At 43.7% G+C, this 72,089-nt stretch overlaps 4 long non-coding RNA genes and 1 pseudogene across 4 annotated transcripts; 2 read left to right on the plus strand and 3 right to left on the minus strand.

Moving 5' to 3' along the window:
* Positions 1 to 7,559: 7,559 nt before the first annotated feature.
* LOC120686937 lies at positions 7,560 to 9,629 on the minus strand. Its single transcript, XR_005680451.1, has 2 exons — positions 9,510 to 9,629; positions 7,560 to 7,759 (listed from the first exon to the last, which is right to left on the minus strand). It is a non-coding gene; the product is annotated as an uncharacterized LOC120686937 (long non-coding RNA).
* A 14,151-nt stretch (positions 9,630 to 23,780) lies between these two features.
* LOC120685974 lies at positions 23,781 to 24,811 on the plus strand. Its single transcript, XR_005679910.1, has 2 exons — positions 23,781 to 24,067; positions 24,538 to 24,811. It is a non-coding gene; the product is annotated as an uncharacterized LOC120685974 (long non-coding RNA).
* A 4,021-nt stretch (positions 24,812 to 28,832) lies between these two features.
* On the minus strand, positions 28,833 to 36,576 carry LOC120685062 (annotated as a pseudogene).
* Positions 36,577 to 38,586: 2,010 nt separating this feature from the next.
* Positions 38,587 to 39,136, plus strand: LOC120685975. The gene is made up of 3 exons (XR_005679911.1): positions 38,587 to 38,802; positions 38,911 to 38,984; positions 39,078 to 39,136. It is a non-coding gene; the product is annotated as an uncharacterized LOC120685975 (long non-coding RNA).
* A 9,007-nt stretch (positions 39,137 to 48,143) lies between these two features.
* Positions 48,144 to 49,112, minus strand: LOC120685973. Its single transcript, XR_005679909.1, has 2 exons — positions 49,013 to 49,112; positions 48,144 to 48,631 (listed from the first exon to the last, which is right to left on the minus strand). It is a non-coding gene; the product is annotated as an uncharacterized LOC120685973 (long non-coding RNA).
* Positions 49,113 to 72,089: the final 22,977 nt, after the last annotated feature.

Genomic DNA, 72,089 nt, shown 5'->3' on the forward strand with positions numbered 1-72,089 from the left:
AATAATATCTATAAAATAGATAAATTGAGAAGGCCAAAAACAGACTTGCTCAAGCAACCTCCGCGGCGTTCCCCTATCTCACGAGAGAATCAGAAGCTCGACGACTAGGTTCACTCCCCGCCATGGAGACGCCCCTGGGAGGAGGGCGGGCAGCGGCTCGCCCCCAGAGCCGACGCTAGCTGCTGAGAAGGGATCCGTGGCGGCGGATCGGCCGCGGCGGCGCATCTCGCACCCGACGCAAGGCCCATGGGACGGCCGCTCGGCGCTCGTCGCCTGCCCCCCAGCGCGCAGGCCGCGCCGCGCCGCGCTCGCGGCTCGCCCATGCGCAAGGGCCAGACTTCGGACGCCTGCCGCGCGGGTCGAACAGGCGCAGCGGCGCAGGGCCGCAGGGGGCTGGGGTGCCGCCGCGCAGGGCCACAGAGGGCAGGGTGCGGTGCTGCACAGGGCCACCGCGCACAGGGCAGAAAGATGCCAGCCTGAGAAGTGAACCAAGGTGATTAGGTGAAAATATGTCATTATTTGTGAAAAATTAGCAGCAATGCAGTGAGGAATTTGTTTTCTGAAACTTGAATACTTGCTAGAATTTTATCCTCTATTTATTTCCGATGTTACCAATTTGATATGTTGGTCGTTTAGTACATTTATTATCTATGTGTTAAACAATTTCAAGTTATGAGTCGGTATTATAGTGGTTAGTTTTCTAACAGATTCCCTACATATTGCTTCTATCTCTTTGCATAGTAATCTTAATGATATCTAGATGCCTTAAGATGTTGAAAGCATTTATCATACTTGCAAAGAAAAGAAGAAAAACAGTAATTTTCGCATTCTTTAACCAGGCACTCTTAGTTCACAGAGCGCACATTTGCATTTTGAATTCAGAGCAAAGCGCACTTGAGCTGTGCTTCCTTTCGGTTGTGCGTGTTTGTGTCTTGAGTTGTTGCCGCCTAGCTTGCTGGTTTCCTCGATCTATTTTACAGGTCAAATTATATGAATGATTGGATCCAACTTCTGGTCTAACCAATTTGTCTAAGTTGTCTAGAATACATATTGTATAAGCAACCACAGTCACCAGTGCCATGTCATTATATGTATGTATGTTCAGATTTTGGTACATGTATGCAAGGGCAAGGCAGCATGTGTGAATGCTATGTGGAAAAGAAAAAACAGATGATTTTGGAAACTAATTGTCATTGTTGTCTTCATGTCATTATGAAATACCCAATTCTAACATCCAGTCCAATAGGTTTGCAGTAATTTTGATGTTTCAAAAGAAAATACAGTAGTATGTTTTCACGAGAATTTGGTGAGTGCCCTGATCTAACAGAATAATGAAGCAATATGTTGGGTATGTCAGTGAGATGGCCTAGAGCATAGTACACTGCCGCAATAGGGTGCTAACAGATAGTTGTCCATCAGTGATGGGTTTATTTTCTCATCTCTGCACATAAAAAATCCATTACTTTTCCTGCTCTATTGTGTGATAATTCTGAATTGAATTATTCTATTAAATTGCTTGACTTATGCATAGGTTCACGACATCGCTTCGTCCTCCCGCGGCGAGAAGCAGCGTGAGAGGCGGCGCCGGCCTGTTGCAAGGTCATGCTTGCTGGATTTCTTGGTTTTGCTCTTGAGTACACTTATCTGATATTGCTCTTGTTGGTTTTGCAGCCGATAAAAATTCTCGATGATTAGATGAAATTTGTGAGGGCATGTTGCAGGTTTTCTCTGAATTGAAGCCACCTTGTTTCTACCATGAGGATATCCAAAGAGTCCACATCACACCTTTGATGGAAGCCAAAAGTAAGTGCTGTTCTTTACTTTATTTCCCTTTTTTTGTAAGTTTGTGTATGTGGACAAATGGTGCTTTTATATTTGTATTTTGTTTTTCCGGTCAAAAGATGTGTTCTATGGTTAATCATAATATGTGAAACAATACAGATTTTAGATTACAGTATGCTAATGAATTTCTAGATAGCACCGTCTATTTACCTTGAGAGGGGTTTGTGTAGGACCTTTGAGAAGACCAGGGCACCGTCTATTTAGCTTTAGAGTGGTTTGTGTAGGACCTTGCTAAACTTCTTTTCATATGAACAGAAATTTATTTCGTTCATATTTCATTAAAACTGCAATTGATGGTTGTTTTGAAATATATTGACTACTCAAAAGAATCGGAGAAAGTGATGATGAAAATGATTATTTGTTTTGCAAGTTTGAATCCTAAAAATGTGAGATCATTTTCATGGCATGCATGTTCCCCTGAAGTTAGATTTTGTACTTATTTTGTACGTTTTAAATTTGATACGCTCATATTTATATTTGTAGATTGCATTTTTTTGTAATAAAACGACATGCAATATTAAAGTAATTGTGTTGTTAAATTCTATAGGATAAATCTATATCTATATTAAAAGGACCGAAAGCTGAAAAAATCAATCCGAACTTATAATTTTTTTTGCCTCCCTTACATAATGTAAATGATATATAGTCTCGTAATAATGATTGAAAGCATACTAATAAATCGCACAGAACTAATAAATTACATTTTGTCCCTTACATCATGCATCATGCACATGATATGTAATCTAGTAATATTTTTCATCTCCAGTAGACGATATCCTTCTGAGAATTCGGCGAATATCCTCGGGAATGTTGTCTTCTGCTTCGTTGAACCTATATTTTAATAGCTCGATCAGGAAGCATCTTCTGAGGACTTGTGAATCCTAAAACATTTGAATGTGTCAGTGTCAAATATATATTTTGCACAATTAATAAGTAATTCTATTATATATTCAAGAAGAACTCACCATTCGTAGACGTGAGCATATGTTCTCTCCATCCCACAGATTCAAGTAATTGACGACTAAATACCCTGACAAGTTCCTGATTTTTAAAATTGCATAAGTTTCTGAATTTAAAAATTGAATAAATCATTTGCTTGTACATTAAGCTAAAATATCTCCCTCAAAAAGGTCTGAATGGCATAGACTATTTTTATGGTTACAGAATCTAATTACTGATTAACATTAATTTAGCTCACCTGTTATTTGTTTTTTCAACACCACTTGGTAGATTTCGTATCCAATCGTACAGATCATCATTCCAGGAGGGGTCGATCTCTTCCATTGCAATGTCATACACTTTACTAATTTTTTGCAGCCTGTTAAGATAGAATCTTGATGTATCCTCTTTATTGACGTGTGCTGGTATTGACATTGGATCAATTACAGATACAGCTCTACGTGTCTTGTCAAAAGAGAATAAACTATAGACACCGGCATGAAAGAATGGTACAATAATCTACAAAACCATATAAAATAATGTAGTTAATATATAATATGTCCAGTGATTTAAAAAAAACCATTAAATGTTATGATGATAAATGCAATAATGAATTACCAGCTGAGATTTTGATGCTTCAACTTCAACATTAGGCCAACCCTCAAACATGCGTGCCACAATATTCCGAATAGGCCTAACACGATGCTTGTAGTACCGTTGGAAATTACAATAGTCCTGCCAATTGTTAATAATCAACTATATAGGTAGCTGATGGACATATTTTAATAAAATAGCTAGGAGCATTTATAAAACATACAAAAAACTGAAGGTCCAGAAAGTGTGGAAAGGGTTCTCTACAAAACATGGTGTCGTCACATGCAATCATACGAACTGCCATGTTAAAACAATCTTTGTCCATGCCTTTATTCAGTGGTAGTATCTCTTGCAAATGCTTTAAAGTAATTGCTATAGGCTGTGGCTTTGTGCTCCGTATCCATTCTTGACTGAAACACAGGAATAACTATTAATGATTTTTAAACATTCCTGATCAATTACATACAGAACTTAATTTGAAGAATGACTAACCTCAAAGCAACCTTGTCATTAATAGATATAATATATTTGCAGATTCCTATAGAAGTTTCTCTTGCATCAAATAGAGTTGGTTGAGACAGTAAATCAATGGCAATCTCCTCTGATTGTGTTAATGTGATTCTATCGTCTAAGTCGGATAATTGTTGAACACTGTTCTCCGCAACATGTTTTGTAGACATTATAGTGTTCAACGGTGAGTCAACCAATATAGCTAGTAACTTCATCCTGAAATGCGACATGTATGTCTGCATGCAGTGTATATATAAATTATATCCTTGTTTAAATTATATTGAAGTGTGTTTATTTAATTATATAAGTTACCTGTGATATATTGTCACTTAGTGCGTCTCCATTTCAATATTCCATGAAGTTTAGCAAAAAAAAAGGCCACATGAGCAACTGTATTTAGTGAGCAGGCATGAGAACAAAATATTAATTAGCAAACAATAATTTTCAATTACCAATAAATTAAAACATAAATATTTATATAAATATAATTAAACTAATAAGATATACCCGTCGGTTTGCAAACGTTCCATGAAGATTTCATTCTTTGGCCAGTCATGAACCATCAAATCAGGCCACTTCATTTCGTTGGCATCTATGTCCTTTTGTACGGCATCGATTTGTATTTTAAGCCCTTGAAGCTATTGCATAGATTATGTATAGAGACTTTTATTAATACAAAATACGTTATCAGTTCACATAATAACATTAATAATTAATTAATAATATTTTTTAACTTATGACCAGCAAAATCAGTCACTAACCACGTCAGTTAGCTCTGAGCGTCCAAAAATGTCTGAAAGAGAATCAAGAATTTGTATTTGACGTTTTGTAGCGTTAATGACAATAAGGTACCAGTGAATGTTCCTAATATTGACAGGGATAAATACCTGCAGCAAATTAATTTAATTTTTAGAACCAACGCATTTCTTTTTATATAAAAGAAAATATACTTTGAGAAATTAACATATTCATACCAAGTGATGGTTGATGTAAGTAGTCACTCTTTCAAGTACTACGTCGGTCTTTTTATCAGGTTTGTGATTCATCGGATACTTGCCATATCAGTACATAAGGTCTGATATTAAGGTATTTTCAAGAAATACTGATTGACCTTCCCTCACGCTAAGATTGTCTTGAGCACGTATGCAATTAATATAGGGATTTATGACCTGTAAAAAGTAAAGTACCAATATTATTACCTGTATAGAGATATATAGTTGAAAAATGTTTGTAAATGTTTGCAAATATGAGAATGAACTTACATCGCTCCACAAGTAAGCATTTGGATCCAAAAGGCATTGCAAATGAACCCCTCACAACCCACGCATCATCTATTCTAATGATCTTCTTTTTCGCAGGAACATCTACAACTGACTGGATGATAGCAATATCCTCCTCATCACATATGTAATCTGGAACAAAAATCTATATTCAACTGATGACATATTATAAATTTAGAATTTATCTATAAAAAGATACGTACCTTCTGCAGTAATGGATGTGACGTGTGCTTTCTTGGGCTTGTTATGTCTAATAGCATGCAGAAAATCATTAGCTTGTGACTGATCTGAATCGTTTGATGAGTCTTTCACCTCTACCAATACAGATTCATTTTGTACATCAACTTGACATGATCCCTTATCTTCATCTGAGGGAGTCGTAGTGTCCATATCAGAATTTTCTTGGACATTTGTTGAATCAACGGAACCCAACTCGTCCGTCATTAGTGCATCGTCTTTGGTTGTACCCATTATCTGCATAGAATTTGTGTTACACTACAACGTATTTGGAGTTTTCTGAAAGTTTGAAAAGTCTAACGGACGACAGCACATGCACATCTTGCAAACACTCACCAGGAACTGTGGCGGTGGCGTGTTGTCGGTGCAGTCCGGCGAAAGATTGGACTGCGGCAGCTAGGTTCGTCCCGGCAGCAGCTCCGCCGAGGAGTCCTGCAGGCGGACGGCTGTTGGCAGATCCGTGTACGACCGCTGTGATGCAGTCAGGCGGGAGGAGTTAGCGTGTAGATCATGACATGGTCCTTCTATCTATATATATGGTCGTAAATATTAGGAATTTTTGGTAATTAAGGAAATAAGCAATATGATCATTTTTTTTTACGGTAAGGGAATCAGCAATTGACCCTGATGATTTTATGTTTTAAAGATGGCAAAATGTAGACCATGACATGCTCCTGCTATGTATATGTATATGCTCGTATATATTAGGCAAGATGAAAAAAGGATAGTATATGTTGGGAAGAAATATACTTGCGCGTAGATAATATTTCCTTTTAAATTGATCTGCTATGAAATCTTACCTTAAACAGCAAATAAGGAAAAAATTGAGTGCAAATTGCATGGTCAAGGCATGCATGTGACGTCAAATATACGTATAGATGACGTGAGTAGGTGCATATTGGCCGGAAATTAATTAAACGTTTTTACTAAGGGTGTGTTTAGTTGGTTAAAAAGTTTGGGTTTTGGTACTGTAGCACATTTTGTTTTTACTTGTCAAATAATATCCAACTATGAACTAATTAGGCTTAAAAGATTAATCGTGTGCTAATCAGTTAAATGGTGTAATTAGTTATTTTTTAACTATATTTAATACTTCATACATGTGTAAAATCAGATCCGCGGCGATGGATTTGTCGCCGGCCGTGGGTCTTTCCAGGCAGGGCTTCGCCGTCGTGGCCGCCGCGCCGGTGATCGACCACGCGGACTCGGGGCTTTCCATGAAGCGCTCGCTGCAGCAGTTCGAGCAGAAGCGCAAGGCGAGGACGGCCGGTGACATTGCGATATATTTTATCAAATCATATTTATGTAAATTAAAAATAGATGATCAAAAAGTTTTTTGCACATTGCGAAATAATTTTATTATTGAACGTTCCAGAATGACATGATATATTGATAATGTAGACCAATGGAAGTACATTGCGGCTAAATAATTAAACTGCTACATGATTGAGTGATAATGTAGATCACGATCCGCACGGGCCACCAAATCACATTAAAGATGTTTCCTCTGGAAGTTGTTCGATGTCGTAGCGATCACCATTAATCATGTGATCATATGCATCAGTCATAGATGGGTTCTCAAATATTCTACGCGTCTGAATACCCCAGTTTCGAATCTGTACTGCCCGCGCGTCAGCTGAAACCTTGATGGCATCACGGAAAATTGCGTTTAATCGTAGTTCAGCCCTAACTTCTGTATTGGAAAATGAGAAAGTACTGTCAATGGAAGAGTTATATATAGATAGTATAAATTACTTAACCTTAACACAGAGGTTGACACACCACCTTCAAGTGCTGTCACTGCTGGAGAAAGGCACATCAGTGCCGGTCACAGGACGGCTTAGTGCCGGTCCCTGTGGCCGGCACTAAATGGCCGGCACTAACGTGACAGACGTTAGTGCCGGCTACTCTGACCGGCACTAACGTGCGTACGTTAGTGCCGGCCCGAAATACTAGCCGGCACTAACGTGCCCGACACCGCCGGCGCCTGGCAGCAAGGTTAGTGCCGGCTGGTATAACTGGCCGGCACTAAACATTTTTTTCTTCTTTATGTTTTCTTTTCTTTTTCGTTTTTATATGTATGGCTATGCGTATTTCTACCGTATGTGATTACGTAGTCGTACTCTTTGCATTGCACATTTATATTAGGACCGCATATCACACTAATATTATATATATATATTCGTAATGTATGGAACACTTCGGAGTTCAAAAATACTTGAGATATTACAAATTATTAAGCATCAACTATAGTAATGTATCAGCTTCCTCGTCGTCGGATCTTGATCTTCTTTGGCGACGCTTGTACGGAGATTGCCATGAAATAATTTTTTTTCAGTATGATCCCACAACGAAATCTGCCAAACAGAATAATTTCCACATTAGCATGGAACCAACAGCTCCTGAACACGAATAATTCTGCTAAATTCACAGTACTTCGACCATTTCAAATAAACATAAATGTTTATACTATTTTCAGGATGAGGTCATGGTAACAGAACAAAGGATTTACCAAGTGTCTGATCAAAATTTTAGATATCAATTTAACTTGGGGAAAGGAGTTCTACATATTATAGTGTCATAAGAAATACATTTTTTTAATATATGACCCGTCATATATTTATAAATGTAAGAACACAGTGACATGCTCTTCTACCTTTCTCATATTTATACCCTTAACTTCACTATGCTTCTTATTTGCAATACATGCACCCTGCCGCCAAACAAATAATTCAGAGAACAAAATGGAACTAAGAATGCATAGATGAATGGCCCGCCATCTCTATAACCTTGTTCAGTTTGTTAGTATTATAGTAAGTAAAGAGGCATCCTCTGTAAATTGATTAAGCATCCTTTTTGTGTTATAGGCGCACAAACTTGACTCTGCATCATCTGTACTATGATTTAGCTCAAATATATAGGGGTAGCTTAGAAACAAAACAGGATATGGATTCCAGCTTTGCTTGCAGGCACAAAATTAGAACAGTACAAAGAGTAAAATGTCAAATTATTTTGGAGATTCAAAAAACCACATCTTAGAGACCAGTCACAGATCCAATCAGTTGATGGGCTGATGGCCCCAATTGCTGCATCAAGAGGTTTCATGGTCATATGTGTGTATAGTAGGCCTGACAGAAGTGTGTGTCAAGAACACCGATATCTAACAAATTACAAACAAATTCAGAGGTGAAACTGAAGAGCACACAAGTTGATGTCTGCACTAATGTGATGTTGGATTGATGCAGGATTCAAGCATGTAGAGTTAGGCTTCTTGTTCATGTAAATTATTGTGACGTAGAGCTATGACACAAACTGTTGTTTAAATTGCTGGCAGATAATCTGATATCCTTACTGCATAATGCACAGAACAACTGGGGACCTATTCAGAAAGCTGCACCTCTGAATAGTAAGCGTGAACACATCTGATTTATCCACTGAACAAGGATTATAATAGTAAGACATTATCTTATTTTTCCAGACTAAGATCAACCTAAGGTCACATGCACATCCAGAATAATTCAACGTGGGCGCACATCAGGCTATCAATATTTACAAAAGATTTATTTTGAACAGATCACAATATGGAATTCAAGGACAGCCTACCTCCTAGTCTCCTGGAACAGCTATTCTAAAGTCATAATTCCAATTAACAGGGTAATGATCATGTACCAGGTATGCTGATAAAACGGATTATAAGTAGTGGCACACCCTGTGAAGCCAGATTTCACATGTGACCCAAGCCATGCCCATGTAGATAAGCTGAAACTTGTAGTGTCAAATATGACACTGATTCGTACATCAGTCAGGCTAACTTAGGCAGCATACAACTGATTTTACCCAAATTAAAATCTAGCAAGAAGGAAAAAGAAGATGAGGAGAAGGGGAAGGGCATGAGACATGCCAGAAGAGATGGGGGCGAGTCGCAGGGGATCCGGAGACGCAAATCAAAACCTAGCAAGGAGTGCAATCAGTACATAGCAATTGCTTGCAGAGCTTAAGCAGGCAACCGCTCCGCCTCGTTCCAATTTTGTCCTAATGAACCAACTAATTGCACTCGGGAGGAGCCGAGCTGATGAATTTAGTGCACGAACTGCATCAGGAACTCACCTACTCGGCGAGGAGGCACGTCGGGGACGCCACAGTGGTGCGCAGTGACGCCTGAGCGGAGCGGCGTGATGGCGTCGTTCTCATTGAGCCGCGGCGTCGAACCGCGGCGACGGCGGGGGCCCAAGGACGGCGAGGTCGAGGCGGCGCGGGTCAGCTGGCCGGCCGGCGACGGTGGCGACGAGGTCGGAGCCGCGGCAAGGGCAGGCGTCGCGTCGGGGAGGCCGCGCCGGGGACGAGGCGCCGGGACGGCGGACGATCGGGGCGGCGCGGGCGCGCGAGGACGAGGACGAGGGCACGCGAGGTCGGGACGGCGGCCGGGACGGCGGATGACCGGGGCGGCGCGGGCTCGCGAGGATGAGGAGACGACAGCGCGCGATGTCAGGCCGGCCGGGACGGCGGGCGACGGTCGGGACGGCGGGGGACGACCCGGGCGGCGCCGGCGCATGAGGACGAGGACGAGGGGGACGACCGGCGGCGGCGGCAAGGACGAGCCGAGGGCGGCGGCGGCGCTCGAGGCACATCGATCTGAAGAATGAACCATGTGTGGGCGCCGATCTCTGTTTTGGGGCAGAGCAGCACATTAGTACCGGCTAACCTGCCCTCCTGACGTCAGGTGGCCGGTATTAACTTGCTTCAGTTAGTGCCGGCTAGGTTTAACAGCCGGCACTAACATATCCCATCTGGCGGGAAGCCAAAATTGGCCGCGGCAATTCTTTTGTACCCTAAATTTTTAATATTTAATATAATATAACAAAAATTTATTCATAATAAGTTTAATATTTACAATAATATAACAAAAATTTATTCATAGTAGGCTTAATAATTACAATAATATAACAAAAAAAATTTAGTAGATTGTTAATTATATCTACACACTAATAATAGTAATCGAAGTAGAATATCCAACACAAATAAATATCTCAACATCCAACACAAATTATCCAAAGAAACTAGAATATGCAAACTATCGGCGAAACTTATTTTTTGTGGAACTTATGTACAAATTAAATAAATCAAGAGCTGAAAGTTTATAAGACGATGAAAGTGACAACTCGATCAAAATGTTTTCTTTTACATAAACAAAGCATAGAAATTTCTGCGACAACAAGCAAGTGAGAACCATTTCTAAAATTTTTCATTTCTTGTTTCAAAAGAATAATATATTCTAATTCAAAAGACAATCATCACTTTTAATGCTCGTTTGATTATAACTTAATATTTAGGATTTCTTTTGGATCATTACTTTTATAAAAAAATATTAAATCAACTTTAGATTTTAGGTGCACTATACCAAAGAAAAATATGTTTCTAGTTAATTATGAAACATCTGGAACATAGACACGCATTGAGACCCTTAAGGGCTGTCAAACCTAACTCTAGTCAACATTATCACCACAATCAAATGTAGATGAAAAAATAAATTAGAAGTCCACCCCTAGGAAGTTAACTGCTGCTGGAGCAGAGATATGATTGACATGTATAGTCTATTTCATTTTAATTCAGCTTATTGCAACAGAGTGAAATTGTAATTTTCACTGACTTGCTTTCTAATACTAGAAAATTCCTAGTCTTCCTGATTTTCATAAGGCACAGGCGAAGTTAAACTCATGATCTCAATGTCATGGATATACTTAACCTAGACTTATTCATATAGCTCTAAACACTGTATTTCAATATCTTAGGTGCCGTCAGTATACACTGTAGCAGAAGTTTGTACGGAAATTAGGAGAGTCAAGTTGACAAAGAAATGCCTTCTACTTTTATAATTGAGGTTTTTTACGGTGTACAATACCACCATTTAGTCGTATATTGTATAGAGAAGATCTAACCCTTTGTTAGTAAGGGTAATCTAGTAATTAATACCTAATTATAATTGAGAGACAATTCTACTATAAATGTGTCCCCGTGAAATAATTCAAAAAAATTACTCTAAATGTGTTATAGTCAAACTATCTAGTAAATCTTCTCTAAAAAGTAACAAATCAATTCTACTTTGCTCAAATTAATGAACAAATCAAAAAATTATGCTCATTTTTTCTCAACCTTAAAATCACTATTTTCTTTATCTAGAATGCATGAAACGAAAAAATAAACACCGTGAAAAAAAAGTGGAAGAAATTACTAACCTTTGGTGCACTTGAATGGTTGAAATCCACAAAATTTTAGGGAAAATGAGCACCAACTCCCCTCTAAAACGCCATGGGAGAGAGGAGGAGGTTGGCCAAAATGGTTTGGTCGGGCTGGGGGAAGAAGACGCGCAGATATATACAGGGCAACTTAGTGCCGGCTAATGGTTCTAGCCGGCACAAAGTGGCGCCGTTTAGTGCCGGCTAGACCCATTGACCGGCACTAAGTTGCCCCGAGCCAAGTTAGTGCCGGCTAGAATTCCCGGCCGGCACTAACCTGGCTTCTGAATGTTGTGGTTGATGTGTTGACCGTTGGGCGATGGCACGTTAGTGCCGGCTGGGATGTCTAGCCGGCACTAACGTGCCCGTCGGGTCCTGTTCAGGCACGTTAGTGCCGGCTCCTTGTTGACCGGCACTAATATGCTGGTACCAATGTGGTTTTCTCTAGTAGTGTGTAAAGATCGGATAACATCCGCTGTCAATAAACATAATTGCACTATATTGGGAACAATCCAAACAACCTGTTAATATTTTTGAAACATTGACCTGCGATAAAGACGAATATGATGATTGAAAAATGCATATATACACTGTTGCAGAAAGGCACATCAGTGCCGGTCACAGGACGGCTTAGTGCCGGTCCCTGTGGCCGGCACTAAATGGCCGGCACTAACGTGACAGACGTTAGTGCCGGCTACTCTGACCGGCACTAACGTGCGCATGTTAGTGCCGGTCCGTAATACCAGCCGGCACTAACGTGCCCGACCCCGCCCACCTCCCATCAGCAAGGTTAGTGCCGGCTGGTATAACTGGCCGGAACTAAATGTTTTTTCTTCTTTATGTTTTTTTTCTTTTTTCTTTTTATACGTATGGCTATGCGTATTTCTACCGTATGTGACTACATAGTCGTACTCTTTGCATTGCACAGTAATATTGGGACATATTACACTAATATTATATATATATATATATTTGTCATGTATGGAACACTTAGGAGTTCAAAAGTACATGAGATATTACAAATTATTGCGCACATCAACTATAATAACGTATCAGCTTCCTCGTCGTCGGATCTTCTTGGGCGACGCTTAGACGGAGATCGCCATGAAATTCGCCCTTAGGATTTATGACTTCATCGAGTAGAAATCCGCATATAGCTTCTTGAATTGCCCTGATCCGAGCGATTTCAATGAGTTCTTCTTTCATCCACCAACGCTGTCACATTTTTCGATAAAAACATGAGAATAAAAAATAATGAATTAAAATAATGAGCAGATGTGGTTGTGCTCACGTACATTGAATGCCTCCACTGTCATTTGCCCTTTTTCACTTGCAAAAGAGTTGATCCACTCGCATACGTAGTATCCACATAAGTTGTTTCCTTGGCCCTGTCTCCAACACTATGGACAAATGTGGGTTACGATATAGAATTTTTCTGATGTTTATTGCGAATGACATTAGTAGTGAGAGTATATTCATACCGGAAAATCAGTCACCCAATGAAGAGGCTCGATTTCACCTATGGGCAAGCCTATATGTTTGTGGAGGTAGCGACTCCATGCAGTATTTACTGTCTCGATGATATCTTGGTACTTTGATTTATCTTGCCTTAACGAGTCGTACACCAAGACCTTGTGCTCCTCAATCCGAATACAAAGCAATATCCAATGAAAGCTGTGCATATACATACGCATAACCAATTAATGTTGATTATAATAGTTATTAAATAGTATTATTAATACGAAGGGATTGAAAAAAAAGTCTAACAAAGAACGACTCACTGATGGTTGTATGGCAAGAGAATGAAGGGACACATGCTATTTTTACGCAACCCCCTGTATATAACATTGACTACGTCTCCAGGATTTAGTGCTAGCGATTTCTCGTGTATAATATCGGGGTCGAAGAACCCGACGTTATGGAAGTTCTTCTTTCGGCAAATTTGAATTTTTGACCTACGGGACACAAGAAAAACGGGGATCAGTCAACACACAAGGCTAAAATAATGAAACGAGAGACAATACTTACATGCACCATACACTCATGAGGGACTTGTGAAGGGCATCTTGATGGTATAAATCGTAAAGTGCTGCAAACTCGATATATACATCATCTGCCCCCCGCCAGAAATGCTCATCTTTAATCCGAGCTGGGAACATCTCTAATTGATTAGCTTTAGATTGCACGGCATACCATTTGTGTAACTCGGCCATTCTCGTTGGTAGGAATGGTAGCAACTCTGGCCATATCAAAGGTTCACCAAGTACAAACTTTTTCTTGCCGCGGGCATTCTGTAGGGCCTCCCCAAGCAATTGAGCCCTTGTTAGATCAGTTTGCAATATCATCCCAGCCATGGTCAACGGATCTCTTGATTCATCGGGACATTCTTCACGCGGCACTATCAACGGAGGGATCGATTGTTTGGACTGCTCTCCGAGCTGGGGAACGGTCTTTGCATTAATCCGCCGATTCTTGGGGTTGCTGTAGCACTTTCTGATCTGCCGATCATAATCCGACTCTCTTTCTTTCTCCTTGGTGGGATCTTTAATGAAGTGTTTAATGAAGTGTGACTTTGCAACCGGATCTATTTCTGGCTTCTTGTTCGCAGCCTCCCTCAGTAGCTTGCGCTTCAGCAAGAAGGTTTGAAACGATTCTTCTGCCTCTTCCTCTTCTGGAGCCTTTGCTTTCTTCTTTCTTTGCTGCTTATGAGATGGCTGGACCGAAGGTACCGTGTATGACTTCTGTCGCTGACTCTGATTCTGTTGTGCGGCTGGTGATGATGCCGGAATTGGCTCGCTTTGTGCGGCTGGTGATGGCGGATCCATGCTGGGGTCCCGTGCAGGCGGTGGAGAAGGTGGGCCAACACTAGGATTCCTGTCAGCTGGCGTTGGTGATCTTTGCCTTGAGCACCGAGCGGAATCTGTGTCTGCTTGCACCAATCTTATGTCGCGCTTTGGCCACGCGATCCATGTGTGTACGGCATGTTGTAGTTCTGTTTCTTCAGGACTTATAGGGATCGGGAGGTCCATGTCTTCCCAACGTTCTTCAGTAATTCGGTCAACAAAGACTCTGGCGAATCCTTCAGGAATCGGCTGGCAATGTATTGTCCCGCCCTCTTCTTGGACTTCCGCATAACCCTCAGCACAAACTTTGAGCTTTTTCCCATAAAGAACCAGAAGCTCACATTGGGTCCTAACGGTGATGTCGTCAATGGGGTCCCTCGGCCTGTCGGCACCCAAATTAGGGTGCTCCGTGGAAGCAACACTGCTACGACGCTGAGAAGAGGGGCTGATCTCCATATTGGCAGCTGGTTGGTCCGAGCGTTGCCCAACTGCTGCCTCAAGTGACATTATCCGGTTTTCTAGGCTATGGATCTTCTCAGCCACTACTGCCTTGCTTCTGCATCGGCTTCGGTAGGTTTCGAGATCTCCGGAAAAGCCAAATTTCCATGGAACTACTCCCACGCCTCGGGTCCGTCCAGTGTGTTCCGCATTCCCAAGAGCGTAAGTCAGCTCGTCATTCTCTCTGTTGGGCTGGAAGGTTCCTTCTTCGGTACGCCTCATTGCGTCCTCGAGTCTTTGGGCAGCCTCTCTTAGTACGTCGCTAGTCACAAACATTCCAGTGTCGGGGTCTAGTGTGCCTCCATGAGCATAGAAGTAATACCTTGCTCGTTTGGACCAACTCAAGGTTTGCGGTACGATTCCTTTTACAATTAAATTATTTTCCATCTTTTCCCATTTCGGAATGGCAACCTTATAACCTCCGGGCCCAAGTCTATGGAAGTTTTTCTTTTTGCTAGCATTCATTTTGCCTTGAATCGAGGCTGCCATGCTGTCAGCACTGTGCTTGTAATTCACGAATTCATTCCACCACTCTCGTTGCTTCTTCCAGACTTTATCAAAATCTGGTGTGAGGCCCTTGTTGACAAAGTTTGCCACCAATTTTTTCTTGAACGAGGCGAACTGAATTGCCATCTTCTTAAATGCCCATCCCTTTATTTTGTCAGCTTTGCCTGGGGGAAAGTTGAAGTGTAACGACACCTCTTTCCATAACAAATCTTTCTCTGAATCTGGCACGATATCTTCAGGTCGATCAGAGGCTTTATTTCTCTTCCAAAGCTTATATTTTATGGGGACGGATTCCCTAACAAGATATCCCAATTGATTTACAAATGTTGTCTTAATTTGACCAGGAGCTAGTGGCTCGCCGGTTGCTTCGTTGATCTCCGTGATGGTCGTAAATCCTACCATCTTCCTCTTGGAGCCACGTTTCCGTTTAGGCTTCGTCGATCCTGATGCCTGAAAGAATCGCAAATTTATCAAGCGGGTTGCTAGCAACTAGTGGACGTCGCGGCATGTATGCGTAACCTGCATAACCCGCAAGCAAGGGTTCCAGATCGAAAATTATCATGATATTAGGTAACTTATTGACTGAAACATTCATAAGAATTTTTAGCTGGAGCACGACTCCTTACATAAAGACTAAAATCATCAACAAAGCTAGCAACATAATACAAATAGTTCGCAGCTGGGCCGCATGTGTCACAAACAATATCTTGCTCCTAACATATATATTGAGAAAATGTTTATCCTGATGCCTGAAAGAATCACTAAACTTTTATACCTCGGCTTCCTCGACATTTCCTTCTTCCTCCCCACTAATATCTTGGTCCTCGTCGCCATGATAATGCAAGTTTAAAAATTGGCTGCCATCGTTCTGGTCCTCATCAAACTCTGGAGCTACATACGCAGTACTATCACGAATGAGGTCGTGCATTAACTCGTCTTGGTTGTCCGTAGGATCCATTTCCACTACCTGAAACAATAAAAAAACAGCAAGCCACATAATATATGAGGTTACAAAGCATCTATTAAAGCCACATACTATATCATACTGCCTAGACTGAACAATCTACAAATTATGATACCTTACAGATTTGAGGAGTTTCTTGAGGATCTAGTGTTCTTGGTGGAGACAGGGGAGATACCTATGTCTCGGATTGATGATGCGGTCGAGCGGATTCTGGTAAAAGACTTCAAAATGCCTTATGCCTAGTTATGAAATTATGGGTAATAAAAATCATGTATGTGAAGTCTCGAGTACTGTAAATACTCAGTAACCTGTACTCTAAGAATGCATATCTTGTCTGATCAATACAGAGATTACTTGGATTATGAAATTACTTGGATTAAGAAACGTAAAAAACTAACCTTATGCCTAGTTTAGATGTCAACCAAATACGAGAATTTTCAGTACCTGTTGAGAAACAAAATAATATGATTGTAATACATGTGTAAGGTGTAAGCGTATACTAAACTTTATTGGGTAAATACACAGTTCAAATTAGATAAATGTTAAATATCGTCCACAAAGGCTAGATGCTAAAGTTCTCAAAGTTACATATAAGAGAGGAGAGCATGGTCTATATAACTTTAAATTTTGAAGAACAGACTCAAAATGCATGTACCAGATGCAAAAGGGGGGAAACAGTATAGCAGTGCATCACACTGTTTAGGAAGGAATTGTGAAGTCTAAAAAATGTTATTTTGTTTTTTTATCCTGCAGATATGATTGTGCTTCAGAACTGACCCAAAACGTTAAGATCAAGTTAAAATGCTCATTAACTACCACATGTGCAATCAAAACTACTACTACCCTATTGATAGTGCTACTTTGAGCTATACCTATTATGTTAATCAAAAGGGCATAGGGCAAATGGAAGATAACAACAAGATCAGCATATCGAATCCTATATAATTCAGAAATTTGGAATTTGTAATGGTAAATCTGGAGAAGACGACACTTGCAGATGGCACAAGAAATCATAGCATAAATTTTCACCAAGTTTTATGCGTGCAGGTTTCAATGTTTAAGAAAAATTACGATCATCTCCCAAAGGATACATACTTTGGCCTATACAAAGAAGCAACACGTGGTAATCCAAATTACTTCCTCACTTATGGTAATGGAAAATCAGCTGCAAGGGTTCAGGAGCATTTGCGTCCCAATGGTGCTCATAGATGGCATAATTACATGAAAACCCCAAAGTAAGACATCTGAATATGCTGACATTTTTCTAAAACAAATCTGCACTCAACAAATTTCTGTCTGTTTCAACCAGATAGTTTATTCACCTATTTCTTTTTCTTTTATTTTTTTTGTAGCGAAATCAAATTGGAGGAGGCTGCTATCCTGCATTACACCTACACAAAATTCTCGGACCTAACCTCAAGGAGGGATAGGTGTGGCTGCAAGCCAACTAAAGAAGATGTGAAGCGATGCTTTATCTTGGAATTTGACCGTTTAGTGAACATGCACTCCGCATTACCGCATAGATCATGTATTTCAATAGTAGCCAGGTGATACAACATCAGTTAAGATTAAGAAGTACAAAATTGATCTCAAAGAAAATTTTAGCTAGTACAAAAAAATAAAATGTATATGAAACAAAACTGAGCCTGCAAAACTGATGTCCTAGAAACTTTGACACTAGCCAATACATGACCAGACAAATGAGTGTTAAATTTTGAATTAAATTAAATTACTATCATGTAGAAGTTTAGTAGATTAATATATCACCTTGCAGGGCGCGGCCGGGAAGTTGACGGGGACGAGGAGGGGCGGCAGCGCGGACCGGGCGCGGCGAGGGGCGGCAGCGCGGACCGGGCGCGGCGAGGGGCGGCGCGGGCCCAAGGACGGCGAAGCCGAGGCGGCGCGGGGGCAGCTGGCCGGCCGGGGACGGTGGCGACGAGCGAGGTTGGGGCCGGGCGGCGGCCGGGGCAGAGCGTCGAGGCGGCCGCCGAGGACGAGGCGCCGGCGCGGCAGGGGACGCGAGGACGACCTCAAGGATCCGGGGCGGCGGGGGCAGGCGTCGCGTCGGGGCCGCCGGGGACGAGGCGCTGGCGCAGCGCACGCGGGGGACGCAAGGACGATGAGGCGTGCGGCACCGCGGGGCACGATGAAGACGCGACGCGCGGCAGAGCTCGTTGGGCGAGGGCCGGCCGGGGACCAACGCGCGGCCGGGGACGGCGGTGGCAGCGGCGCAGGCGGGCGAGCGCGGGAGCAGGGGCACACCCACGACGTCGATCTGAAATTGGAGGCGTTGGAGAGAAGGAAGGGGAATAGTGGGGGGCTGTGGTAAGGTTAGTGCCGGCTGGCAAGGCCAGCCGGCACTAATGTGCCCTCGATGACGTCAGCAGTACAGGTTAGTGCCGGCTGGTAAAGCCAGCCGGTACTAACGTGCAAAGTTAGTACCGGCTCGTTTTACCAGCCGGCACTAACGTGCTCCATCCGGCGGGAACAAAAAATTTGCCCTATCAATTCTCTTTTACAATAAACTTTTAATATTGATTAATTTATTCGTAATAGGCTTAAAAATTAGAATAATATAGAAAAAAAATATATCTTAATTTTTTTTAGCATATTATTAATTATATCAACACAATAAATTGAAAACATTTCGTTTTGAAGTAAATACACGAATATGAAACCATTATCAATTATGTGTAGCTTATAGGGTTTATATATGTATATGTTTCTATTATTCGTAATAAATCAAAAAAATTTCAGATTGATCCATGCAAAAATATTCAAAAGTCTTTTCAGTAATAGCCTATACAATGATGTAATCAATTCGCAAATTACTTGATTATTTGTTTGTAATTTAATGTTTCAACACTCCTAGTAATGCAAAATTAGCGAAAGTAAATAATATTTATACCATGCAAAAATATAATATTATCTGAAGATGATATTGTGTCCTAATTGGACGAATAGTATCGAGAATTGAGACAAATACGACGCGGTGCGTTACATTACATCACTTAATGAGAAAATACAATATATAATTTATATAAAAGTACTACTCATCATCATTATCTACTGGAACATTGATAATCTTCCTTTTGATGAAAGTGCCTTGGATGTGATCACGGCGTAAGTAATGGCGTGTCCTCTTTGGATAAGAGGATGCTGGGGTCAACGTCAACTGAGAATGGAGGAAGGTCATCAATCTGGTCATAATCTTCCGAATTGTCCGAAATATTCTCGACTCCAACAACTTTTCTTTTACCTGGAAGAACTATGTGCCGTTTCGGCTGCCGTGCATCCATTGCCATTGCCGCCTTGAGAAAAGAATCTAAACCCTGAATCCACGCCGAGGTGCTCCGGCTGCCGTGCATCCATTGCCGGTCCATCTGTAATTAATTACCGTATAAAAACAAAAATCAATTCTACATATATCAAAACAAGTTACTATGAAGTATTTCGAAAACAAATTGTAAATGTGTCATAGGCCACCTATCTAGTAAACCTAAAGTAAATAGCAAAATAAATTGACACAATAATATATACACATGTCACCATGAAATAATTCGAAAAAATCATTCTAAATATGTGATAGTCAAACTATATAGTTAACTTTCTCTAAAAAAACAACAAATAATTCTACCTTGCTCAAATTAATGAACAAATTGATAAATCATGTTCATTTTCCCTCATCCTTAAAATTTTGCATAATAACATATAGACATGTCCCCATGAAATAATTCAAAAAAAATAATCTAAATGTGTCATACTCAAACTATATAGTAATCCTTCTCTAAAACACAATAAATCAATTCTATTTTATTCAAATTAATGAACAAATTGAAAAATTATGCTCATTGTTCCTCAACCTTAAAATCACTATTTTCTTTACCTAGAAAGCATGAAACAAAAGAATAAACACTGTGAAAGAAGAGTGGAAGAAGCTGCTAACCTTTAATGCACTTGGATGGGCGAAATCCTCACAAATTTTGAAGAAAATGGGCAGCACCTCCCCTCTAACACGCCATGGTTGAGAGGAGAAGCTCGGCCAAATGGATGGGTCGGGCTGGGGAAGAAGTGGGGGGCAGTATATACGGGGCAACTTAGTGCCGGCCAGTTATTTCAGCCGGCACAAACTGTAGACAGTTAGTGCCGGCTGGACCTTTAAGCCGGCACTAACCTGCACCATGCCAAGTTAGTGCCGGCTGGAGGCTCCAGCCGGCACTAAATTGGCTCTGACCGTTAGGGGGCAGGCTGTTGACCGTTGGGGGTGACACTTTAGTGCCGGCTGTAGAGAATAGCCGGTACTAAAGTGACTGTGGTGTACTGTAGATACACGTTAGTGCCGGCTCCCTTGTGACCGGCACTAACGTGCTGGTACCGATAAGCGTTTCTCCAACAGTGATAGCGCCGGTATGTGAAAAAGATTATAGTAGATACATTTGTCCCTATTGACACGAACTCTCGTAGCCATCACAAAGTGATTCTTAACATCTGCATCAACGAACTGTGCAGAATTTCAGTCTCGATAATCACATAAAACACGTAGGAAAGCAATTCGGCTACAAAAAAACACGTTGTTTAGTCATCCAGATTTAATACTATTGAAAATATTAGGACAACAATATAAAAATTATGAATGACGAGAACAAACTAATGCAAATTCCTAACCTTGTATCCTTCAAGCATATTTCCCGTATTCAACAAAAATCCATGGACCTACAGAGGCTACAAGCCTACAACAGCAATGACGCCAATCTCAGTGCCATGGGGGTAAGTCATGGCAACGTCTAAAGAGACGAAGGATGCCGACGAGATCATCCTGTTTAGAATGTTGTGGTCGTTTGAACGTTGTACAACGGTCAAGCATGATTTGCATTGTGCATTCTCATTTATATATAGGCCATACTATGACGTAACTTGTCAATACATTTGTAAAGAGATTTGTCCGGTTTTAAATTAGAAAGTAATTTTTTTGGTCAACATTTAATATTATTGTCATGATTAGGTAGGTTTTCTGCCATTATATTTAAGGAAATTTGAAAACTTCTAATATCTCACGACCGTGAGATAGTGTGCCATCAAGGAAAGTATTTATTTATTTAATCAAGAAAACTACTGTTCCAGCCTTTCTTTAAAGATATTTCAAAATTATTTATTTAATCAAGGAAACGATCGTGAGACACTTTTAAAGAGATTCCAAAAATATTTTGCTATATACGTACGCTTTGGCCTTGCGCACGCAGCCAGCGACGTATGGGCATACGACGTTCCGCTATGCATGCGTCGCCGCGTCCGCGAAGCTAACTGGGCCGGACTGGGTTGGCATCCGTGGCCCGTTACTCAGGAGTAATGCGCGCAGTAGTGTTGGATGTGGGAATTATCCCACCTCGCCAACACAAGGTTCCTTGTACATGCTTATCTACCATATTCTCTATTTCTGTATACCAAAACTCTTCCCTCAGCCAGCCACGTCGCCTGTTTTGCTTAGCCCTTCGATCCCGCATCCACGGTGTGCAGATCGCCGCCTCCAACGAAACTTCCACGATGTCCGTGACCCATCCAGTCCCCGCCCCCTATACGGCAAAACAAAAAATCCCTCGGGCCCTCCGCAAAAAACGCGACCCACAACCCCGTGCTGCCCTTCCGCTTCCGCCGCCATCGCAGCAGCCCCGTCTAGCGCGGCACGAGGCGCGCATCCGCCGCCATCTGCTTCCCCTGCCTCTCTCCCTCGCGCCCCATGCCTGCTCCGCCTCTCCCTCGCGCCGCAACTGCTTCCGCTCGGTGTCGTGTCTGTCCAAGGTCAGGCGGCGCACCGGCGCCGACGCCCTCCCCCCCTCGCGGCGCCATGGAGGCCTCTGCCGTTGCTGCAACCTCGGCCGTCTGCGACGCCGGACGCGCGGCGCGGCACCGCCCTGACGCCTCAGGGCCACGTTGCATCGGTGCCTTCGCCCCTGCTTTGTCGCCCCTTCCCCTCCCCTGGTCCTGGTCAGCGATGTACTCGCCGACCGGCCGTGCTGGCGGATCTGCTCGGTGCACCATCTCTCCATCTCCACGCGGCTCTGCTCCACGGCACGGCCAGCCTTCCCAGCGTCTGGCTCAACTGGCGGCTCGTCTTGCCTCTTCCTCTCCCCACCGGTAATTTGGACTGCCACTAAATACTATTAAATACTATTATTATGATGCATGCATCCAACTTGAAAATCACATTGTCTTCAGTGTCGAGCATGTAAAAACCTTTTTCGTCCATGCTCAGTGCTGGCGGATCTGCTCGGTGCACCATCTCTCCATCTCCACGCGGCTCTGCTCCACGGCACGGCCAGCCTTCCCAGCGTCTGGCTCAACTGGCGGCTCGTCTTGCCTCTTCCTCTCCCCACCGGTAATTTGGACTGCCACTAAATACTATTAAATACTATTATTATGATGCATGCATCCAACTTGAAAATCACATTGTCTTCAGTGTTGTCGAGCATGTAAAAACCTTTTTCGTCCATGCACCATGTATTGATGTGCCAAACAAAGCATCCAAATTGCGAACCAATGATTGCAGATATTATTTCTTATGTATAATAGAATGGTTTTCATACTGTCTTCTCTTCTAATTGGCACTACTCCACACAGGTGCTCAGCCTACGAAATGCAAGGGCATTTTCATATTATTTTGGTACGTTTTTATATACACCACATACTTATCTCTGAACCAAGTCAACAATGATCCTGCCTGCATACCACATACTTATCTCTGTTCTCTGAACCAAGTAACAATTGGTATATAAATGTTGTCTCTAGTAACAGCTATTTTTGCCTTTCCTATGATTGGATGCTACTCATTTGTTGGTGTGCTATATTTCCGTACTTCTACAATGGAAGCTGTTATGAAAAATATCCTATTTTAGCTTCTAACTGTACGATATTACTTTGTTTTTCATTTATATTTTTAGAGTGCAGTGAAACTTTTTAGTTGACGAAGTAACTGTATGTGCCCTTCATTCTGAATTTTTATGATCTCTATTCCATACATACATTTATTATTTTCAAACTGAACTCAATTCTAAACATGCGAAACAGACCATCTTGATTGGCTGAGTCATTATTCTGGGTTCTGACATGCTCAGCTTCACATAGCCCTTCTTCGACACTGAAGTTTGTATTTTGGATGTAAAGTTACGATGTAAAGTAATATGTATTCCTGCAATATTAGAGTTCATCTACAATTGTTACATATATGACCTTACCTGACTACAACAAAGCATCTCTTCTCATTTGCAGATATAGTGCTAACTAAAAAAATACTTTTCGGTCAATGCTTAAGCATCTCTTTACATTTGCAGCTATAGTGTTATCTAGAAGAAAAACTTCTTGCTCAATGCTTCAGTAGCGTGTAATGTATCCTAATGCTCCTATGGATGGACTTATGTGTTATACCTTGCTATTGCCGCTCAATGCATTTAGATACAGTAAGTTCCAATATCCTCCACAATGTCAGTTTTATATCTCCAAGTATTTTGTTTAGTGCATTTTGACTTTTCCTTAACTTTCGATGCTATAGGTATGTTGATAAACTGACTTATCCTTCTCTCTAGCTATCTCATATGATCTTGGACATTCCTACACATCTTTCAATTAGTAAGTCGTGTGGTATTTATGAGACTACAATATGTTTCTGTTTTTTGGGTTCCCTCGCAGTACAGCTTACCTTCTACACATTTGTACTCCTACAAATCTGAGGATGATTTAATCATATCAGCAGGCCTGGAGCAGCAGTATATAAATTTATAATGCCTCTGACCCCCCCCCCCCCTCCCCCACACACACACTCTTAAAACTGTTTACACATTGAACACTGTCCCAATGCTTGAGGTATTTTCTGCAAGCTCTTTATTTTGCCCGTGCAGTCTAAAATACTATAGGTAGTGTGACCATTCCTACATTTCAATAAGGTGTCCGTATAATTTCATTGTTCTTTAAATACAGAATGTTCAACCTCTTACTATAAGGCTTCTAATTCCAAATAACTTTTGTTGCTGTCCTTTAAATAAATTAACTTTTGTTCTTGAAACATACAACCCATTGATTATTTTCTTTTCCATATACAGAGATTACGTGCAGGAGTACAACCACACGTATGGGTTGTATTCTGGCTTCAACAGTCACATAGACAAAACTAAGCATGTGGTTTCTACATCTTTCTGCACTTCATTTTTCTTTCCGTTACTCCATAACATAACAATGCCATGGAACTACTTTCTCCAAACTGACTCTGGACATTACACGGTCCTTCTACTGGCATATGTATATATGTAGCCTTATATCTTTTTAATGTATCTATTCCGAAAAGATGCAGCCACTATAGAATCCAGTTATTTTTTATGTATTCTTTCATTGCTTCCATCTATAATCATATAATGCGCTATATTTCCAGCTTGGTGCCCCGTGCGAAGCACGGGGGTACCTGCTAGTAATCTCTGATGCTGAATGCTGTTTCGAAATTCCCAAACTTGCTAACTTGTCACTGTCCATCCGTGCCTTCTGGTGTTGGGCTGTGGGTTTTGGGCTCGCCTGGCTCCATCCAGAATTGAGGCTGATTTGCCCTTACCCCACCCAAAGGCTTTTTTTTTTGTAGTCATGGTGATTTAATTTATTTAAATTAAAGTAAACAATGTGAAGTAGACATGCTGGATCAGTTGCGTTTCCCAAATTCCATCAATGACTAATTGGGTCAAAACAAAGTAAATGATCAATGATTGAGGTATTATGTGTGCGTATATGATTAGCTGTAAAAAAAAATGATGCAGGTGCAATTACATTTATTGAACTAACCATCAAAATATGAACAAAATGACATAGGTTAGTATCTCTTAAGCCTGGAGAGAAACATTGAAGTTGCAAATGATATTGTTTGAAATATTGAAGTTGGAAAGGAGTTGAGACGATGTGTCATCAACTAAAATTTCAGCAACGTTTGAAGAGCTCTACATTTACTGAGTCCTGAGAGAGATGAGAATAATGCAGGAACCCGTCGTTTTCACAACACCATCCTCTTCAACTGCCAGCACGAGCACAGTTCGTAAATACCGTCTTTGCTTCCTTGTACAGGCAATCACCTGTCCAGTGCTCTAAAGATTGATCTGTATTGGTATACAGAGAGAGGTAGTCGACTGCAATCACTGCAGGTCCGCAGTTGCTTTTAGCATTCAAACTGAAAATGATGTGGGGATGGGGATCCTATACGTTGGATCTGGCAATGAAATTAGCAGAGGCCGCGAATTGAATGAACACAGGGACCATTTTGCTGTTTTATACGTACAGTTTCCTTGGTTACACGATCAATCTGCTGAGACAATTCTTTCTATCGCATTAATTTTTCGTCTGTAATTCAGGATGGTCTGAAACCCTGAATTTGCTTTTGCTAAGCAATTGACTGAAAACCTCTGGAGCTGAAGGTGGCTTGCTTTGAAATGAAGTAATCTGAAACAGTTGTTCAGAAAGAAAAATGGAACTGAATCACGGCTTCGAATATGCAAGATCCATATGCAACATTCTGAAGATGAAAACAACTGTTAGCTAACAGGCAAGTGGGCTCATCAAACAGTATGAATTTCACAGTTAGTTTTCTGTTGCAGCATCAGAAAAGGAATAAAGCCCATCATCTTGGGTCCCCCATGGGTTGAGCCTGATTGGCCCTTGCCCCTCCCAAAGGCATTTTTTCGTAGTCATGGTGATTTAATTTATTTAACTTAAAGTAAACAATGTTGTTTTTTTGGTCGTGAATGTATGCTAATTGCACAGTACAACATTTAGTTTAAAAAATAAATTGTATTAATTCAATAGCTATATGAAAATAAAAATAGTAACACTATGTGTTGATTTGTCAAATTTAGGCGCATGTAAAGGAGCAGTAAACACATTAAACTTTATTACAAAATAAATTGTTTGTATAAGTAGCAATGCACGTTGACCCTTCCAAAGCATTCGGCTGGTCATTATGGCAATGTAACGTTTGCTTTTACCGTGCTTCTAACACATCCCTATATACAATATTTTTGTCCTTTTACCAGATGGGTCAACTTCATTGTTAGGTCAAAACAATGGCGGACCCAGGAATCAAGCGGAGCCTGGGACAAGTCTACACCCACGCACCAGCTAATTTGACTTGCCTCTCTCGTGGTGGTCAACGCACAGCAATTCTCTTCCAACCCACACACGGACTCTCTGGTGGTATGGCGAGTTGGCGACAGGAGCCCGGGCACGTGCCCAGGGTCGCCAGGGCCCTGGGTCCGCCCCTAGGTCTAAACAAAATCCATGTCGTCTGCCTGGACACACCTCTTGAAAGGGCAACATATAACTGTCCATGTGCAAATACAGGCTCTGGTAGATAGATACCCACAATTGGAATTGTGTGCTTTGTTAATAGTCATAGCAAAACTCAGCCTGATTGGAAATTGCTTCTGTTTGAACTTGAAGGGCAGGTTTCTTGGAATGAAAACCCTCTTTCCATGATGCTGTCCATTGACGATTTCAGCATCTATTGCATTATCTTCAAAAGCCCTTCCTACTAACCGTGTACCATTACAAAGACCATTGTGAGGATCAAGATTTCGAAGTAGTATAATAGGACAATTCTTCTTGACCTTTAACTCGTGTGGAGGCAAGCCATTAGGCGTTATGGAGTTCAGAAAATCAAGTGGGTAATTGTTATTTGAATCATCATCAATAGAATCAAAACTATAAAATATCTTCTCCTTACCTGGAAAAACAGAAATCATACGTGAATTCAGAGCATCTACATGCTCATTCCTTGTAGATAGGATTGCTCGTTCACTCATGTAATCACGAGAAGTATAGAATTTGGTAATATTTGGAAATACACACTCAATTAGTCTGTCAAGAGATTCCTCTGATTTGTACTCGATGATGATGTAATCTGGGAGCTGGACATAGTCATTTTGACAAGATACTTTCGTGCCATTCCCAATCCGTAACAAGAACTCAGAATACCATATATCATTTTGAGCTCTCATATTTTTAATGAGGTATATCTTGTGTATTTTTCCCATAGATATGAGTGTTGTAGGGTGGCGTCAGTGATCTGAGCTCTGGTCCCCCTCGGGACAACTGGTAGAACCTGCCTAAAATCTCCTCCAAAAACCATGACCTTTCCACCAAAGGGTGAGCACGAACCCATTATATCTTGAAGTGTTCTATCTAGTGTCTCGACTGCTTCTCTCCTTGTCATGCCAACTTCATCCCAAATAATCAAAGATGCAGCACACATTAAAGCAGCAGTACCACTTTGTTTCGTAAAATTACACACTGCGTTATCAGAAATCTTGATTGGGATCTTAAATCTCGAGTGAGCCGTGCGACCACCATGCATTATAGAAGCTGCAATCCCAGATGTGGCAGTTGCAACCGCGATCAGATCCATAGATCGCACCTTGGCGAGCAATACAACAACAACAACAATAACATAGCCTTTTTTTCCCAAGCAAGTTGGGGTAGGCTAGAGATGAAACCCGAAAGAAATAAGTTCAAAGTTCAGGCACATTGATAGCTAGTCTCCAAGCGCTCATATCCAAAGCTATCTCTTTAGAGATATTCCAATCCTTAAGGCCTCTCTTAACCGACTCATCCCACATCAGTTTAGGTCTACCTCTACCCCTCTTTACATTATCGACCCGCTCAAGAACCCCATTACGCACCGGCGCCTCAGGAGGCCTTCGTTGGACATGTCCAAACCATCTCAGCCGATGCTGGATAAGTTTCTCCTCAATTGGTGCCACCCCGACCCTATCCCGAATAACTTCGTTTTGGACTCTATCCCTCCTTGTGTGCTCGCAAAACCACCGCAACATCCGCATCTCTGCTACACTCAGTTGCTGGACATGTCGCCTTTTTGTAGGCCAACATTCAGCACCGCATAACATCGCCGGATGAATTGTTGTCCTATAGAATTTACCTTTTAGCTTTTGTGGCACCCTCTTGTCACAAAGGATGCCAGAAGCTTGTCGCCATTTCAACCAGCCAGCTGAAATTCTATGCCTAACATCTTCATCAATGTCGCCATCCTTTTGTAGCACCGATCCTAAATACCGAAAAGTATCATTCTGGATCACCACTTGCCCATCTAGACTAACGTCCCCCCCTCATGCCTAGTCGCGCTGAAATCGCACATCATGTACTCGGTCTTGGTCCTACTAAGTCTGAACCCTTTCGACTCTAACGTGCGTCTCCACAGCTCTAACTTCCTATTAACCCCTGCCCTACTCTCGTCAACTAGCACCACATCATCAGCAAAGAGCATACACCAAGGGATCTCACCTTGTATATCCCTTGTGACCTCATCCATCACTAAAACAAATAAATAAGGGCTCAATGCTGACCCCTGGTGTAGGCCTATGTTAATAGGAAAGTCAGTGGTGTTGCCATCACATGTCCGGACAAACGTCGTCGCATCCTTGTACATATCCTTAATGAGGGTAATGTACTTAGTTGGGACTTTGTGCTTCTCCAAAGCCCACCACATGACATTTCTCAGTACTTTGTCATATGCCTTCTCAAGGTCAATGAAGACCATGTGCAAGTCCTTCTTCTGCTCCCTATATCTCTCCATCAATTGTCGTATTAAGAAAATCGCCTCCATGGTTGACCTTCCAGGCATGAACCCAAATTGGTTTTGGGTCACACTTGTCACTCTTCTTAGGCGATGCTCGATAACCCTCTCCCAAAGCTTCATCATATGGCTCATCAGCTTAATCCCACGATAGTTAGTACAACTTTGAACATCGCCCTTGTTTTTGAAGATATGTACTAATATACTTCTCCTCCATTCTTCCGGCATCTTGTTTGACCGAAAAATGAGATTAAAAAGCTTAGTTAACCATATTATTGCTCTATCTCCTAGGCATCTCCACACCTCAATGGGAATACCATCAGGGCCCATCGCTTTACCTCCCTTCATCCTCTTCAAAGCCTCCCCGATCTCTACCTCCTGAATTCTCCTCACAAAACATCTATTGGTATCGTCAAAAGAGTCATCTAACTCAAGGGTAGGGCTCTCACTCTCCCCATTAAACAACTTGTCGAAGTACACTCTCCATCTATCCATGATCTCCTCATCTTTCACTAGCAGTCGATCTGTCCCATCCTTATTACATTTGATTTGGTTGATGTCCCTTGTCTTCCGCTCGCGGATCCTAGCCATCCTATAAATGTCCTTCTCCCCTTCTTTCGTGCCTAGTTGCTGATACAGGTCATCATACGCCTTACCCTTTGCTACACTCACAGCTCGCTTTGCAACTCTCTTCGCTAATTTATAGCCCTCGATGTTGGCTGCACTCTTGTCAAGGTGGAGACGCTTGAAACACTCCTTCTTCTCCTTAATAGCCCTTTGCACCTCGTCGTTCCACCACCAGGTGTCTTTCCCCTCCTGTTTGCCTCCCCTACTCACGCCAAACACCTCTGAGGCCACCTTCCAAACACATGCTGCCATCTTTAGCCACATGTCATCTGCGTCTTCTCCTTCTTCCCAAGGCCCCTCACCTAGCATCCTTTCCTTAAACGCTTGTGCCGCTTTCCCTCTAAGCTTCCACCACTTTGTTCTCGCAATCTTGGCACGTTTGTCCCGGTGGACACGTACCCGAAGACGAAAGTCCGCCACCACAAGCTTGTGTTGAGGGACAACACACTCCCCAGGTATCACCTTACAATCTAAGCAATCACGTCTATCCTCCCTCCTAGCAAGGATAAAGTCGATCTGGCTCGAGTGTTGTCCACTACGAAACGTCACAAGATGGGATTCCCTCTTCTTAAACACAGTATTCGCTATCAACAAGTCGTAGGCTAACGCGAAGTTCAACACATCCTCTCCCTCTTGACTCCTGCTACCATACCCAAAACCCCCGTGCACTCGCTCGAACCCTACATTAGTCGCACACATATGGCCGTTGAGATTTCCTCCTATGAAGAGTTTCTCGCTGATAGGCACGGTACTAACCATGCTATCTAGATCTTCCCAGAACTGCATCTTGGTGTTCTCACTAAGGCCTACCTGAGGGGCATAGGCACTGATCACATTCAAATCCGAATCTCCAACTACCAACCGGATTAGGATAATCCGGTCGCCTTGCCTTCTAACCTCTACGACTCCATCCTTAAGGCTCCTATCAATCAAGATGCCTACACCATTCCTACCCGGAGTTGCTCCCGTGTACCAAAGCTTGAAGCCAGTATCCTCAACCTCCTTCGCCTTCTGGCCCTTCCATTTAGTCTCCTGAACGCATAGAATATTTACACGCCTCCTAATTGCTGCATCAACTAGCTCTCACAACTTACCCGTTAGGGACCCTACGTTCCAGCTACCTATACGAATCCTAGTTGGCTCGGCTGGCTTCCTTACCCTTCACACCCATCGAGAGAAGTGCGAAGACCCTTGCTCATTTTTCACTACACCCGGGCGTAGATGTAGCGCGCCATTCAGGTGACGACCCTACCCTTGCTCACTTATCATCGTACCCAGGTCACGATACGACGCGCCCTTGGGGGGATGGCGACCCGGCCCTTGCTCATTTATCACCACACCCGGGTTCCGATGTAGCGCGTCACTAAGAGGGTTACGCTCCAATGAGTTTCTTGTGGGTTTCAAATCCATTAGAGTAGCTATTTTTTATGCTGGTTTGCCAAAACCTAACGCAACCCTCCTCCTTTATCCGGGCTTGGGACCGGCTATGCTGAGACGACTCAGGAGAAGAGAGTCTTCCAGTCAGCTTGGCGAGCAATGCTTTATATAAATATGTTTTATCGGTGCCACCAGGACCATCCACAAAAAAAAACATTGCCTTTCCCACTAAGAACGTGTGATAGTATCATATCAAAACCGGACCTTTGTTCTTTATTCAGCGCTGGAATAATTTCCAAGTCCATGGGATCAAATCCAATTTTCCTTTCCTCATTAAGTTCTCTGAAGTAGTCTCTAGATATTTCATCTACAGAAAAGCAACAGTTTAGTTACATTGACATGATCCCATTAGTATAGATGTGTACTGACAATCCAACAAGAAACATAGCATCAATTTCAATTGTTTACCTGTTGATACATGCAACTCTGGAAGTCCGTAGCTTCGGATATCTTTACCCATAGATGAGACGATATCAGAGACATCTCTGAGAACCAACTGCTCAACATTTGTTGAAGACCCATTGCCACGACGATAATCTTCCGCCATAGCTTCAAAATGCTTATCCCATAGAGCTCGAATATTAGTATACTCACAGAAAACAATAATAGTAGCAAACAACCTTTGCAGAGCGTATGGCATCTTAAAAGTTGTAGCTTCAGTCAATGCATCATCCAAACTTTTATCAGTTTCAACAAGTCCCATGACCTCACATGCCTCTCTGAAAGCTGAACACAACAGGCCCCGAACTTTACGGAGAGATTCATATGAAGTTGCACCCCTCACGTGATTTAGAAGTACTCGAAGATAATACCTTTCGCCTTCTGCCGGGTGGGCATACACCAGCCTGCCAATCTGAAATCTTCTTTTTCTTTTTTGCCACCGCTTTTTTTGAACTGTTCCATGTGTAGTGTTCTGGGAACTCCCTGTATAGAAACTTGTGTGCATTCGGGTCATCACGATTTGTGCAAAAATATTCAGTAAGCATAGACCTTTGGGAACTCGAACATTTGACAACGTCCTCCAAATTTTCATTTTCCTTAAATGGAACCATGTGCATACCAGGCATATGGACCTGCTTTTGCAGGACAGGTGGGTTCATTGAGTATATAGGAAACCGATATAATCTGTAAACTGCTTCTATTGCAGTAATGCATCTAGCTTTCCGATACTGCTTGATCTCATTTACATCTAAATCAGAGTTACCACCAGGACCAACACTGAAAGAAGCACAACCACTCCCTTTATAGATGTACTTATACAAATATTTGACACCTTTGATACTGTAGCACACCTCAACATTAATATGACAGTTGTATCACATGAGTAACGTGGGATTATATGGCACTACCCATCTGTTATCTAGCCACTTGTTCCTGATACGAACCTGGTTACCGTCCTGATGTCTCCTATAAATAGGGTATGCATCTTTGCCCTGCTGGGTAGCTTCGCAAAACTCACGGGGGTAGTTGAATCGGCACTGTCCATCAACCATGCAAGGACATTTAGGATTGAGAATACCACATGGTCCGTGCATCATATGCTTACATACAAGACGATGCAGCAAAGGATAATTCTTCTCATCAGGAAGCTCTGCAGATATATATTTATCAAATGCATCATGACCACTAAGCTTGGCACTGCTGTCCATAATCAGCAAAAAATGTTCATGTGGTAGACCTCTTTTTTGAAACTCAGTAACATGTGCCCAAGCTGCAACCTTCCCAAAGAACTCTTTTGTTATCAGAAAATCTTGTAGATCAATCAGTTTTGCGTGATAAACCCTAGCGACAATGTCAGGTCTATCTTGTGGTGTTTGACTAGGTAATAGCTGTTCAATAATTTCAGGCCATTGCGGGTTGCATGTCATGGTAACAAAGTAATCTGGTTTTCCATACCGTGCGACCAATGCCATTGCATCCATAAACCTACAGGACACATCACGATCACTTCCTGGAAAACTTTTAGATAACACCACTCTCTTTCCTGCATAGGCTGCGTTCACTTCTCCAGCAGCAAGTGTATCCACAATACCCTGTGTTATCAATCACCACGTTGTTAGTCATTTGAAAAACAGATGACCCGCATGTCAGAAAATTTTTCGTCGCCCTCAGGCTCAACAGCGCCTATCAGCGATAAAAACGAATGAATCCCAAGAATAACTTTTTTTTTTGGACGGAGGGAGTAGATGTCAACCAGAATAAATCATTTTTCACCACAAACAATTTTTTGCTTGCTAGGGGCCACAATAATCATGTCGACTTTTTAAAGTCAGCCATTTTAAAAACTGTTCAGATATAATTTGGGTTGGGTTGGATTTGGGGAGGGGGTGGGTGGGATCGGGGTCCAGATCCACAAAATTCAGTTCCAAATTGAAATTGATCGAGCAACAACCCATTCCAAAAGCCAAACGCTTCCCAAGGCCCAAGCCGTTGATGAGAGTCCATCTTTTCATCACAAAAGCCTATACGTCACGATCACAAGGCTAAACAAGGACTGCTTATTGCTTTATTTTTCTGTAAGCACTGTAAACCACTATATGTTGGTTTGCATCAGCCTAAGGACCAAAGAAGAGCAATGCTAACGGTATGTGACTGTGTGCCGACCTTTTCTTTCCTTTTATTTTTCTTTTTTGCAAGTGACATTTATCACATTTAGGATTGGTGTTTATTCTTCCTACAATACTCACTTCTCTAGCATGACCATACGTGTATTTGTTTCTAAATCTTTGAGTTTCCCCTTTATGAACATTTTTAGGAAGTGATTACTAACCTGGTAAAGGTCAGCGTGTATAATAGCTTGATTCTCCGGGCGTGCATGCCAATCAAGGCGCATAGATTCCACCTTGATGTACATGTCAACTAACCACGGCTGAAAAAGTCGCCCACCGTAGAAAAATATGACAAACACCCCATCACGTATTTGCAACATATAACAGTAGTACTCCCGTGCGCTAACATGAAAACGTGAACCCCTTCGTTCTGAAAAAACAATTATAATGGTGAGGCAGCAGGAATTCGAGAAGATTTGAAAATATCAGAAGATGAGGCTACACAGAACACCTCCGTCACCACCACCAGCATCATCCATGCAACCACCATCATCACTGTCACATCTGGCGTCATGAAGAGAAGCTGCAACATGATTAATGGTTTAACAATTTAGGAAATATCTTTAAATCACGTGACATACATAGACTCTGATCAAAAGTGATCGAAGCTCACCTCCTGCTTCCAGATCATCACCAAGTACGTTGTTTCCCGTTGTTGGTCTCAACTCTCTAACGACTAAGATACATATAAAATCAAAAGTAAGCATGTGTAATGTAAGTTTCAAAATCAAGGATGAAAGGCAGCAGGTTTATGTCCATTAAGCATGTATAATGTAAGTTTCAAAATAAAGGATGAAAAGCAGCGGGTTTATGTCCATTATGAACCTGTTTTTTTCTGTCTAGTGTAATTTCTCTTCTTTCGCGGAAAACGCTTCATCGGCGCAAACTCTAATAATATTTTTTTTAACTTCCCATCCTGTTTCACCAGCTGGGTAAAATACTGGGTACGCTAGAGGATCATAGCATCCATGGTATGCTCTTATATAATGCGATCGTCCTTCATTTCCATAGATTAATATGCTCTGTTCAAAACAACGTTGTTGGTCACTGCCCTCCACCCATATTGCAGCAACCTGATTTTCAGCTGGGGCATTATATCTCCTTTGATCTACCGATATGCTTGTATTTAGTTCAATGCAATAGTCTGGTAAACTTCCAATGTCCTCCAAACGCTTGAATAAATGGACATACGGATTATGGGTCCGCAGAATACCCAACACCTTTCTGATTACATTTGCATTGCATCAAGATGTGGTGAACGCTTGATTCTATGTGTCATATTTTCGTCTGTATCATAAAAATAAAGCTGCATATGTCGTGGACCATTACCACCAGGAACCAATGGTAAATTTGACCATGGACTTTGAAAGCATAAACACCAGTTCCTGTGAAGATAATAAATATTTCCACGTTACATAATCCTACTAAAAAAAGTGGTATATATAATGAGATCAGTCATGTATGTATACCTGATGCTGTGGCAAGGTGTCGGTCAACACTTGCTCCAAAACTTGTAAATGCAAAGTGTGAGTTGAAATATCTGATGTTGTTTCTAAAATATAGGGCATCCTTGTCTGTTTGACTTGTGAACAGTATACGAAGTTCGTTAGGTATATCCGAGATACATATATTGACCTTCCCTTGCTTGCCTGCAACAAAAACCGGGGCCTTCCCCAGGAAATTTAAAAGCTCCACAATACTCGCAATTATGTACTTTGCGAAGAACATGATGTTTCTTTGGCACATCACGATAAAGTTGCTCATACTGGTCACGTGTATTCCGGCTTTGATCAGAGTCTTTTCGAGTAAGGAAATATTCATCTGCATTTCAAATAATAATTAATAAATTCATTATTTTTTAATTAAAAAACAGTACACAAATATGACTTAAATTTGCACACCTTTATCATTATAAAGTATATTTTCCTGATCCTCATGCATTGACCGAATATCACCATACTGGACATCAGGTTCAAAGCACTCCAGGTCTTCCGGATCTATATATGCAGCAGGAAAATAGACATTTATATGGAACAAAAATGGATTAATTAATAATTAAAAGTGATCAAAACAAACACCTTGAAAAGCTATGTCGGGTTCATCTGGTTCCCATATTCCAGCTCGATTTGCTTCGCCATTGAATGGAGGGTCTACAACAAAAATGTTATTTAAACCATAACAAATCACGTGGATTGTTTTTAAAATAACAATTTATGCCACAAACATATGCATATAGATTACATATGTTGAATAACAATAGTTTAACTAATACCTCTTGAACGTGTTTGAATATGTGTAACTCTACTTTGCAATGAAGGTTGATCCACATGCTTCATAGGCGTGTTAACTATAAAATTATACACAAATTAACACGTGGCCATGGTATATAGAAATACTTTTTGTATAAACCAAGGTACTAATACTGTACCTTCAATTAATGTATTATTAATACTATTTTTCTTCAAACGGGCTTCAACTATCTTGGAAATCTTATGTTGTTTGGCCAAAGTAGATAAGTTGTTGTATCTGTTCCTCTCTCTTTGCCTTTTAACAGCTTCCGGGGTTAGTTCATCCAATATTTCTGATTGACTAAGCATGATACAAGGCAATTTAGTAACAATATTAAGACCTTCAAGTGTTTCTTCGTCCATTACTCCTGGATATAAAAATACATTTGATCATGGGGCAAACTGATTTAAAAACAATATCCTAATTTTTTGCATTTAACTTAATTTTTTACCTGAGTTATTAACAATTGAATTATTATTTTCTGCTAATCTCTCGCCTTGCAGACAATGGTAGTTTTTTCTCTTCCTAGTGTTGATAGCTTCCTTACGGTTTTTGTCCATGCGCGAATACCTTTCCCGTGCTTTTTCCCGCCTACGGTCCAAGCGCTCTTGCTCTGGATCATTAGATGGAACAAATGATATAGTTCACACGTAAAACATATGCTAATATCTGAAAGTATGTCAAACAAGCTAACCATTAACTAACCTGTTGGTGTCAAGATGGTGTTTGTCGTTGAATTTTGCACCGGATTATTACAGAATGTAGGAGTAGATAACGGCATGACACCCATGGGTGAAACGTCTGCTCATTAGCAAAACCATAAACAAAATCAACATCCTTTAAGTGCAGGTAATAAGCCATAAGGAAATTGTAACATTGATACCTGATGCCGCAAGTTGTTCGGCCTTCTTACGATGGTAGTTTTCCCTGCGTTTGGCGTTAAGCGCGGCTCTTTTGTCTTCAGACATGGAAGCATATTTTTGTCTAGACTTTGACCTCTTTGCAAATTTTGAGATCTTTTGGTGATGATTTGAATGAGTAATCTTTGAAATCACCTCGAGTTCGTAGGCTGGAACTCTGCTCTGGACAGAGGCGGTCTGACCGGTCGAAGAAACCGGTCTGACCAGTCTAGAACATCAACTCCGGCCCGACCGGTCTGACCTTGTCGGAGCGAGCGGTCTGACCGGTCAGATCCAGCGACACTGCTGTTTGGGTGTTTCTCGTTATTGCTTCCGCTTAGCTTCCTAGGGCGTTTTGCAAAGAGATAGCTAGTCCATAGCTACTCTCTCATATCCTAGGTTTGAGGGCTTGTGATGATTTTCGGGATATAGGCCGACTGTCACACCCCAAAATTTCAATTTTGGGTTGTGAATATATTTTCGAATATAATTATCCATCTTCTGAATATTTCAAGAATTTTCCAGAGTTTTCTGGCATTTATTCTCACTTTTTCCTAAGAGCTGAATCCATTTAATGGAAAGTTCTAAAATATTCTTTTATGGGATTCAAATATTTTATTTGGACTCCTCGTGTCTCAAAATATCTTCAGGATTTTTCTTGGCATTTTTGAGATTTTTAGGATATATTTTTCTGAATTAAAAGATTTATCTAGACTTTTCTAGATTTATTATAAGCCTGAAAATATATTCTGAGCGATCGAAATTCTTTTATCTTTTATTTCCGGACTGTATTCAACTTGGTTTGCCCATCGAGTTTTCAATTCTCTAATCTTTCACCTTGATCAAATCATGCTCGAAACAAAGTCTTATCTCGATTTCGGCGTTTTTCGATGATATTTCACTGTCATCACCGTCAATTTCGACGACCAGCACCGTCGCTCTGAAATACTAGTTCCATCTGATCCCCCTCATCCACCACAGCCTGCTGAGGCCGAGCGCCGCCGGCTGTTGGCTGTCCGATTCACCGACTCCTCCGCCCGCCCTCCAAATCCAAGACTTCCTAGAGTATCATCGCGACGTGCCGCAGCCTCACCACCAGTAGCCGCTCTCGATTCGTCGCTGAGAAGCTCCGTCGTCGCGAAAACCTGAACCATGGCCGCTTTGTTGCAGCATGGGAGAGCACCTTCACGTATTTCCCTTGCTCTCTTTCTCTTGTTATTAAATCGTGGGGCCAGCTAGCCAGTCCCATCTCGTTGATTTCTCTCGTGCTCAACTAAAACTCAAACGGAGTCAAAGTCTTACCCACCAACATTCTGGTTGTACACAGCACGTGAGGCCTGGTTCACTTGGCCTTATAGAAGAAACAAACAAAAAAAGAGAAGGCCGAGCCTCCCTGCGATCTGCTCTTGCTCCGCCGGCCCAAGCCTACACGAGGCCCTGCTACCCCGAACGGCAGCCGTCCCAGTCGAGTCTGGCCTAGGCACGAGCCATCGCCGTTCCTGGCGTGCACGCCACGCCCGGCCAGGGTGTTGCGCCATATAAATCCCGAGGCCAAATCCCCTGTGACCTGCCGTAGCATCGCCGGCCCTAGGCCATCGCGATCCCCTCGGCCACGCACCTCCCTGCTGCTCGCATCTCTCCGTGCTCCCTGTCTTCTCGAGCACAGCGCCGCCGCCAGAAAGCCGAGCGCCCAAGTCTTCCCGGCAGACCCCCCATCGCGCATCCCCTCCCAGCCAGTGCTACTGCGTGTTGGAGCCGAGAGCCCAGGCCTCCAGCGATCTGGCCTCCTGCTAGAGCCCTACACCTCGCCTTCTGTCAAGGCCCTGGGAAATCACGAGCACAAGGGCCCTGCACGTAACATCTTGTCTCACTCGTTCCCGGCCATCGGTGAGTACGTCCAGAGCTTCCCCTTGATTTCCTTTTTCTCTCGCTTGTCTGTTCTCGTGCCCTCCCTGCACCCCAAGCATCATCACCAGAAGCCATGGTTATGTGCAGATCACCGCTGCCGTCTCCGAGCAGACCATGGGCGTCTCTTCCTGACCAGATTCCAGGCACTACGATGCATTGGAGTAAGTTATAAAACGGAATTCCCTCATCGTCCTCTTTCTTCTCCCCCAAATTCCAAGTCCTCTCATGCCTTAAATCATCGTTAATTTGACCAGCAGCGAGCTTCTGTCCGCCAGCCACAGAGGAGCCCGAGTTTTGCAGATTGACCCCTGAAATCTGCAGTTAATAGCAAGTAGGTCCATGCAGCCTTGTTTCTTCCATAGTTTCCACGTTTTAACTCTGTTTTAGTTTGTTCTTGTTGCGTTAGCTTTGTTTCAGTATAAGCTATCGTTTAGTAGTGTTGTTGTTCCGTAGTTCTGGTTTTATAATTAAAATTTAGAATTAATTTAATCAATGACTTTTGAAACTAGTTTTTCTTATTAAAAGTAAATTAGAGCTCTACATCGATTTTCATAATTAATGTTAATATGATTAAATATTCACTTAAATGTGTTTCTAAATGATTTGTTTAGTTCAAACCACGGATCATAAAGTTCTACGCTAGATGTTCTCACCTGTCTTTAATTTTCTAGTTAAATAGTTAACTGGTCTAACTTATATTGAAATTTGATAAATAAAATATGACTAAGTTTATCTCATCTTTACAAATATAATTCAATATGATTTAGTTAATCTGGATATTTCTTTTAAATATCCCTTACTTGTGTTTTTCCTAATTAAAATAAATCTAGCTTATAGTTTTTTTTCTTTTATAATATAAATCTTTCGATAGCTGTTTCTTTTCAACCCTAGCTCCGTTTTCGCGTTCTTGCGCTCTCGTAACCGTAGCAGTGAGCCTTGTCCTTTAGTACGCTCTTTTAAAGCCTTTCTTGTTTTGGTGTATTGTTCTTAGTTGGATTTCTTGTTTGTTTGTTTGCTCGATGATTGCTCCGAGTAGAAGGATCGCTGTTTGAAGATTGAAGATCAAGAGTTCCAAGTGAGCAAAAGCTGAAGAGCAGTAAGAGTAGCTTTTCGTTGGAGAAAGGCAAGTGACCCTAACCATACTTCTATCTATACTTTATTTACAAGATGATATGATTTAATTGGAACATGGAGAACCACCCAAGAAAACCGTACAACCACAATACTATATGGCTCTGGTCTTGGCTAAGTAATTAGATGAACTATATGTTGTGTTGGGGTTGTTTTGCTTGGTGGTTATGAGTTTGTGTTGTGGAGCGGGTGAAGGAAGCTGTGTCTTCTGAGAGACCGCAAAGGCAGGGACCAACACATATATATAGGAATTCTTAAGAAAGGCCTCGTAGCGTCCCTATGCAATCACACCTCGGAAGTGTGGTATTGTGCCTAGCTAGCACATTGCGTGGTTGGGTTCAAAGTTCTTCGGAACTTTTACGTGAAGTTGTGGTGAAAGTGTACAACCTCTGCGGAGTTAAAACTAACCGGTTAGCCGTGCTCACAGTCAAGAGCGGCTTGGACCCTCACATGATTAATAAACTTAAAGATGGATATAAATCACATTCTGGTTATTTCTTGTGGCCTTGCTGAGTACCAACCGTGTACTCACCCTTGCTTACTGCTGCTCAGAAGGAGAAGGTTTATGAAGTTTTCTGAAGATGTTGCTGAGTTCTAGGCGTACGCAACCCCCAGTCGATTGCCTGTGAAGTTGAAGCCATCGTTTCCAGGATAAGCTGTATAACTCTGATAATCTTTTAATTATTGCTTTTACGTGATACTATTACTGATTATTCACTTATAATGTCTCTATATGTATGAAACTTGATCCTGGCATACATATAGTTATGCATTCGGTTTTCTTTTAAGAACCGGGTGTGACACCGACGGATCAATTTCGAGAGAAATTTTGATCGGCTCCCATTCACCCCCCTCTGGTCGTCAGTTACGGTCCCTCCTCCTAAGCTCATTGGGGGCATGGAGTGTTCTCAACGTCAAACGACACACCTGTATGGAACAGTTGATTTTATCCAAATTAAAACGATCTCACATGAACAGAGCAAGTTACCTTGTGATCCAGGATCTGCGTTCATATCATCATGTAACCCAGCATCAGTTCTTGATCTCTTTCGGACACCACGAGTAGCGATCGGGGGGGGGGGGGGGGGGGGCAGTTAGGTCAGACAATGGATGAAGACTATCCATCACCGGTGAGCAGAATCAGAACCTGCCTGGCCGCCGCTATGGTCCCGTCGTGCTCATTCTTTCATATGGTAACAACATTTCATATGGTGTAAAAAATATTTTGACACTCCAAAGTACATATTTATAGCACATAATTGAGTACCGACTCATAACTTGAAATTGTTTAACACATAGATAATAAATGTACTAAACAGCCAACATATAAAATTGGTAAAATCTGAAATAAATAGAGGATAAAATTCTAGCAAGTATTCAAGTTTCAAAAAAAAATTTCTCACTGAATTGCTGCTAATTTTTCACAAATAATGACATATTTTCACCTAATCACCTTGGTTCACTTCTCAGGCTGGCATCTTTCTGCCCTGGGCGTGGTGGCCCTGTGCAGCACGGCACCCTGCACCTGCGCGGCAGCGCCCCAGCCCCCTGCGCCGCTGCGCCTGCTCGGCCCGCGCGGCAGGCGTCCGAAGTCTGGCCGTTGCGCGTGCGCGAGCCGCGAGCGCAGCGCAGCGCAGCGCGGCGCGGCGCGGCCTGCGCGATGGGGGGCAGGCGACGAGCGCCGAGCGGCCGGGCGCTGGCCGTTGGCAGCTGCAGGCGACGGCAAATGGCAGCTGGGGGCGCAAGGCGGCGGCCGGCAGCCTGCGGCAGCTAAGGCAGACGGCGATTCGGCGAGGCGCGGTGGAATCGGGGTGACGCCGGGTCTGCAGGAAGCCAGGGACAGGCGCGACGTACAGGCGGCGACTACTTTGGAAAGCACAGAACGGCGCGGGCTAGAGTTTGGAAACGAAGCAATCAAAGGAGGCAACGCTACGGCAGGTAACTCCCCGTTCCGGTGAGAAAAGAAAAAAAAATCGGCAGAAACAATCTGCAGTCAGTGTTTTTCACGTGGTCTGCCTGTCGTGCATCTGACCAACCAAAAAAATTCTGAAAAGTGGGCCTGCTGTGAGAGGTGGGTGGGAATTTTCTAGGTGAAAGTGTATTTCAATTGTTTTGGATTCTTATAGTATAGAAGATTAATTAACTCAGGTGAAACTTGAATAGAACCACGCCAGGAAAAACCTTCATCGCAATAGATAAGATGCCATAACTGTGCAGAAATCATGATATGTAACTATCGAAAGCATTACCATGTTATGTAAAGTTTTTGGAGGATCTGGCAAAGTGGGTATAGCTTACTCAGTACGTAAGGGTTGTATGTAGTGGCCAACTAGCCATCGTCCTGTCCACCTAATTGATGCTCACCTTTTCCCTGGAGAACTGCAGACGTGGAAGATCGCATCTGATCCTAAAGAAACCGACCACATTGTACGGGTCAAGTCAATTTAATCCAATTTATGTACTCTCTTCGTTCCAAGATGTACAATTTTTTAGATGTACACCATATATATATAGTAGATATGATGTACTATACGTTCATATCTTTTTAGATGTCATTTCAGACCAAATAACTGTGCTTAAATGAACTTAAAATTTTGTGTTCTCACGACACCTAAAAAGATATAGAGAGAGGGAGTATCTGAAAAACCAAAACGACCTACAATTTGAATCTGCTTAAGTACTTCTACCTTTGTCAGATCACATTACAACATCATCTTTACATCCAAGGCTTATGTACTTCACTAGTTCACGAATCACTATATAACCATATGTAAGCAGCCTAGAATAACTGCATATATGAGCAACAGCTACTAGTAGCCTGGGTCGAGAAGCACGACAGTGCTGTATTATTAGCTTGGCACAAAACTCAGCATGGCTCCCGGCTCATCTTGCCTGTGCTGCGACGACATCGCCCACCTCCGGTCCTGCTGTGCCAAGCCAACCAATTCCGAGCCGCGCTTCTGCTTCAGCTGCTTGGGCGGCGGTGGAGTCAAGGATGACGAGGACTATCACCCAACGGCGGTGGTGACTCATCATTCTCCTCCTCCTCCGGTTGTGGATGGCGAGCCGATGCCGTGGAGGCCAACGTACCATGCAACGCCGTCGCCGTCCTGGGAGCAGCAGAACCACCTGGCCCCGGGGCCGTCTTGCCGCCCGTCGTCGCTTGCCCCGTCTGCAGCTGCAGCTCGTTCCGGAGACGGGCCTCAGCCGCCGCCGCCGCCGCCGTCACCAACTACACAGCCTCCTGGTGGGTCCGGGTATTCCCGCAGCGGTAGTGATCATCAACTCTTGGGCGCCACCGTCTCTCAAGATACAACGCCGCGTCGCCGCCTGGCGGCGGCGGCGGTGGGGGGATGGCAGGCGAACGATGGCGCAGCAGCCCCGGGGTAGTACAGGGCGACTCTCTGTCAGTGGTGCAGTCGCTGCCGCGGTTGTCATCGTCCCCAGCGGAGCAGCCGCCGGAAGTTAATGTGGCCGACGGCATGACGGAGCGCGGCGACGGTCAGCAGTTAACTTGGAATTATTAGAGGCCATGTTGTATTTGGACCAGTAATAATTAGCCTACTTTCTAGTTTCATTTTTTTTCTTAGATACATACTAGTATATAATTGTATCATTTCGTGCCATTACCAGTCCCGTTGCTTTACATTATCACAGTGGTCGTTATGCTCGACTACTTTTACATTCCAAAAGCTATTTGAATATATAGTTTTACTTTTAAAATAAAATATACTGCTTGAGATACATGCATATTCCTTGTTTGCATATCTTACCTACCAGCTGTACTTGACCCAGAGTGGATGGGTGGATATGTTCATCAACTCCAATCAGGCGGTGTCAATATGGAGCGCAGCGCACGCACAAAACGGGCTAATGATAATAAGAACAGATCACCAATGGAATGGAACCAAACTATGCGTCTCAATTCTGAAAGCAAAGTTACTGTTTTGTCGCTGAGCTGGAGTTCACTAGTGCTCCAGGTAGCATCTAATGCTTCGAAGAGAGAGCTTGTGACAATGTAAGAGCATCCAGATTGCACACCACTGATACCCGGATGTGTTAGGTTTAAGACCGTCCACAGCGGCCAGAGCAAATGAAGGAGCAAATGCACTGTTTGGCACTGTAGATGCACTGTTTGGCACTGCAGACAGTGGAGGCACGGGGAACGAGGAGGGGAAGGAGCATTTTGCTCCACCGGATGCTCCGGCCGCTGTGGACGGTCTAATTCCACATTGAAAATTGACGGTGGAGGAGCACAAAGGTTTATTTCCACATCAAAAATTAACCATGGAGGAGCACAACATATAAGCACCTATTCGACTAGTCTTTTTGCGTCCACGGGTGTGGTGGGCTGGGCAGGACCGCTACGCACTCTAAGGCCAGGGTCGGACTCGGAGAAGTTAACTTGGTGGGGATGCACCCGCAGGGCGGTGGTCCTGAACCTGTTGAAGTGGCGCGTTGACTTGGTGGTGGTGTACCCGCAGGGCAGTGGTCCTGAACGTGTCGTCATGGCCGTGCTTCTGCCAAAAGTGCTCGCACCTATGCTTGGACAACACACACAATACCTCATTGGCGTCGAAGTCCTTATCCTCTGCCACACTGGTGCCCATCAACCACTATAATCTGTAGTCGAAGAACTTGTAACTTGTACTCCGAGATCGTAGTTGACCTCCTCTTTGAAGGGAGGAGGAACAGTCTAAGTGGGGTGCAATTTCATTGGCCTAGCTCCTGCCCAAAGTTCTCGCACCAGTGCTGGACAACGCTCACAACGTCTCATCGGAGTCGAAGTCCTTATCCTCCGCCATACCGAGGCCCATCGACCACTGGAATTTGCGGCTGAAGAACTTGTAACTTGTGCTCCAAGATCGTGGTTGACCTCCTCCTTGCAGGGAGGAGGAATGAATCGAAGTGGTGCACCATCCCATCATAGCTGCACTCTTTCCCAAACTGCTTGCACCAGTGCTCGAAAAATGCCCACAACGCCTTGTTGTAGTCGAAGTCCTTATCCTTTGCCACACCAGTACCCAACGACCACTGGATTTTACGGTCGAAGAACTTGTAGCTTGTGCTCTGATATCATGGTTGACCTCCTTGCAGGGAGGAGGTGGGGTTCTGTGTGGGGAGCTCACATCAATGGAGCGGGGGTTGGCACAGGCGAGCCGCGTGGGGGAAAGAAAGGGAATTCGTGGGTTAAAGCGTGGAGGAGAGGAATGGGGTGGCGAGTGGATAAGGACGACCACCGGAATTCACGGTCGAAGAACCTGTAACTTGTACTCCGATCAAGATTGTGGTTGACCTTCTCCTTGCAAGGAGGAGACGGGGTTCTGTGCGGGGAGCACCAGTCAGTGGAGCGGGGTTGCCGCGGGGGGTGGCGAGTGGATAAGGATGGCCACCGGAATTCGCGGTTCGAGGAACTTGTGCTCTGAGAACGATAATCGCTAGTCTGTGGGGGTTGGCGCGGGGAGCCACGTGGGGGAGAGGAAGGGGGTGGCGACTGGAGAAGGACGCCGTGTGAGAGAGGAAGGGAGTTCCACCGTATAGAAAACGAAAAGGGAAAAGAAAGAAAGAGAAAAGGGGCAATTTAGACATCTAACCTTCTCCATCCAATATTTACAAATGTTTTCAAAAACAACTCAGCTTCATTTAAAAAAAAACACACTTTGCCAGAGAAGGCACAATCAGAGCTGTTTCTAAATCGTTCTAAATCAATATCTGTTTCACCACACATTTTTTAGATTGAGTTATATTCCTGATTCTAGTTGTGATGTGTTGGCTTCTTTTCTTTATAATAGTAATAGTATAATTGTGCACAATAAAATTTATGCGATGATGTTTGACAAGCTTGAGGGTCTTGGCACGTAGCAACGCACAGGTATTTTTCTAGTTCAAACTTATGTCTGGGATTGTTGGTCCAGTACTATGTATATCTTGAGCCCCGTGCAGTTTTTCGTGGATCCGCCGTCGTGGACGTGGAAAACCGAATCTGATTCTAAGACACTAGACACCGACCATATTGTACGGGTCAAGTCAATTAATCATTACTAATCTAGTGTAAATCCATCAGACCGCACAAGATCATCGTCCTTGCATTCATGGCTTCGATATAGACATAATTCCTATACTGGACTAGCTCAGGTTGCGACTTGCTTTGCGCAAATGCGTCGGAGGCCTAAAACGACTTGCTTTCCCGTTACGGAGAGAGTACTGGACAGTCCCAATACATGTATATGTGTTGAGGTAGTGTCTTAGCTAGTTAATCAGTAGAGGTTAAATAGCGATGTAGCAGGTTATTTATGGAGGAAAGGGAGAGACATCTTGTCTTATGCAATCAAGGCACAAGACACCACATGGTTTGGCATTGAGGCACTAGATCGACACCGTGTCTTATCTTTCTTGGAAAACATCTAAATAGTCATTAATTAGTGTACTCTTTCTCTGCCAAGACACCACCTTAAAATACTAGTATGCATTAGAAATGTGTTAAAATTATTCTCTTTCCTCAAGATACCATCTTAGTAAGATACTGTGCATTGGAAATGACTAAAGCATCTTTAAACTGCCTATAACTATGTGTGCAGGCTACTAGTAAACTATATCAAGAACTAAGAAGCAAGCTACTACTGTATTAATTAGCTCAGCAAAAAATCCAGCATGCCTCCATGTTCATCATGTAGCCCGTGCTGCGATTGTAGCCTATGCTTCGACGACATCTGCGGACCTCGACTCCGTTCTGTGAAGCAGGGCGGGAGCGCAGGCAAAAATCCTCGTGATAAGCCCCGCGCCGTGGAAGGCCTTCCCCAGACTGCGGCGGTGTCTCCTAAGGTTATGCTTCGACCCCCGACGCCGGTGAGGGCGCCGGAGTACCCGGCGCTGCTGCCTTCCCCGGAGCAGGAGAGCCCCCTTGCCTGGGGAGCGCAGCCTCCTCCCCGCAAGTCGTCGCCTGCGGTGGCTGCCACCGGCGCCGCCGAAGGTCTTCCCACGGCGCCCCTGACGCCGACGAGGGCGCCAAGGGACCCAGCTGCTACGTCGCTTCTGGCGGTGGCGGCCGCGTCCGCACCTCGCCTCTGAGATCCACCGCCCGTTCAGACGCCGGCGGCGTGGCTTCCTGGCTCTGGGTCGTCATCTCTCCGCAGCAGCACCAGTCCACGTTTGGGCGCGGCCACCGATCATGGTACGACACAGCGCAGCGGCCTCGGGCCACGACAGGGTGGCTACCCTTTGTCACCGGAGCAGTCGTCGCCGCCGTCGTGGCTAGCGGAGCAGCTTCGTCCCGGTGCGGGGTATCCACAAACCAGTGTGGCCGACGGCACGACGGCGCACGGGCGCCGCGGCGGCGCGTTCCCGGCGGCGCACGAATATGTGTCCGATCAAGCAACTGATGAGATCGGACAGGGACAATGGCACTGGCAACAATAGGCAAACTCATGCCGGTGAGCAATTAAGCTTGAATCATTAGGGACCATGTTGTATTTCTTTTTTTTTGGGAACGGACCATGTTGTATTTCGGTCAGTAATTATTAGTCTATTTTCTTTGTTTCATTTTCTAAGATTGTTCTCCAATTTAATTGTATCCTTATGTGCCATTACCTTTCCCGTTATTTAGATTCTTGCGCTCGTCGACTCGATCTTTACATTGCAAAAACTATTTGAATAGTTTTAAAAAAATTTAAAAATTATTTGAGATACATGCATGTTTCTTTGTTTGCATTATCTTACCTACTAGTAAGGTGCCCGTGCTAACGCCACAGAAAAATTTCAGACATACACTAAACAATACATGGGCTGTGTTTGGTAAAGAGTCACATCAAGATTTCACAAAAAGACAAACTTCCGCATGGAGTACTAAATGTAGTCTATTTGCAAAACCTTTTCAGGGACGGATGTAACTTTTTGAGATGAATCTAATGACGGTAATTAAAGGACGATTTGCTACAGTGATGCTACAGTACCATCCTCTAATCACGCGGTCAAAGGCCTCATTAGATTCGTCTCGCGATTTACACGGGGGTTGTGGAGGTGGTTTTGTAATTAGACTTCATTTGATACTCTAAATTAGTGGTCAAAGGTCCAAAAAGTTTTCGCGAATTTTTTTTCCGCCTTAACCAAACACGGCCATGATTCATAATTCAAATTGAAAAATATTTAATTCACACAAAAGATAAAGTTATTTTGTTGAGCACACAACCACATATAGAGTAAAAGCACAACTTTATGGGATCATACATTGAATTTTGATGGATCATCTTAAGAAATGCTAGACAAAGACCATAAACCATCTAAGAACGATAGGCTCAAGGCTGCCGTTTCCCCTAATTTTTGCAAACTAATCGGAGCTTGAAATTGGTATTAGTAGTTCAGGACAGGATAGGCTAATATGCAATCCCATATCTTGTTCTCTCTCCCCACTCCCTCTCTCTGCCACCTAATCAAAAATCTTATGTGGACTTGCAGAGTTTTCTTGATGCTTTCAGAAACTAATGAATGAAACCCAATGAAAGCAACCTACAAAATTTACTCCCATTTTCAGCTTCTGCCTTTCTCCCTCCACTTCGGCAAACTGCATGCTGAGTTCTGAGTACCTCCTACCCTGCATTTCCTTTAGCTCACTTTCTACTGCTACCTGCCTTCTTTTCAACTTAATCATGCCACTTCATCATTGTGCTGCTTTAAGAATGACCTAAGAAGAAAAATGAAGAAATTAATTGACTTGATTTACTAAAACCTACATTTATGGTATTTGCTGGAAACTGCAGTCTGAATCTGCTGGATTTGGTTGTTTCACTGTTTTAACTGGTGAAATTGGTAGCTGCTAGCCGTCCCAGCTTCTATTCTGTTAATTTGGTGGGACTAACTTATTTTAATCTTCCTGTAAAAGCACAGCTGAAACCTATACTCCAAAAATGCTAAAAGCTGTGGACCATAATTCATCAGATAATCGATGCAGATGTCTAAAATTATTTTGTGTTCGTGTATAGAGATGCATCATATCAGTAAAAGCCATAAAATGCTAAGAACTATGTGTAAATGAAGGAACTCAGAATGGCGAGAAGCATGTTACCAACGGATCAAATCAGCTTGTTTCCAGTGATCCAATAACAACATGACTTCATTCTTTGCCTCCAAAATTTTACACACAATTGATAGGAGTTAGTTTGATGTCAATCTTGGAAATAAATGAATCTGATTTGTCTGATTCGCACCTGTAGCATGAGGAATAGAGTGATAATTAACAAGATGCAGATGCAGGGCTGAAGAAAAAGTGGAAATGTAAACAATTGCAGAGTAAATATAGGGCACCTAACAGCTCTCCCTGAGAATGCGAACACAGCAATTGCAGCAGCTTTTACTTTAATAGCAGAGCTATATCATAACATGTTCATTGATTGCAGAAAGAACAAGATATAGATATTCATCGTTTGTCATAACATGTAAATTAAGCCAACCCTAGATAAAGTTTGTCATCATGGATGAATATCAAAAGACACAGTATCAGTGCATCGCTTCATTTTTTTTCCTGGTCTACTCTTTTGACTGACAGTGCAGTTCCTACATTTTGCAAATATCATTTTATTTCTGTTATGTGACAACTACTGGAATCCAAGGGTTCTATTCATCGCAGAAAAGAAAAATGATGGATCAAGTCAGAAGCTTGCACTACTACAGAAAGGCTAATTTGTCCCGGTTGGGAAACCTTTGTTGTCCCGGTTTCCCAACCGGGAATCCTTTTGTCCCGGGTCTGGCAACCGGGACAAAAGGCTATCTTTTGTCCCGGGTCTGGCAACCGGTACAAAAGGCTATCTTTTGTCAACACCAACCGGGACAAAAGGCACCCTTTTGTCCCGGTTGGTGTTACCAACCGGGACAAAATGTCTCTTTTTTTTTCTTTCTGTTTTCCTTTTCTCAATTCTTTTTCTATTTCAATTATACTTTTGCATTTCAATTAAACTTATGTATTGGAATTCAGTGTGTATGATCTCCACTAATATATACATATATATATATAGTTACTTATATAATATTTGTCCTAGATAGATTTCATATATAAATCAATTCACTTATATATATGTATACACATATCTATACATGTGAATTCCTTTTACATATGAAAATGTCTAGGTCCAATATTATATAAATATATATATACACATATATATTATTGGAATGCTTATATATATAATACATACTCATAAATAGAAATTTAATACATACACACACATATATATTTACATATGTATATTCGTTCTTAATTACATATATACGCGTATATTATCATATTTGCTGCGATTGTCAATATTAGATAGTCCATCATAGTAGAATTCGTCTTTTGGATCGAGGACTTGCTCAACAATAAATCCGGACAATTGTTCTTGAATCGCCATAATCTTTTCATCTGGTATGAGTTTATCGCGCATCTCCTCGGCCTATGAAAAAAGGGGATAATTAATTTCGACTAATTAAAATACGAGTTCAAATATTAACAAGTTTTTTACTTACTTCCTCCTCCCAATCTGTCCAGCCCTTTGGATGACCTACCAGACCATGGATGTTCTCGCATACATAGTATGCACATAAATTAGTGCCTTGTTTCTGCCTCATACACTTTAAGAGAGAAGAAATTATCAGGTATTTACATGAATATATAATAAAACTAATGAATCGTGCAACGAATCATCCAAGTGCGTACCGCAAAATCTGTGTTGATCTTCAATTCCTTGTCAAATTTGCCTGGATGATTTTTAGCGAATTCTTTCCAAATCTTGTGCATGATTAGAACAATTATAGTCAAGTAACAAAGTGATTCAAATTATCGGTCATCGACGGAGTAGTGGTAGAATTACTTTTTCATCATGTTAAGAAGATTTTCATTTTGTTCTGGAGGTCTCCTCAATGAGTCCATAACCACGAGTAGGCTCTTCTCGGGAATTATGACAATTAGGACCCAGTGTTCACTGCAAGATTATACAGAGGCAGTTCTTGGTAGTTAAGGTTTAAACAATTCGATTACAGAATAGAAAGAGTTAGACGGAAGGAATCACTCACGCAAAGTTGTAAGGAAACAATATCATTTGCTTGCTGTGATGAACGCTTATGTACGTGAACAAGTTTTGGTATAGCTCATCGGCAGTGTCGCGTAGAATCCTCCAATTACAAGTAATTGGGTCGATGAAGCCGAGGTGAGAGTATCCCTTTCTCCTGCAAGTTTGTATCTCCATTCTACATGATATCGAATAAATCAAGGGATCAGTATGTTGAGATTATGCAAAACAATATGTAAGGAGAGTAAAATACTTACAGAACCCACAAGCCAACCATAGAGATATTGAGGGCCTCCTGATGGAATAGTTGGTAAATTTCTTCCCAGTTTATCCATATAATGGCCTCCCCCCGTAAGAAATCGTCATCTTTAATCTTTGCGCCCTGCATGAAGATGCAATCGGCCATCGCACGCATGTAGTGCTGGTGCAGCTTATACATTTGCGTTGGAAGCACGGACACTACTTCGGGGGGTACAAGAGTTTTGCCGATCTCATACGTCCATTTGACGACCACATCGGCCTTTGGAATATCTTCTCCCCCTGCAATCTGAGCCGCTGTCAGGTTTGATTCTTTCAAAAATGTAACAAAGTCTTGTTGTTGCGTCGTCTGTCCCACTACGAGAGGCTCTATTGATTGTTTCTTTTGGGCTCCGAGCTTTGGAACATCGGACGACGACGACTTTGATTGTCTCTTCTTTTTCTTAATAGTTTTGATAATTGTGCGTTTGTAGTCTGAAGGGGGATCTCTCGGAATGAATTTTCTCTTATTTGCTTCGCACATTCCCTTAAAAAATTTCAAATCTATCGGATTTATCACTTTCTCGGGCTCCGACTTCGGCTTTGGCTTGAAGTGCTCTTTAACTCTTTCTTGAGTTATCCGATCGCATTCTTCAAGGCTCATGTCCCAGGGTTTAATAGGAGCCTCCTTGGTTTTCTTCTCCTTTTCCTTCTTCTTTGGAGGCTCCTTAGCCGGTGCAGCTACCTTCTTTGCCAGCCGCTGTTTCTGCTTCTTTGCCGGCGGCGGAGGGGGTGACCATGGAGGCGACGGTGACGCTTGAGTGTTCATCGGCGCATGAGATGATGGTGATGGAGAATGTGCCGGTGAACCTTGCCGAGACAGTGCTGCCCTTGGGGAATTTTGCGGAGATGCCGGCCTTGGAGAGGCATGCTGAGATGCCGGTCTTGGTGTTTGATCATCCGACTTTAGGACAATGTAGCGCTTATCCCATAGGATGTAGCCATGAATGGCTTCTACTAGTGTCCTCTCCCCATACCCTCTAGGAATATCAAGCTCGAGCGTCTCCCAACCCTAGCACACCTGCTCCATGCCAACTCTTGTGTATCCTGGCGGAATTTGCTGCCCGTGGTACACGTCGCCTGGTTGGGTTGGCATGGCGGTACCGTATGCAACAGTGAATATTAAGTTCTTAAGGGCAGTCTGCAGGTCACAAGGTGTCCGCTGGGTGATCTCATCCACTGGAAATCGCTGTGGGGCCGTCGCTTCAACTGTGGCCTGGATCCCCGTTGGCTCGGCGACGGCGACGTCTGTGGAAGCGCAGCTGCTTTTCCGCTGAGACAGATGATCGGCTACGACATTAGGCTCTGGAGGCACCGTTTGCGCTTGCTGTTGCTGGCTCATTGCTATGGCCACTTGGCGTTGAACCTCTTCCTCCAGTATTTGATCGTGTGACATGAGCCGTTCCTCTAGCCTTCGCAAGTGTTCCCGCTCATCATTCTTTCTTCTTTGCCGGTTTCTATGTGATTCAATGTAATCCCTGAACCCATACTTCCACGGAACCACGCCTTTGCCTCTTGTGCGGCCCGGATGCTCTGGATTCCCAAGGGCGTAAGTCAGCTCGTCCCTCTCTCTATCTGGCTGGAATGTTCTCTCGGCCGCTGCTTGTATGGCATCCTGTAGTCTCTGTGCTGCTCGCTGGATGTTTGGCCCATAGATGCAGTCACCAGTCAATGGGTTCAAGCTTCCCCCGTGACCAGAAAACCAGGTCCTTGACCTTTCAGGCCAGTTCATGGTCGCAGGTTGGATGCCTTTGTCAAGCAGATCCTACTCCATCTTCTCCCATTTGGGTATTGCAAGCTTGTAGCCTCCTTGGCCTAGAGTGTAATGGTACACTTTCTTCGATGTGTTGTCTTTGGCCTTCTGCACCTTCTGAAGCCCAAGCTCTGAAGACTTGTATTCCACAAATGCATCCCAGTGACCCCTGAGCTTTTCGAGCTCGCTGGTAAATACGGGTGTGGTCCCGGTCTTGATATATTTCTTCGTCAAAATTTTCTTGAATGATTGCAGCTGTTCGGCCATCTTACTCAGGGTCCAGCACTTGCATATCTCTTCGGATTCAGCTGGAACCGTGAAGTTTTTCTTAAGCTCCCGCCAGCACCATTCTTTTTCTCTTTCAGGTACCGCATCTCGTTCCTCTCTTGGATTGGAAGCTTTCCAGAGCCTGAAGCTGATCGGGATGTGGTCCCTGACAATACATCCAGATTGTCTTATGAATTTTTTGGCGGTAGCTTCTGGAGCGATCGGTTCGCCATCTGGACCAACTTCCGTTATAATGAACCGCCCTTCCAGTTTTTTTGTAGGGCCTCGCTTCGTCTTTTTCTGCTGCAACGATGATCCAGACGGCTATAAAAAAACATTCATAGTATTCATATAGATTCAGATGAAAATATGATTATCACTACAAATAAGTATAGTTGTGATATGTATATTAGCACTTTGTTCAGCAGCAGCGTCATCCTGAATAGTTGGTGGCTCAATTCCATCACCGGACATATTCAAATATATGTCAGTATTGCTGCCATCATCAGCTTGTTCAGCGACATCTTCTTGACCTTCGCCAATCATATTCAACAGGAACTATTCATCTTCCGCGTCTGTGTGTCGCGGATCCATCGTAACTAAAATATGAATACAAATAAAACCCTTAAAAAATTCTCTAAATAATTCACATCAATATTGACTAAGTAATTCCAAGTATGTCACTAAGTAATTCAATAAAATATTCACTAAATAATTCCCATATTATGACTATACTGAATAGATCTAGTCACAAGGATTCCAAAAAGTCCTTATTTGCCCCGATCGAGGAGACTATGTTTGGATCGGACTTCGTTTAGCTGGACGTTTCTTTGGATCGTCGTACGTTTAGATAGACGGGTATTGGATGGGACGACAACGTTTACATGGACGAGGATTGGATCGGCCCACGTTTAGATGGACGAGGATCAAATCGGCGTACGTTTAGCTGGATGAGGATTGGATCGGCGTACGTACACACATACACACATATACATACACATTCATATATTTACAAATTAAATATAATTTCACTATACATTAACTCATTAAACAAATTAACACCTAATTTACATCAAATTAAATACCATAATTTACAATTTAAGAAATTCACACAAAAAATTAACACATTAAACAAATTAAATTTACTAAAATTCATTATCAACTAATTTCATACTACATCAAATTAAATACCCTAATTTACCATTTACAAATTAACACATTAAACAAATTTCATATCCTCAAATTTGTAAATTAACACATTAAACACATTAAGCAAATTAACACCTAATTTACATCAAATTATGGTTTTAATTTACACAAAATTCACTAAAATTTGGTCATAAATCACTAAAATTTGAGCCTAATTCACAAAAAATGTAGGGTTTGCGGGCGGGGTGGCGTCGGCCCACAGCCGGCCTGCTCACGTATGGCGGCGAGGTCGCGGCGGCGCACAGGCGCGGCGACGGCTGGGCTCAGCGGCGGCGCACGGGCGAGGCGGAGGTCGGGGACGACGAGGCCGTGCAGCGCGTCGATCCTCTGGGCGCGGTGCTCGGGGAGGCGGTCCTTTGGGCGGGGAAGTCCTCCGGGCGGCGCTCGGGGAGGACGACGGCGGCGCACTAGGCGGGGACGTCCTCCGGGCGGTGGTCGGGGCCACGACGCGGCGGCGCGGAGCTCTCGGGGCGGCGGTGCAGAGCTCTCGGTCGGGGCGGTCCGGAGTTCGAGACGACGGCAGCGAGGAGGATCGACGGCGCAGAAGTGGCTAAGTGTTGGAAAAGGGGGCGAGGGGAAGAAATATATGGGGGGGCCTTTTGTCCCGGGTGGTGGATTCACCCGGGACAAAAGGACAAAAGGAACCTTTTTTCCCGGGTCGTGGCTCCACCCGGGACAAAAGGGGCCCGTTTTCCCTCGTTCCCGTCAAATCTTATGTTTGTTTTTGTTTGTTTTTACTTCTCTTTTAAAATAGGCTTTCATTTGTTAATTCAGTTAATAAATTTTGATTCCAAAAATTATGGAACAAAATTTCTTATCTATGTATAAACTTGATACACGCAACAAAAATAATTAATTTTTATTCAAGTGATTAGGTCAACGAAATAACTAACTTTTTTGAAATCATATTTGTTATTTTGACCATGCAAAAATATATTAGGTGAACAATTTTTTTCAAACTGTTGCTTTTCGACAGAAAGTGGATTCTATCACGATATTAATGTTTAAAAAGTGAATTTTACATAAAATTAAGTAATTTCATGATATTAATGAGTAGTGTGTGAGTTTGAGAGATAGTGTGTGTGTTAGTGAGATTGTGTGTGTTAGTGAGATTGTGTGTTAGTGAGAGAGTATAGTGTGTTAATGTGAATGTAATTTCATGAAATAAATAAAATTATAATTGAGTCTGGTAATTAAGTGTAAAATATAAAAAATGATATATATAACACATAAAGTATAATTGTACAATACATATATAATAAAAGTATTCGAATTGCGATTAGGTTTTTATACAATAATATAAAATGATTCAAGTACATGAAGGATTAGCGGTAAAATACTTTCTCTTCACAAATGTCCCTTGATTATGATCACGGCGCAAGTATGGAGCATCATCATTGGCTAGCAGGATGCTTGGATCAGCATTTACTTCGAAAGGTGGAATGGCAACAAAATTATTATATTCTTCTGACAAGTCTGTCTTGTCCTCCACTCCAACGATGTTTCTCTTTCCTAATAGAACTATGTGTCGCTTAGGCTCATCCTTTTGCTTGTTTATCCCCTTCTTTGGCTTGCTGGACATGTCCTTAATGTAGAAAACCTGAGCGACATCCTGGGCTAGGACAAATGGCTCGTCTCTATACCCAAGATTGTTGAGATCAACTATTGCCATCCCATACTCATCTTTTGTTACCCCTCCTCCAGATAGCTTAACCCATTGGCAACGAAATAGAGGCATCTTGAAATTGGGACCGTAATCCAGCTCCCATATCTCTTCAATGTAGCCGTAATATGTGTCCTTTTTTCCATTATTGTCCGTGGCATCCATACGAACACCGCTGTTTTGGTTGGTACTCTTTTTATCTTGGGCTATCGTATAAAATGTGTTTCCATTTATCTCGTACCCTTGGTATGTTAAGATATTCCAAGATGGCCCCCTAGCCAATAAGAACAGTTGTTCACTTATATCCATGTTATGCATTAGATGCTTTCACAACCAGCTGCAGAAAGTGTTCATGTGCTCACATGTAATCCATGCCTCAGACTTTTCCGGGAAATTGGAGAGCAGAATTTTCTTGTGTTCCTCGATATATGGGTCAACCAAGGATGATCGTTGAAGAACCGTATAATGCGCTTTATTGAATGAGAAATCATCTGTGCAGACATAAGATTTCTTTCATAATATACCCTTTACAGTTAGTCTCCCCTCATATTGCGATTCAGGGACTCCAATCGGTTTAAGGTCATCAATAAAGTCAACACAAAAGTCAATGACCTCCTCAGTTTCGTAGGCACTGGCGATGCTTCCTTCTGGATGAGCTCGATTATGAACACATTTCTTAAGTACCCCCATGAACCTTTCGAATGGGAACATGTTGTGTAGAAATACTGGTCCAAGGATATCAATCTCTTTCACAAAGTGCACTAGAAGATGTGTCATGATGTTGAAGAAAGATGGTGAAAATATCAGCTCAAAGCCAACAAGACATTGCACCACATCGTTTTGCAGCTTTATCAAATTCTCCGGGTCAATTATCTTCTGAGAAACTGCGTTGAGGAAGGCACATATCTTCACGATGGTTAACCAGACGTTATCAGGCAGAATCCCCCGCAGCACAACCGGAAGAAGTTCGGTCATAAGCACATGGCAGTCATGGGATTTGAGATTTGTAAATTTCTTCTCTGCCAAATTTAAGATTCCTTTTATATTGGATGAGTATCCAGATGGAACCTTTATACTTCTCAAGCAGTCAAACATTGTTTCTTTCTCTTCCTTGCTAAGAGTATAGCTGGCAGGACTTAAGTATTGTCGTCCATAATCTCGCTGTTGTGGATGTAAGGCATCTCGTTCTTCCATACGTTGCAATTCTTGACGTGCTTCTACTGTATCTTTTGTCTTTCCGTACACTCCCAAGAATGCTATCAGGTTGACGCAAAAATTCTTCGTAAGGTGCATCACATCAATTGCATGACGAACGTCTAAGACTTCCCAATATGGTAGCTCCCAAAATATAGATTTCTTCTTCCACATGGGCGCCATTCCGTTTTCGTTCGGAACAGGTTGGCTACCAGATCCCTTTCCAAAAATAACTTCTAGATCTTTTACCATGTTGAAGACGTCTTTACCACTACGGTGCATCGGTTTTATTCGGCGGTCCGCTTGGCCTTTGAAATGCTTGCCCTTCTTTCGTACTACATGCCTGATGGGAAGAAATCGACGATGACCCATGTATACAACCTTCTTACAGTGAGTCAACCATATATTATCGGTATCATCTAAACAGTGTGTGCATGCTTTGTATCCTTTGTTCGAATGTCCTGACAAGTTACTAAGAGCAGGCCAGTCATTGATCGTTACGAACAACAATGCTCGTAGGTTGAAGTTTTCCTGTTTGTATTCATCCCACATCCGTACACCTTCATCGCCCTATAGCAATAAGAGTTCTTCGACCAATGGTCTTAGGTACACATCAATGTCATTTCCGGGCTGCTTTGGACCCGGGATAAGCACTGGCATCATGATGAACTTTCGTTTCATGCAGAGCCATGGTGGAAGATTGTACATACAAAGAGTCACAGGCTAAGTGCTATGACCACTGCTCATCTCACCAAAAGGATTCATGCCATCCGTACTCAAACCGAACCTTATGTTTCTCGCATCCAAATCAAATTCAGGGTACGTTCTATCTATTTTTCTCCACTGTGACCCATCAGCGGGGTGTCTCAACATCGAGTCTTTCTTGCGTTCCTCTTTGTGCCATTGTATCAACTTAGCATTATCTTTATTTCTAAACATACGCTTCAAATGTGGTATTATAGGCGAATACCACATGACCTTCGCAGGAACTCTCTTCCGGGGAGGCTCATCTTTTCTAATCTTGTAACGAATGCACTGCATACGGGACATGCATCCAAATTCTCGTACTCGCCTCGGTAGAGGATGCAGTCGTTGGGGCATGCATGTATCTTTTGCACTTCCAATCCTAAAGGGCAAACAAGTTGTTTGGCTTCATACATTGTGGCAGACAATTCGTTATCCTTAGGAAGCATTTTTTTAACAAGTTTGAGTAATTCACCAAATCCCTTGTCGGATACACCATTTGTCGCCTTCCATTGCAGCAACTCCAAGGTGGTGCCAAGTTTCTTCAATCCATTTTGACAATCTGGGTACAACAACTTACGGTGGTCCTCTAACAACTTCTGGAACTTCAACCTCTCCGTTTCACTCTCACAGTCTGCCTACACATTGTGCAATGCCTGCCCCAGATCATCGCTGGGATCATTTTCTGCTACATCTACTTCGGGCTCTTCAATGGGAATATCGTCATCGAATGCACCGATTCCAGCATTCCCAGGAAAGTGGTCGTCAAAATCTTCTTCTTCATTGTCTTCCATGGTAACCCCCTGTTCTCCGTGCTTTGTCCAACAAACATACTTCTCCATGAAACCATTTGAGAAAATGTGGCTGTATAGGATTCTTGAAGATGAGTAATCCTTGTTATTGTTGCAATGAACACACGGGCAGCACATAAAACCATTCTGCTTGTTAGCCTCAGCCACAGACAAAAAATAATGCAGTCCATCAATGAATTCTTTCGAACGTCGGTCAGCATTGTACATCCATTGCTGGTCCATCTGCATTTTAAATAAATCGATTTGAATTCTTTACACGTATCGAATAAATAAAATATATCAAACCTAAATTAAACTAAATGTAACATAACATGAATAATTAAAAGATATGCAATATCCATCATACATCTTGATTAATTAAAAGGAGTACTTAATCCATTACAGAACTTAACAAAGGAGTACTATACATGAAACTTAAAAATTCGGACAACAACACATAGGTTTTCAACCGTCCTTGCGTTGGAACGCAGAATGCTCTAACGGATTTCTTGCTGGCGCAGAAGAAGATGGCGGAGCTGAAACCTCCGAGTTTGGTGGTGACGAACCGTAACACCGCAATAAATCCTCAAGATCAAACGGAGGTTCCTCGCCCCTTGCCATTCATTCTCTATATTCTTTTTCCAAATAACAGAGCGCTGCCCTATGAAAAGCACTAGGTTTTTTTGGACCGACGACCTACTCGAGTTGTGCCCTTCTCTCCAAAAGGACAACAATCACCCCCACCGGCGCCACTCCCTCCAGCTGCTGAAGCCATATTTTACTGAAAATACCTTTATTTTCTACAAAATTATAAATTCTTTACCATTACAATGCAAAAATTATTTACTATTACAATTACAATGATCAGATTAATAACTCTTGCAAATAACAATGAAATCATATAAAAAAGACGAAATGTATCATTAATTGAAAGAAATCTCTAATTAATTGAAAGAAATCTCTATAACTTCTAATTACTTTGACACCCTTCAGTTCCAGGAGTACACTCTTTTTAATATCCAGAAACCCTCTAGAAGAAAAATAAACAGGAGTACACTCTTTTCAATATCCAGAAACCCTCTAGAAGAAAAATAAACCTTTATTTCTAAAAATGTATATGTCAGTAACCTCAACCCTGCGGTGATGACACTGCCTTTCGGGGGGACACTGTGCGGTACAAGGATGTCACCAATCGGCCAGTCGCAACACCAATATTTACGATTAATAGGCACAACATTTGGCACAGGCAGCGTGCTCGTTGATATGCTCTCAGTACAACAACGGCCATGCCGACTGCGTCAAATGCTGTCTTCTTATCAATCGGAAGTGCTGGTGATGCGACCAACCGATTCGCGATGTCCTTATAGCGCATCATGTATCCCCGAAAGGTAGTGCCATCACCGTTGGATGGAGATTAACGACGTATATTTGTTTCGAAATAAAGATTTTTTTAGCTTCTAGATGGTTTCAATGTGAGCCTGAATAAATACATCACTAGAGTGTCAAAATAATACATTCATAATACAAAAAATTCTAATATACTCATTTCATTAATTCATTCATGAATACAAAAATCAACTATCCACAATATGGTCATATATACAAGTACATCACATGAAGTGTCTACACTCATTCTAAAAATTTCTACTATCCACATACTCATCTAAATCTAAAAGAAAATCACACCTACATATGCAATCTAGCTAAATGTCCAAGAAATGAGCTAGCTACACATTTTCTCTATTTCTAAAGCATGAAATGAGCTATACAAGCCAAGGAAGAAGAGAAAAACAAGCCCCAAACCTTTAGCGCCGATGGATGGATGGGGAATCAAAGATCTTCACAAATGTGGTGAAGAAATGAGCAAGAACTCCTCTCTCCCGAGCCAAGAACAACAAGAAAGAAGTGAGCTGAATGGCTCGGGCAGGGGGAGAGGGAAGGGGATAAGGGGGCCAAGGCCTTTTGTCCCGGTTGGAGACACCAACCGGGACAAAAGGGGGGCCTTTTTTCCCGGTTGGTGGCTCCAACCGGGACAAAAGGCTGCGCGGGCCTTTTGTCCCGGTTGGTGCCTCCAACAGGGACAAAAGGCCCCTGTCCCCCCCGCTGGCCCGGCTAGCCGTTGGACCCGGGACAAAAGCCACCTATTGTCACGGGCCCAAAGGCTGCCGGGACAAATGGCCAGGAACAAAGGCCTGTTTTGTAGTAGTGTTGACTACAGAAGCTTGACTGTTGCAACACATTTTTTCCCCCAAAATTGGAACACAAGCTACCATAGAAGCTTGACTATTGCAAACACAGGAGAATATCATATGCAAATTACACAGATCGAAATGCATCAAGCACGCAATCAAAAGGCTGGGAGCCGGTAAAATGATTATGCACAGCTCGTTGAACACATCCTGAAGAATCTTGTAGTTCTGGATCATGTCATATTCAGTCTTCGCATCAAAGTTAACCTACAAACATGCACAAAATATAGTGGTTACAATCAACTGAACAACCAAACACTGTAAGGATCGGGTGCTCTAACCTAAGAGGGGGAGGGGGTGAATTAGGCACTATTCAAAGACCTAGACCTTTGGCTCCAACTAGTTTTCACAAAACTTAAACTAAAACAATCTATCTAGATGTGCAACTATGGTTGTTCTAGTGTGAAACCCCTATCCTAAAAGAGTTTAGCAACCTATAGCCTTTCCTATCAAGAAACTATTCTATGAAAGTAAAGGCACACAAATTGCTAGTATGAAATGTGGAAGCTTAACGAGCGGGATTGGAGATAGCAAACTCTTGATGCTGGTGTTTATCCCGTGGTTCGGTTAGCCACAAAGGCACAACTACATCCACGTTGTTGTAGCACTCACTAAGAGTATTGCTACTCGGCCACCAAGTCTCTTCTGTGAACACAATCACGGTCACCTCGGCCCCGGGTTCCACTAAGGAGCTTCTCCACAAAGGATGGAGGTCTCCACGTCCCCCGCACAAAGTGTCGTCGCCACTCCACACCAAGTCGGAGAGTCAATGACGTTGCCGGCGAGCCTTCAAAGCACCAAGGGGCCGGCGCACCAATCTCTTGTTTTGGTTCGCTAAAGAACCACAGCACAAAGGCTCAAGGCCTTGCAATCTCACTCACTTAGAGCTAGTCTAGCACTCACACTTTACAAGGCTAGTGCTAAAGGCTAAGGATATGATCAATGAGCTCTTGTATGGCTTGGAGATGATCTTGGGTGTGTGTATGACTTCTAGCAACTCCAGCTAACTCCAAATGGCCAGGGTGAGGCGTATATATAGGCCACCAACTCAAACTAGCCGTTTGTAGCTGTTAGTAGCTTTTCTGCGCAAGCATCGGAACATCCGACCATAGGGTGTCGGTTCTTCTGGTCACTCTGTGCTCTGAAGTAGCCGTTGGCAACTCTGACACTTCTGCAGCTGAGTTGGCCACCACCGGTTTAACCGATGACATAGTGTTGGTTCAACCGGTGCCTCTTGATCTCCATGTAGCTGTTGCCCTTGCTGACGTCATTGCTCCAATGCCTTGCTCCGATGCACCACCGGTTCAACCGGTGCTGAAAGCTTGGCTCTTGCAGGCTTGACATTGTCTCTGGAACATAGTACATCCAATGCACCGATGCCTAGGTTGTGGTCATCAGTTCATCCGGTGCTGTACTTCTTTCTTCACTTGATCTCCAGAGGCGCACAGGCTTGTGCCAAAGCCGGGGCATCGGATCATCCGGCAACCATCGGATGCACCGATGCTTGGGCCATCAGTTCTTCCGGTGCTACTGGTTTCAGTAGAACTCGTCTAATTCAACGTTTCTTTGAGTTCTTTCTTTGTGTTTTGCTTTACATGGCCTTTTCACTTCATCCCTGGGATTTAGAAATGTTCACTCAACAAAACCATTAGTCACATTGATTGCGTTGTCATTCGATCACCAAAATCACTCGAAATGACATAAATGGTGCCATGTTCCACAAGTGTGGACCCAAATACAGATCAATCAAGTTAGAAGCTGGTACGAAAAGGAAGGAAGCAGCATCAGTATCAAACCTTATGCATCTGTACCACTCCGGGATGAACCATATCCATCAGCTGGCACTGCACCGCCCCCGGAGCAGCCTGTGGCAAAGGGATAACAAACAACCAATCGGCACAAAATTCCGCACCGCGCCACACATCAAACAATTCCCAGACCACACAATCCTCTTGCGCGTGAACAAGACATCACGATACTCTCGGACAGATCAAACCCTAACCCTTAACCTGGCAAATTGAACCAAGCAAGCGTGGCCCAATAAATTGGGGATGAGAAAGGGGCCTGACCTCCTCGACCTGGGTGAGGGAGAGCTGGAGGGTGGCATTGATGCAGTGCAGGATCTCACCCTTCCCCACGAAGTAGGCGTTGTCCATGATCCCTATGCTCGAGTGCTCGACACCGCTGCCATCGCCTCCTTCCCCCTTAGTCACCAGCTGCAAAACAAACTTTTTGTTGCAATCATTGAAATCGAACAACTCCATGAAGTTGTCCGGGACGCCGTCGGCGGGTGGTGAACGAAGTCGGGGGCGGACTGCGGTGGCCGCGCACACCGGCCATGGAACCCCTTTCCTGAACCCTAACAGCAGGGAGGCCGCGGGTCACGCACGCGCAGGGCACGGCGCACGGCGAACGCCAGTCCCGGACTCCCGCTCCGCAGTGCGCCCACCAGCGGAGGCCCTGGAGCCGCCCTAGGCGGCGGCGGAGGCCCCTTATCTCACCCCTGCTGGCGGCGAGACCGGCCGGCGGATCCGCACCTGCCGGAGGCCGCAGCCGGCGCGCGTCCCGTCGGTGGCGCCCGAGCCCTACGTCGGCGCGCGTCCCCGGTGCACAGGCTTGGAAGCGGAAGGGCCGGCCCTAGCATGCCGCGAGTTCCGCTCGTCCTCTGCCACCGCCGCGAGTGCGTTTTGTTTTTAATCGGTATAGAGAAGGAAAAGGGGGCTTCCTGGGATTCAATCCCTGGCCACGAGGGCAGAATGGGAGGGGCGGACGGCAGTGGCGCTGCGGGAGGTGGTGGAACGTTGAAGCCGGGAGATCCATATAATATCCACCGTTGGATCACGTTGATGCCTTCCAAGAGAGATTGTGAGCCATAGATTTTAACAGAGATGAATTTCTGGGTACAAAAGCTTGTGTGCACCACCTTCAACCTCTCTCAGTGGGGGACGTATTCGTGGGTGGACATAGAAAAGTTTTAATCGGTGCTTTATTGGATGGACTAGTTTTACATGGTCCAGACAGGCCCGGCTCTAGGCCTAGGCAGGAGGGGAGACCGCCTAGGGCCCAGACATGAGGGGGGCCCAGCCGCATATATACGTACGCAGTGTAAGCGTCGCCAATGAAGCTTGACAGAGCACACCACAGAGAGGGTCGCGATAAAATGATAATCGATCAAACAAAGTAGCGAGTCGATTGGCTATTGTTGTCGTTGCCTGCTACCTTGCTGCGTTCGTCGTCGTCCGTTCTCTGACCAACTGACCAGACAGACCAGTCACCGGCATTCGGCAAGGAGACCATGAGTGATAGTGATAATTAATTCCATTTTCCATTGCTTACTACCAAAATATTGTACTACAACTGAAAAAATATTCTAAAAAATATTCATCTGATGATAATCTAAATAATTTTTATCTGAATTATAAGTATGTGTTACTATTAATGGAGTCGTCAGAGTTTGCTTTCATTAATAGAGGTAGTTGTACCAGTATGTCCCTAATTTTATCTTTTCAAAACACAGTCTCATTTCGGTCCTTTATTACTCTGTATTATTAAAGTTGTTACAAAAACTAAGTGCATGTTACTGTTACTACAGTATGATTTATCACTTAGAAACGTAAAAAACTTTTAGCATAGAGGGCCCATAATTCCCTGTTTGCTCTAGGGCCCTCGGAACCATAGAGCCGTGAGGAATGTGGAGTATTCTATTCTGCTTGTGATGAGTGAATTGTCAACCGTGCGGTGTGATCGTGCGCTTGGTCTTTGGATTGCAGGTACACGGGCGTCAAGTGTCGACGGAGAGCTGCCGTGGAGGTGTTGTGGCCGATGGACCGTGCGGTGGACGGCGGTGAAGGGCAGCCGGGACCGGAGCTCGTGCCGGGCGGTAGTAAGATGATGCGTCGGTTCAAACGGTGAGTAGGTTTATCAGCTGCTAGGGTTCTGCTGTTTGGCTCGTTGCACCGGCGTGTAGGCTTTTCTTAACGTAGGTTAAACCGGTGACCACTAAGTCTTTTTGTAGTCCCTCTGGACAACTGCAGCGGCAATTGGATTAGATTTTGTCGGATTATCCGGTGTGTGCTAACACCGGTTGAACCGACACCGTGTCAATCTCCACGCCGGATCAACCGGTGCTCGTTTCTCTCTGCTGCCGGCTCTGCTCATCGGTGGAACCAACGCTGTTCAAAACTGTGCGTCAGATCAACCGGTGAGTTATACCGTGCTGGTTCTTGTGCTATTTTTCGGTGTTTGCTTTCGCGTTGGATCTTGTTTGTTCTTAGGGCTTTCTTATTTTGGTGTAGCTCCACCATAGCTACTCCATACTGTGCCTAGGACTCTAGGGTTGGGCGTGTACTTCGGGACTAAGCCGATCTTTCTGATTGCGATAAATTTTAATCGGCACCCATTCACCCCACCCCTCTGGTCGCCTTTTCGGTCCCTCAATTGGTATCAGAGCTTGGTTGAGGTTTTCAGTACCTTAATCGGTTCGAAAACCACTTGGAGACCATGGCGAGTCTTGGTAGGATCCTAGTGTTTTCCGGCGAGGACTATGCATATTGGAAGGTTCGCATGCGTGCCTTCTTGCAAAGCATGGGAGCCGAGGTCTGGGATATCACCAAGAACCAGGCGTACAAGGTGCTTGCCGTTCGGACATCTCCTCTTCAGGTGTCCGAGCACGAGACTAACGCCAAGGCTGTCAATGCCTTGTTCGCTGGCGTTTCTCATGTGGAGTTCTCACGCATCTAGCCCCAAAGTCTAGACATGCCTTGAGAACTACCACGAGGGCACACCTCAGGTTAAGGCTAGACTGTTCGAGACTCACCGGCGTGAATATGAGAACTTCACACAGGGGCCGGGTGAGAGCATTGGCGACATGTTCAATCGGTTTCAATCGATCGTGAACAAAGTCAGTGCGAACAGATCTGCTGATGCCCTTGACTACATAGAGCATGAGAAGGCCCTCAAGTTGCTCTACGCACTTGACCGCTCTGTGTGGGATCTCAAGGTGAACACGATCATCGAGTCTGCAGGCTATGAGACTCTGACCGTGAATAAGCTTTTCAGTAAGCTCAAGGCCACGGAGGTGGATAACCAGACACGAGCCAAGCTCAATGGTGCCCCTCCTTCCAAGAGCATCGCTCTTGTGACTGGCCCAGGTGGATCGAGCTCTAACGCTAACTCTGCTCTTGGCTTTTCTCTTGCCTCTTTGCCTTCTGTTACATATGAGCAATTAGAGACGCTGGGCGACGACAACTTGTGCCTCCTCATCAACAAGTTCCAGCGTGTCTACCACAACAGGCAGAGGAAGAAGAACCCCGGGTGCTACCACTACGGCGATCCGAACCACTTCATCGCCGATTGCCCCAAGAAATCCGGCGGTGGCCAGAACAACAACCCCGACTTCTACCGCCACCGCCACCGCGACGAGGGAGGCTTCAACAAGGAGCGTCGGCGCCACAAGCACCGCAGTCGTGACTGGGGAGGACGCTTCAACAAGGAGTCACTCAAGAAGCACTTCCAGTACAAGGCCAAGAAGCAGGAGAAGGCTTTCCTGGCGCAGCTCAGCGACCTCGACAAGAGCTCTGACACCGACCGCTCTTCTTCACCGACATCCGACGACGATGACAAGAAGAAGAAGAAGCGGGACAAGGATGCCACCGGCTTCATCGTCCTGTACTTGGCGGCCGGTCGGCGCAAGGGTTTCTGCACCATGGCGGGAGAGGCCAATGGTGCTCGTGCGTCTCCAGGTGGACATGCTACACCGACGCACGACGACTCTTCTCCTGGATCGGAGAGTGATTCAGAGGTAAACTCCACAATTGACCTGCTTGATACTGAGGTTAGGGAGTTGTATGCCGCTCTCGACAACCAGAAGAGGCTGCTTAAGGAAGCAGCTAGAGAGCGTAGAAAGCTTAGGGCTGAGCTGGCTTGTGCTAGAGAGAAATATGGTGAGGATGAGTGCGCTGGCTGCATATCTCACATGAATGATATTGTTGCCCTCCGTGCCAAGCATGATGAGAGCGTTCCGAACTTGGATGCTGCCAAGACTTCGCTTGCTGACATGTCTCATGAGCTAGCTAAGGCCAAGCATGAGCTTGAACTGGCTAAGGACGCTCCCATTGTGAGTAATGTGCTTGAATGCGATGAGTGTCCCATTTTTAAGTCTGATCTAGCTTCTTTGCTGTCTAAGTTTGCCACTGTTGTTTGTGAGCTAGAGGAGCTTAGATCTAGGCCTGTTCTGCTTGGTGCCTGTAAGCTTTATCCCACGCTTAGGCCAGAGCTAGATGAGAAGAACGCCTTGATTAAGTCTTTAGGGAAGACTAAGGTCGGGGAGTCTAGCCCACCTATTGATTGTCATGTTTCTAGCAGTGAGCCGCAGTTGGGCATGATGATCAAGCAGTTTAAGCGAGGTGATGGTTTTGGGGTCAGTTACACATACACGAAGTCAAACTTTGACAAGCTGTATGGTGAGATCGGCAAGGCTGCTGGAGCTCCAAGTGCTCTAAACACTGCTAGCACAAGCACGCAGCCTTCGCTTGTTGACCCCATGGATGGTGTGCTGAAAGAACCACAAAAATCACCTCCACAGAAGCAGGTTTGGGTCCCAAAGCCCAATGAGCTGAGGAATCCCCTCGATACGCTCCCTGCTGCCACAGCCCAGGCTGCCCAAAAGAAGGGGGCTGCTCCTCCCCATCCGCAGGCGAGGCCTCCACCTCCCAAGAGAGAGGTGAGGTACCACTGCAAGTACTGTGACAGAGAGGGTCACCTAGAAGAGTTTTGCTTCAGAAGGTAGCGGGCTGTGAGGCGTGAGCAAGAGAGACGCAACCCGGACATGTACTCTGTTCGGGTGCATGGTCTCCCTCGGCGTGGTGCTAGGCAAGATGCTAGGGCGCACCGTGTAGGTGGAGGTCAGGGAGACGGTGGAGGTTACCGTGCACCAGCGGGTGGTCGCTTTGCTGGTCGTGCTCCAGGTCATCCTCAGTACGGCTATGGACCACAGGACCGAGGCTTTGGAGGAGGTTACGAGGCACCACGCTTTCCTCGCGGTGGTGGTCGTCAGCCTCGCAGTAGACGGGACGGGGGATACGCTTTTACTGACCTTGTTAACCCTTCTGTAGAGCAAATGGCTCGACACTGGTTTGCTTCACACTTTGCTAACCCCAGTGTTGAGACATTTGCTCACCCTTTGTCTCACTACTAATGTGCAGGTTGGAGGCTTGGAGAACAGGTGGATCATGGACTCCGGTTGTTCGCGCCATATGACCGGGAATGACAAATGGTTCTCCAGCCTCACCCCAACGTGCCACAAAGAATACATCATATTTGGGGATAATGGTAAGGGCAAGGTACGTGGTGTTGGCGCTGTTAGAGTTTTTGATCGCTTCACCCTGAGAAAGGTTGCTTTGGTTTCGAATCTTGGCTTTAATTTGCTCTGTGTTTCGCAACTTCTTGATGAGGGGTTTGAAGTTCGCTTCAAGGAAGGTTGTTCTCGTGTTTTGGATTCTAGAGGAGACTTGATTTGCCGGATTTTACCTCGCGATTGGGTTTTCTTGGTTGACTTCTCTGGAACTTCTCTTGGCCCTTCACGTTGCTTGTTGGCTGGTCCTTCTTCCAATCTGTGGAAGTGGCATAGGAGACTTGGACATTTGAGCTTCGACTTGTTGTCTAGACTTAGCTCACTTGGCCTGATCCGAGGATTGCCTAAATTGAAGTTTGAAAAGGACCATGTTTGCCATCCGTGTCACCACGGGAAGCTGATTGCTACTTCTCATCCTCCTATTAATCAGGTGATGACCACTCACCCTGGAGAGTTGCTACACATGGACAAAGTTGGTCCTTCTAGGGTGATGTCAGTTGGTGGGAAGTGGTACGTTCTTGTGATCGTGGATGATTTTTCTCGCTATTCTTGGGTCTTTTACATGAGAACCAAGGATGAGGCTTTTGAGTTTGTTTGAGACTTGATCTTGAGGTTGAAAAATGAGCTACCCCAGGCCATGAGAGCAATTCGCAGTGATAATGGCACATAATTCAAAAACGCTCATTTTGACACCTTTTGCAGTGATCAAGGTCTTGAACACCAGTACTCTTCTCCCTACACTCCATAGCAGAATGGAGTTGTAGAATGGAAGAATCGGACGCTCGTTGAGATGGCGAGGACAATGCTCGATGAGCATAGGACTCCTTGAAAGTACTGGGCTGAGGCGGTTAATATAGCTTGTTATGTATCCAACCACATTTTCTTACGTGCTTTCATGCACAAGACTTCTTATGAGTTGCGATTTGAACGCCAGCCCCGTGTTGACCATCTCAGAGTTTTCGGTTGCCGGTGTTTTGTGCTGAAAGAAGGAAATCTTGATAAGTTTGAGTCTCGCTCATCTGACGGAATTTTTCTCGGTTATGCATCTCATTCCAGAGCATACCGTGTGTTGCTTATTGATTCTAACATCGTCAGAGAGACTTGTGAAGTCACTTTCGACGAGACTGCACCGTGCAATGCTTCTGTCTTTGAAGTTGCAGGAGAGGATGAGCTCGGCACCTCCATCTTTGAAGATGAGGAGGAAGAAGCTGCAGAGGGTGATGCTGAGGCTACCACGCGTGCTGTGGACCCAGCCGCCTCCGCCATGAGCTCGGATGATGTTGACGGCCCCGATCCTACTACGTCTACTTCCCGGGGGCTGGTCGAGCAGATGACTCAGCCGTCACCAGCTGCACCTGAGGAGACATCAGCTTTGGCTGAGGAGGAGGCGACTTTGACAAGGGAAGCACCGCGACACATTCAGCGTCGTCATCCACCTCAACAGATGCTAGGTGACCTCAACGAGCGAGTCACATGTTCCAAGGTAACAAGTATTGCTGGTTTTGCTCATTCAGCATTTGTTGCCTCTTTTGAGCCCAAGGATATTGGACACGCTCTTTCTGATTCTAATTGGGTCAATGCCATGCATGAGGAACTCGAAAATTTTGAAAGAAACCAAGTTTGGGTTTTAGTCGAGCCTCCACCTGCTTGTAATCCCATCGGAACGAAGTGGGTTTTCAAAAACAAGCAGGGTGAGGATGGGTTGGTTGTTCGAAACAAGGCTCGTCTTGTTTCCCAGGGGTTTTGCCAAAAAGAAGGGATTGATTTTGAGGAAACTTTTGCCCCTGTTGCTCGTTTGGAAGCGATCCGGATTTTTCTTGCATTTGCTGCTTCTAAGGGTTTAAAAGTTTTCCAAATGGACGTAAAATCTGCCTTCTTAAATGGTTTTATCGAAGAAGAGGTTTGTTGACGCTCCTTAGCGCCCCCGATTTATATACCGCAAGCGCATGGTTTCGTGTAGCTTTTTCCTCAGATATTCCCCCAAGGTTTATCAATCCACGGAACCAAAGAGACAAGAAACAATCTACTAGCATAGAGATTCATTTGTGTTCAGATGGTGAAAAATGAATCTAATCTATTAAAAACGACTAACACCGAAGGTAGCGAGAGAAAGTTAGAGATAACCAATCTAGATCACCTAGATCATGCATATGTTGTAGTTCTAGCTAGATGTAGTGAAGTAAGATAGACGTGAATCTCAATGAAAATCATCCTTAAACTCAAAATCTCCAATCCGATCCCTCGATACCCCACCTACTTAGTGGCAACGGCCTGTCACGACGCCACCCCTTTCGACAAAAGTACCCTGAAGCAAGTCGAACCCCCTTTGGTAGTTCCGCCATGAACCTCTAGCCACCATGACTACAAGATCATGCTAAGTGATCTATCTCGATAATAGATCTAGGATGAAGCAAACCCAAAGAAAAGAACGAAATCGAAAGAGAGAACATGTTCGCTAAACATTCGGAATCACAAATAACTTCACCATGAATGATTGTACATCACAAGATCATAACCGGGGCCCTACCTTGATCTTGATGATCCTAGCTCCAGAACTCCGACGTGGTCTTCCTTGCAAGATTCCCACATCGGCTAGGGAAAACCCTAGACAACTAGCACGACCCTCGGCTCTCCGAGAGGTGTCCCTGTATCTTCTCTGCTCCTTGGCGTCGTCTCCCGAATTGATCTCTGTGTGAACCTTGGGGAGGGGTCTTTAAATAGCCTCAGGGAACCCTAGGTCAAAGGGGAGACCGAACCGACCTAAAAAAGGGCCGGGCCAGCCGGCCGGCCTGGCTCATTCCTTCGCCATCTCGTGTCCTTCTTTCTCCCCAAGTCTCCTGGAATCTTCTAGAGTTTATGCCTTTCACGATTGCGCCCCATTAGACGTCGTTATCTTCGAGATTTCTTCGAGGAAAAGGATAGGATGGAAAATCCTTCCTTAAATATCTCTTTGCTTTGCTTAGCCCCGAAGTATCTTGTTCTTATCTTGTGGGCTTTGTCCTTTGGGCTTCATTGGAGGGTTGATGTGCACGAACGGGCCTCTAATCATCATGGCCTTCGATCCTTTGTTCGGGCTTTGGCCTTTGTCTTTCTTCGTGTCATCGTGTGATCATGGGCCTCATCATTTCATGCTCTAAAATTGGTCAAGAACCTGCAAAAACAAAGTACCTCCAAAATATATGTGCAAACGCGAAAACGACCAATAATTGGGCCGAGGTTAGGATGGTTAGTGATTTTGATATTAAATTCATGCCATTATCAAAGTTAAACAGGGGATAAAATGGATACTTAAGGAGCGCCAACATTCCCCCCATGCTTAAACCTTGCTCGTCCTCGAGTAAGTCTTTGAATAAAATCAGCGCTACCTTTCAGTGTCCAATCCCTGCACTCGATTATACACGAGAAAACACAATGCTCCCAAAATATTTTGCAGTTAATAGTTCAAGTTGTAACCAGCTTTTTCAATGTGGAAGGTAGATACAAGTTAAATGCTTCCCCACAATTATTAAGCACATCCTCTCAAAATTAAACAAGTCTCAGAATTAAGAAAGTAAGTTCCATAAGTAATGCTAAACCAAGAT

Source organism: Panicum virgatum, chromosome 8N (assembly GCF_016808335.1).
Source record: "Panicum virgatum strain AP13 chromosome 8N, P.virgatum_v5, whole genome shotgun sequence".
NCBI classification, from domain to species: Eukaryota; Viridiplantae; Streptophyta; class Magnoliopsida; order Poales; family Poaceae; genus Panicum; species Panicum virgatum.